Source organism: Prosopis cineraria, unplaced genomic scaffold (assembly GCF_029017545.1).
Source record: "Prosopis cineraria cultivar Desert tree isolate PC_DT_omini unplaced genomic scaffold, ASM2901754v1 PC8, whole genome shotgun sequence".
NCBI lineage: Eukaryota > Viridiplantae > Streptophyta > Magnoliopsida > Fabales > Fabaceae > Prosopis > Prosopis cineraria.
The window spans coordinates 16,885,752-16,957,840 of NW_026555339.1; the positions used below are offsets into that span (position 1 = coordinate 16,885,752).

The window sequence follows — 72,089 nt, forward strand, 5'->3', positions numbered from 1 at the left end:
GTAACCAGTGTTTTGTATATAGTCTGTTCAAAAACAATTTCCAAACATGCGAGGAAAATAATCTATTTCAAAACATAAATTTACTCTTTAAGTATCAAACTTGGATGAATCATTTAAAATATCAGTCTTCTAAATATGAAAATTCATAATTGTAATATAATCGTCTTCGCCAACTTCCATTATTGTCAAGCTTTATCAAATATAAGATTACTTGAACTTGTGAAAACATTTTTCTTGAATCTATTTAAGAGGATGTACATACAATTGCAGAAATTCATCTATCTTTCACCACACATGCTATGACTTCACGAGCTTAGGTAATTTAATTAAGAAAAATATTCAACACTTGAAATAGTACACATAATCTATTTAAGGAAAATAATATTTAGTAAAAAGAAATTTGTTAGAAAATTAATTGAGATGTTATCTACTTACCCATCATGTTCACAAATCCAAAGGTTTACTTCTCTCAACTGCTATCAAGTTCCTCTTCTTCCCAACACCCTATAATATATAATAGGATTTCAATAGACTTTCTACAAGTTCAATAAAATCCCTTCCAACATTGACAGATCATAATTAATTTATACAATTCAAGTTTTCCCGAACACCATCTTCTATATTGCAAAATTCCTCCCAAATACCTTTGCCATAGCTAAGCCTTTGACTGAGACATGATCCCCACTTAGACCTTTCAACATCAACTCCTAATTTAATCAATTGGGATTCTGAACCCTTGTCCAATAATTTTTAATATCAACATTTAGATTTATCATACTTTCTAAATTCATATCCCATTAAGAATAAATTTAAACCCATAAAATCCTAACCCACTACCATCCTCCTCACATTACCACAGAAAATACCCATACTTGACGCTTATTTTTCCCAATACTTAACAGTTAACCGTCAAGTAAGGGTATGACATATATTAAAAAATAATACTTGACGGTTAAAAACTGTTAAGTATTAATCTTATACTTGACGGTTATTTGAAAATAACGTTAAGTATATGAAGTAAATATGCACTTCCCAGCATAAATACTTGACGCTTGTTTCAAAACAAGCGTCAAGTATTTAAAAATACTTGATGCTTGTTTTGAAAGTATTTGAAAATACTTGACGCTTGTTTTGAAATAAGCGTCAAGTATTTATGGCCAATATTTTTTTGGCCATAAATACTTGACACTTGTTTCCCTATAACCGTCAAGTATTTACAAATATTTGACGCTTGTTTTGAAACAAGCGTCAACTATATTGATACTTGACGGTTATTTTAAAATAACCGTCAAGTATTAATGACATAATTTTTTTTATTGCTTTTAAAGCAGCCCCCTGCATAAAGATATAGATAAAGATAAAAAATAGCCAGCCAGCAATGAAAATAATGCAATATAATGAATGTTTGTAATAGTATCTCCTATCTAATTAACATAAAAATTCCTATACATTTAACCTTAAAATCTAAACTTATTTGCAAACTAATGTTTCAAAATTAAGTGGCCTATCCCATAAAAATTGACCCAAAAATGTGTATATAAATGTAACTAACTATTGTACCGGCCTAACTACTATTGCTACCCACATATTGAAAACACATTAGGCCACCTCTTCAAGAACCTCTTCTACATGTGCAGTCGTATAACGAACGCAATAGACGTCCTCGAAGTACTGTAAGCAAATAGTTACAACAATTTCAAGTTAATAGGTAGCTAATTAAAATTGTTTAAAATTTATAATTGAAGTGTAATTAAATTTTATATATATACCTTGTTAGATAATGTGGTAGGGGCATGAGTGATAATGTCCTTCATGAACTTCATCAAGCAATAACCACAGTCATTGCTCTGATCTGGCTGGAATGGACACTATAAAAAAACACATATCAATGAAATTGCAAAATATAATGAGACAATTTCTTGATTAAAAACTTGACCAATTAAATGAATACCTTAACAGTGACCCATTTCTCTGAAGATTCGAATGCCCTCATCTTAGGGGACACAATCATGTCGGTCGCAGTGCGATACAACACCACAGCTCTAAGAAGGAATTATGGAATGAATGTGAGAAATATATATAATGAAAACTAAAATTAAAAAGAAATAACAAGTAAAAAAAAATCTAACTTACTCATTAAAAAGTACCACCATATCTTCCCTGTTGCTTGGCTCTCCATTAAGGGGATCGAGATACCATATTTTTGGAGCAACGTGATTAACCACAATAAGCATCCAGTGTCCCCTAACAAGAAACAGCACATGTTACCAAACAAATAAATATAAAAAAGTATTTACTCGTAACAAATATTAACAACTCACCCTTGGCAGTAAGGAGCGAGAAATAAAGTATCCTTCGCTGCTCCCTTTCTCGAAATTGATCCAAAAGCATTCTTGCTTGATTTTCAAGGTCTTCCTTTGTAATATTATTGTGGGGAGAGACATCATGAGGATTAACCAGCTTGATCTTGACTCGAGGCCACCAGGAACCACGAATAAGGTATAAAGGTGACTTGGGTGAAAAAATATACAAGTTAATATGCTTGCATACTCACACACATAAATAATTCAAGAAATTAACTAATAAATGTTGAAGAATTACCTCATGTAGAAAGTCATCAAACTAGTGCTCGCCATATCGTGCTTGAGGATTTCATTCAAAATTTCATCCCGAACGACTTCAAATGATGCTCTACCAAATAGCCCATCGTCAAAATTAATGATATCCCCTATCGGCTCTTGACGAATCATCCTCGTAGCCGAAGCATAGGTCTCAAGAGAGTCACGAAATTTGTTTTCTACAACAGGCATAGGCACTGCATGTTGCAAAACTGTGACTGACTCTTTAGTATGGCCCGACACCTTATCCTTCAATTTGCTTTTCCCCCTTGGCTATACAATAAAAAGTTAGACATATATATATATATATTAAAGATTTTAAATAATTATATAAATCATATATACCTTTTTCTTTGGTGGCAAGGGGTCCTTTGGCGGCTTTGGGTCCTTTGTCGGCTTTTGGTGTACCAACCATAACAAGGTGGCTGGGCCATGCAACGAAGCTCCCCAACGCATCTCCTACCATCTGCATCTCATCGGTAGGATAAGGTAATGATACTTGGGGTCGATTGCAACAAGCAAGGAAACCCTAATGCAATCGGGCGGAAGGGGAAGGTTATGGATTGTGTCCCCGGCAATGTTATACACGCGTCCCGTTGCAACTACTTTGTGTGACAGATTGTCTGCTAAACAGTTGCAGTCATTCTCGCCCTAAATAAATGAAGAATGTTAGTTGTTTAGATAAAAAATTAGTTGAGCAAATTTAAAAGAGAAAATGCATTACCTCGGGTATTTTGTCTGAAGGGACTGTGCAGCTATCTTTTCGCTGGGGCTAACGTCACCCAAAAGCCTCCCAGGATCTGGCCCTTCAATAGCATGTCAATTAACTTTGCTTGGGCTTCTAGCTGTTGCTTCATAACAGCTTGCTCTTCTCTCAACTCTTGGACCTCGGATGAAGAAGCCGATGTTCGCTTCTTAATCTTGCCAAAGTATTGCTTCTTTGTGACACCGAAGCCAACACCCCTAACACGACCAGGGTGGTCAGGGGTCCCCAACGCTCTAGCTAAGATATCCTCATGCTCAGGAAGCTTGCCCTGTGATACTTCTTGAGAGAGGGAATCCTGTGAAAAGTAGAGCTAATTAGTATGCCTTTTAATAATCATTTATTAATTGATAGATAAGAATAACACTTACAATTTTTTCAGCAACCTCTTTCACACGAGGGTTGTCAATCACTCCATCTTTATTTGTTCGTGCCAATGCCCAGAGTCTTTGGCGGGATATAGTAACATCCGATCCCTCGGCCTCAACTTCTTTCTGCTCCACGCCTGCATACCCTAACCTCCCTGCTCTGTAAGGGTATTCATTCTTGGCCACTCTCTTCTTATTTTGGGCGCTCAGTTCCTTTAATCAATAACAAAAATATCCTGTTAGTACACATAGATATATTCAATAAAAGGCACTAAAATTTAAATTTTAGAAACATAAATACCTTAAATTCCTTCTCGTGCCGAGAGACAACAAAAGCATCCCAATCTTCTTGCTTTACTAAAGGCTGTAATAGGGGAGGAACTTGGGCTACAAATTCAGCATCAGGGTCTTTCAAATATTTTTGTGTAATAAAATGTCTGAAAGACCGTAATGCCCTCCCAGCCTTTTGAAGGACAAAATCCTTCTTGCTCTCGTCTATTTCAAATCCTGACTGTAAAATAAAATAAATATGTTAGGTGCATCAATTTATAATATTATAATAGAATATAACTTAGTCAAATGCAACTTACAGATACAGTCTCCCAAACAATGTCCTTCATGGCTTGATCAACTTTGCGCCAAGATTTCTGCGTGATAGGTACAGTTGTCTTTGCCACAACCCCAATATAACTTATAAACTTTGCAGATTTGATGGCTTGGCCTTTCTTGTTCCACTGCACTGATATTTTTTTCCCTGCTGCTCTTGTTTTTGTGACTTCTTCCATTATTGTTAGGCCTCGCTGGATATTGTAATATTCCTGTTCCAATTTTTTTTGTGACAACGGAGCATCAGTACAAGTTGTAGCGGGATCTGATGGAGGGATTTCAGTGGACTCAGAATCTAAGCCATTTACCTGTAACACAATAAAATTCCAAAATTAATCAACCATGATTAATTCAAAAAATTAATCAACCATGATTAATTCAAATATAATCGACTATATTAATTCAAACATAAACAAAAATGGCATAATTAATTCAAAGGTTACATGTTCAAGTTGCTCTTTTTCGTTTCCTTGACTTGGGTTTTTTACTTCCCCCTCCTTGAAATATTTTCTTCTTATGCTGAAATAATTTACCCCTCTTTGAAATCCAAATGCCTTCATTGTGATCATTTCTCATGTATAGAGCTTCATCAACAGTGTCGTTACTTTGATTTGATGTCCCTTCGAATGGGTCATCTTCAATTGCTACATTTTCATTTATTTTTTCATGTAACATAAGAATAGACCACCCCTTATTAGCAGGGTCAGGGACATAAAACACTTGTTTGGCTTGTTGCGCTAAAATAAAAGGCTCATCCTTATACCCTTCCTTGTTTAAATTGACTTGTACAAAGCCAAATTGGTAATCAAATTTCAAGCCATTTTTTTGATCAATCCACTTGCACCCAAAGACTGGAACTCGAAAGGATATGTAATCTAAATCCCATATATGCTCAATTACACCAAAGTATGACATGTTTGCATAGATAGGATTTTTATCCTTAGTGCTGGAAATATGCATGGAATGAGCTACAAGAGTTACACCACTATTTTGCATTGTGCTCCTATCATCTTGCTCCCTTGTATAAATGTGTATCCGTTGACAAGGTAAGCAGTGTAAGAAATGGCCTGTCTGCTTGGACCGTTAGCTAACCATCTCAATTTGTTAGAAACTGAATTGGAATCAACATTTAACTTTTGAAGAATGTGCTCCTTAAACCATCTTGTAAAAGTTTTGTTGTGTTCCCTAGCATACCAAATTTCTGATTTATTGAGATTGTCCCTCCTAAGTTCAGCCATATGCTTGTCTACATACTCTTCAACCTCTTCAGTGTTGTGCAACACATATAAGTGGGCTTGCTCCCACTGTACACTTGACATAGTAATGACTTTGTTTCCCATGATCCCTTCTCCACTTATTCTACCCATATGTCGAGACTTTGGAAGCCCAACATAGCTAATATGACTCAGGTACTCAGTACAAAAGTCAACAGCCTCTTCACAAATATACCGTTCAACAATACAACCCTCCGGTCGACTTTGATTTTTCACATAGCCTTTCAAAATCTTCATATAGCGCTCAATAGGATACATCCATCTTAAATAAGCAGGCCCGCACATTTGAACCTCCCTAACCAAGTGAACAGTTAGGTGGATCATAATATCAAAGAATGCCGGTGGAAAATACATCTCAAGCTCACACAGTGTTAATACAATTCGAGCTTGCAACCTTGGCAACTTATGTGGGTTAATCACTTTACTGCAAATGGACTTAAAAAACAAACATAACTTAGTGATCGTCCCTCGTACTTTAAGGGGTAAAATTGCACGTATAGCAACTGGAATGAAATCCTCCATTAAAACATGGCAATCGTGAGACTTTAAGCCCTTCAACTTCAAATCTTTCATTGATACAATATTTTTTATATTTGAAGAGTAACCCTCAGGAACTTTAACTACATTAAGGAACTCACAAAATGCAGTTTTCTCTTTCTTAGATAGCGTATAAGCTGCCGAAGGGAGAAAGGTACGGTTCCCCTTATCTTGGGGTGCTAATTCTTCTCTTATTCCTAAAGAGACCATGTCCAACCTTGCTTTTATGCCATCTTTTGTTTTTCCTGACACTTGGAGTAAAGTCCCAATAAGACTCTCACAACATTTTTTTCAATATGCATGACATCAAGAAAATGCCGAACATCCAAGGTGGTCCAATAAGGGAGTTCAAAGAAAATAGATCTCTTCTTCCATCCGGTTGTCCCAAGGTGCCTTGCAAATGGTTTGCCAAATTCAATATCCAAATCCTTAATCTTCTCAAAAAACTCATCACCAGTTAACGGCAAAGGTGTCTTACCTTCTTCTGGATTTCCATTGAACGCTTTTCTCAACCGCCGATAATGATGTTCTTGGTGTAAAAACCTACGGTGGCCGAGGTAAACATTCTTCATCCCATGTTGAAGCCTTATAGAATGTGTTCCCTCTTCACAAATAGGGCATCCAAGTTGCCCTTTAATGCTATACCCTGACAGATTGCCATAAGCAGGAAAGTCATTGATTGTACCGAAGAGCATAGCTCTTAAATTAAATCTTTCTTCTCTATACCCATCATATACCTCTATACCTGACTCCCACATGATCTTCAAGTCATCAATTAGAGGAGCCAAATATATGTCTATGTCATTCCCAGGTTGCTTGGGTCCCGCAATTAGCATGGACAACATCATATACTTGCGCTTCATGCAAAGCCATGGAGGAAGGTTATAAATCACCAAAATGACTGGCCAAGTGCTGTGGCTACTACTTTGAATCCCATGAGGATTCATCCCGTCGGTAGACAATGCAAGGCGTAGATTCCTACTCTCTTCCCAAATTCAGGGTACTCATAATCAATCTTTCTCCATTGTGGAGAATCAGCAGGATGACGAAGCATGCCATCTTTTATCCTTTCATCCGCATGCCATGTTAAGTTTTTCGCAATTTCTGCACTGCTATACATGCGTCTAAATCTAGGCACGATTGGAAAATACCATAGTGCCTTCACGGGACTTGATCCGTTCTGCTTGTAGCGTGAGGCATTACACTTCGGACACTCGGTTAACGACGCATATTCATTCTGAAATAAAAGGCAATCATTAGGGCACGAGTGTATCTTTTCATAACTCATGCCAATTGATCGCAATACTTGTTTTGCGTCATATGTTCGACAAGGAAGCTCATTTTCCTTAGGAAGTAATTCTACTTTCAAATACCCAAGCAACTCAGTAAAGCTTGCATCACTCCATCCATGTTTTTCCTTCATGTTGTACAATTTTAACACTGCTGACAACTTTGATGCACTACAACCAGCATACAATGGTGTCTCCGCATCACTTTTCAACTTCTCAAACATTTCCGGATAATCCTCGAGGTCCTCTTCAACTGCTTTGGCCATCTGTTCAAGACAATCTTCCTCAAGTGTGCATGTGTCAAAATCATCAGGAGATGATGCACAGCTTTCACTATGCTTCTGGCTGCAACCAATATCATCTCTTGTCTCTCCATGCATTGTCCAACACTTGTAACTTTGATCCATCCCATTAATCACGAGGTGTTCTTCACAAGTATCTGGACTAACCCACTTCACAAGACCACACTTTAAACATGGGCAAACAATCCTAGTAGGATCCTCTGCATGCTTAACTGCAAGCTTAACAAAATTTGCCACCCCATCCCAATATTCCTTGGATAGACGATTGACAGACATCCATTCCTTATCCATAATTCCTAGAAAGATTAAGAGGGAAATATGATTAGTGACTTTGACTACTCCTAGATAGTGGGAGAATTAGATACAAAGATCAATTAGTCAATAAGTCACTAACCACATGTTTGCACATTCCCTCTTTAATCTTGTTTAAAACTAATAATTATATTTTAATGCTAGCCATTGAAATAATTTCGACAGCATAACAACTTAAAAAAGAGAGTTTTCCGGGCCTTATCCCCTCTTCCTATTAATCTAAATGACAACAACAACAACATCCACAACAACAAACACATAAAGTTATATTCAAGAATAATTTAAAAAAAATTGATAGTATATATAACGGCTTAAAATGAGTATTACCAGGTCTTTATGCCTTTAAAAAAATCAAGTTATCCATAATGAGACTATATATGATCCAACAACAATAATAACAACATTAATAAGAAACTCAATTTTAATTAAAATCATATTAAACCACATCAAACACTATATAAATATCAATTTAAAATATCAAAAATATTAAAAACAAGGTAATTAGGTGGTATACTATTTTCATATCCTTAATGAATCTCCTCATATCAACAAAAAAATTGGATGATCCCTTAATTCAATAATTAAGTACCCAAAAACTCAAAACTTCAAACACTCACTGAGAAGAACAACAATGCAGATCAAAATAAATAACACAAAAATTATTTATTATGTATGAAAATCAAAATCAACAACCCATACATTCAAAATGAAGATTAATGATTGGGAAAGCAAGAACCTACCTCAACAAGAAGAGGGAACACCGACTGTGCAGAAAAACAGAGACGAGAGTCTGATGCAGAGTGATAGAGACCGAGAATCCCAACGAACGAGTGCCCACGAGACTTATGGAGGCCGAGAATCAAAAACCCCTCAAGAATCGAGACCGAAAAGTGTTTTTTGGCAGTTAGAGTGATGAAAAATGGGTTTCGGTGGCTCTGGGTTTGTTTCTGAAGACGAAGAATTTGCAGAAATGGAGAGCGAAAAAAAAATCTAGAGGGAATTTAAATGACAATACTTGACGGTTATTTCATAATAACTGTCAAGTATTACATATTTGACGCTTGTTTTAAAACAACCGTCAAGTATATGGCAGACAAACTTGACGGTTATTTCAAAACAAGCGTCAAGTATGTGAAAAAATTTAATTTTTTTTCTACTATTAATTTGACGTTTGTTTATTGAAGACCGACGTGTAAATTTTTGCTTTATATGACGGTTATTTATAAAAAACATCAAATATATATACTTGATGGTTATCTTTAAATAACCGTCAAGTATTTACTTAAATATTTGACGCTTGTTTCGTAGAAACCGTCAAGTATTCTCCGCCTTTTTTATTTGTCATTTTTTTAAATAAACGTCAATTATAGGGCGTCAATTATACATCTTTCTGTAGTAGTGTCAAGCAATAGCCAGAACAATTATAATAGAATTATTTATCAAAATCATCCTCTTCAAACCTGAATTTCATTTTGCTTGAATCTAAACTAATCTCCCATTTACGCATCAGGCAAGAACAATGAGGGATGATTAGTTTTCCCCCTATTCTAGTAACCCATTCATCACACTTGGTTGCCACCATAGACCAACATCCATCCATCACATTTCATTAAATACTTCATGTACATCCCAAAATAAAATCATGAAACAGCACAATCAAATCATGAAACAATACTATGGTTTATAAGTTATCAACCACACAACAAACAATTTACTCTTTAAATCTCCTTTCAAAATTTTTTTGAACATTTAAATAAATTTTCTATGCTTCCCAGATTCATCTCTTTATCCAAAATAAATTTAAATCCATAATATTAGTCCTTAATATATTGAATATAGTTAATTACTCCACTCCAACTTTACTAGACATTTTATCAAACATCTAGAGTGCATTAAAAATTCAAAGTATATCATCATGCTTCCTACTTTAAAAATTTCAATCCATACAGCTTCCAAACAACTTTATAAATTTAAATCTAATGAGGCCAACACCTAAATCCTTCATACATCACAATAGATCATGATTGAGGGATCAAATGTGCTACAAAGCACAATAGAAAGGGAGGAAGAGAATCTTTGGGCTTAGCCACAACAAATCATGTGAGAGGGAAGAAGAAGGAAGAACCAAAGCTCTTACTCCCTCACCAGAACAGAGACAGCACGAACAGGAGAAGACGTGGAAGAATTAATCCAGCAATCTCTAGCAACAAAAGATCTCCTACTTCATATAGACACTAGTGATGTATGGACGAATGAGGATGAAGAAAAATCTAGTGACACACTGACACTCACAGCAAGATGTGAATGGAAGAGGGAATTTAGACAATGTGAGACAGGGAAAGAAGAATCTGGTGACCTCTATCAATAACATTTAGAAAATCCCTCACACACTTGCTCTCATCGGTGTCTGAAAGGGAAGGGGAATTGCAGAGAAAGGCCTGGAAGGTTCTACCTCCCTCTTGTCTCCATCACCATACTCAAATGGAGATGGAGAAGAGCACTGATAAAATATATATATATATATATATATGATTGAGCGTGCTGTATTTTATTTTCCTTTTATCAATAGGGGCATTTTGGTAATTTCAAAAAAATGAAGCAAAAATAATAATAAATAAAATTTCTCCCTTTACACTACAAGATACGAAACTAAAATCTAAAGGATAAACTACCAGTTAACTTTCCACTAGATTACCGTCATTTTTATTCTAAAATTATAAAAATAACATCAAAATATGTTACTAATTAACTTTGTTAATTTATTTTTTTCCAGAGTCATTAGTTAAATCTAAGACCCAACTGAAGCCCAATAAATTATTATTTAAGCCCAATAACATAAAGCCCTGTAGAGAGACTACTTAATTTATTTTTTTACTCTTATTCTTTATTTCTACCACATGGCATTGTATGTATTCTCTAGGGTTGTGTGCCCTAACTATAGAAGATAATGCTTACACCTGTACACAGTAGCTGACAGTAATACATACCTATTTTTCTCTCAATTCTTGTCTTGGTATCAGAGCCACACCATGGCCTCTTCTCCATCAAACACTGCAGGTTCTTTTTCATCGTCATCCAGCTCTAGTATTGCCTCTTTGCTTGTTGCCTCTAATCTTCCTAAGCTGAATGGCAACTTTGGTTCTCTAAGTCAAATCTGTTCTATCCAACTTTTATTGTCTGGCAAATGCATGTCCTTCCTATCATTTCAAGCTCGAAGGATTCATTAATGGGACCAAGGTCTGTCCTCATTAGTTTATTAATATTGGTGATTTTGTCATTGTTAAACTAAAGTTCGAAGACTGGGTAGCTACAGACCAGATTCTCTTCGGCTGGTTACTCAATACTATGTTGTTGGAAATCTCTTCACAGATGACACATTGTTTCTTCATCTGCTGGTCTCTGGCTCACAGCTAAATAGCTTGCTGGAGCCTAAACAAAAGCCAGAGTCTTTCTCCTTCGTTCAGAAATACAACGCACGCGGAAAGGAAACTTATCCATGGACTCTTATCTATCAAAAATGAAGAATCTCACTGAACAGCTTGCTGTTGCAGGAAATCCCATTCCTCAAGCTGACTTAATCATTCAAACCTTAGCAGGACTAGACGGTGAATATAATGCGTTAGTGGTAAAAACTCTTCTGAAGTAGAAACACTTAGCTGGATAGAATTTCAGACCTCTCTCTTAACCTTTGAGAGTCGTCTGGAGTAGCTGAACCAATTTTCTCAACTTAATGTCTCAAATTAGTTTGTGAACTATGCACATGCTACGAATTTTTTTGCTTCAAAGGCTCCTTGGCAAGTTCGCCGAGGTTCCCGTGGCTATCGTGGTTGTGGCAAAGGAATAATAGAGGTCGAACCAGTGGTGACAAGCCCAAATGTCAGCTTTGTGAGAGGTTCAGTCATCAAGTTGATAAGTGTTTCTACAGATTTGATAAGACCTTTGTGAAACCCAATACTAGAAGTTCTGGGTCATCAAGAGATGTTCCTAACTCTGATTTTAGTTTTGCTTTTATGGCTACACCAGAGACTATCGGTGATGACTCATGGTACCTGGACAGTGGTGCCTCTACTCATGTCACAAATGATGTTTTCCGTCTTGACAATTCCTCTAAACCAAATAGTAATGTGAAAATTATAGTAGGTAATGGTGACAAACTTCATGTTGAGAAAGTGGGTTCTACTACTATTCAAATATCCCTAACAAGAAGGTCAAATTATCCAATGTCATGTATTCTGCAAGAATTAAAAAGAACTTATTAAGTGTTTACAAGATGGCGAATGATAATGATGCTGATATTGTTTTTAATACTAGAGGTTTTTCTATGAAGGATCAATAGACGGAGGAAACAATGCTGGAAGGGATATCAACTAATGGAATGTATTGTGTTGACGATACTAAGGAAACTGGAGGTCACGGTGATCACTGTGATAATTTTGCTCTTACTGCGGGTGAAGAGGCTGATATTTCAGCATCTAAGTCTGGTGTTTCTAGTAGAGTTCTTTGGCATTCTAGACTTGGTCATCCTACTGATAGGATTTTAAACAAAGTGATTAATGATTGTAATTTGAAAGTTCCTACTAATGAAACTATCTTTTATGAATCTTGCAAGTATGGAAAAGCTCATTCATTGCCTTTCAAGCTATCTACCTTATATGCCACAACACCTCTTGAATTAATTCATACAGATCTTTGGGGTCCCTCTCCTTTAGTCTCTATGAATGGCTATAAATATTATGTGTTGTTTGTTGATGATTTCAGTCGATACTCTTGGATTTATCCTCTAAAGAGTAAAGATGAGGCTTTACCTATGTTAATTCAATTCAAATCTTTTGCTGAAAAACAGTTTGAGAATAAATTAAAATTGTTCACAGCGACTAGGGTGGAGAGTATAGGAGTTTTTCCAAACTTCTACAAGAATCTGGTATACATTTTCGCTACTCATGTCCTCATACATCACCACAAAATGGTAGAGCTAAAAGAAAGCACAGACATATTGTAGAGACAGGACTCATACTATTAGCTCAAGCTAAAATGCCTCTTTTCTACTGGTGGGAAGCTTTCCACATTGCCACAGAACTAATAAACAGACTGCCTACACCAGTTCTAAGTGGAATTTCACCTTATACCAGACTACATGTCAAACATCCAGACTACTCTCAACTTAAAGTATTTGGATATGCATGCTATCCATATTTGAGACCTTACAATCAAAATGAACTCTAATTTAGGTCCACTAAGTGTGTATTCTTGGGCTACAGCAATTCACATAAAGGCTTTAAATGCTTAAGTTCTATAGGGAGAATATATTTATCCAGGCATGTAGTATTTAATGAGTCTGAATTTCCTTTTGAAACATGATTCATAAACAAGAAAGCTTTACCAGTTGAAGAAGTTCATCCGCAAGTGTTCTTCAAACCCCTGAATGCTTCAACTTTAAACATGTGTCCGTTGGATACTGTCATATTGCAAGAAATAGCTCAAACTCAGTCAGATAGTCCTGAGTTCCCTGTCCCACTTCAAAGTTCAGGAATATCCACTTTTCAGCCTCCAATTTCAAGTCCTGTATGGTTATCACCAGTTCCAAACTCTCAGTCGCAATTTGAATCAGATGCTACATGTGAATTAGTTGCTGCACCAAATAGCCCTCAAAATCAACATCCTATGGTGACTAGAAGTAAGGCTGGAATCATTAAACTTAAAGTCCCTTTTGTTGGTGTGGCTGTTGAAGAATTAGAAACTTACTCAGAACTAAGAAATGTCAAGGAAGCTTTAAATTCAAAGAGCTAGAGAGAAGCAATGGAAAGTGAATTTAATGCCTTGATCCTCAACAAAACATGGACCTTAGTGCCTTATTCCAGCAACAAAAGATAGTGGATTGCAAGTGGGTTTTTAAAGTGAAACAAAATTCTGATGGCATCACTAAACATAAAGCTAGACTGGTCGCGAAAGGTTTTCAACAGCACCCAGGAATTGATTTTGATGAGACCTTTAGTCCCATCTTAAAGACCACCACTTTAAGATTCATTCTCACTATTGCTGTTACATTTAACTGGCAAATAAGACAGATGGACGTCAACAATGCTTTCCTCAATGGAACTCTACAAGAAGAGGTATTTATGAGACAACCTGAAGGTTTTGAGGATTCTAAATTGCCAAATCATGTGTGTTCATTGAAGAAAGAAATCTATGGTCTAAAACAAGCTCCAAGGCTTGGTTTGAAAAACTAAGAACCATTCTCCTTAATTGGAACTTCGTGCATTTAAAGTGTGACACATCTCTGTTCCTTTTCAGGTACAACAACAGCATAATGTTTGTTTTGATATATGTAGACGACATTATAATTACTGGGAATTCTCCTAACATGCTAAAGTTATTCATTAAAAATCTGAATTCTATTTTTGCCCTGAAAGACTTGGGCCATCTCAACTATTTCCTAGGAATTGAAGCTTACAGAGATCGGACAGGTCTTTATCTTAAACAAGAAAATATGTTGAAAATTTGTTGAGAAAGTTTAGTATGGATCAATGTGCTACTGCACCTACTCTAATGGTGGTCAATTGCTATTATTCAAAAGAAGATGGAACTACTATGAAGAATCCTACTGTCTACAGGCAAGCGATTGGATCTCTTCAGTATTTAGTTACAACCAGACCAGACATCATTTTTGTTGTTAATAAGTTGAGTCAATTCCTAAATGCACCTACTGATGTACATTGGAAAGCTCTAAATGAGTTTTTTGTTACCTTAGAGGAAATAGGACTAGCTCTGCATATCAAGCCTTGCGATTTTCTTCAGCTGCAAGGTTTCTTGGACGCCGATTGGGCCATTTGCCCTGATGACAGGAGATCTATCGGAGGACATTGGGCTTTTTTAGGCGATTCTCTAATTTCTTAGTCTGCAAAGAAGCAACGAGTAGTCTCCAGATCAAGTGCTGAATCCGAATATAGAGCTCTTTCTGATCTCTCTGCAGAACTTGCATGGCTCCAATTGCTCTTAGGCAAAATAGGACTCTAATTAAGACAGCCCTGGATTACCTGGTGTGACAACATCAGTACCTTTGCTCTTGCTTCTAATCCTATTTTACATGCCCGCTCTAAACATATTGAACTGGACATTCATTATGTTTGAGATCAAGTTATTAATCGACAGCTGTCTGTCCAGTATGTCCCATCCTCTAACCAAGTTGCTGACATTTTTACTAAGGCATTTACTTACTCCAAGTTTTGGGCTTTCAGACACAAACTCGGTTTAGTGCTTTCACCAAACTCTCGTTTGAGGGGGAAAGTTAAATCTAAGACCCAACAGAAGCCCAATAGATTATTATTTAAGCCTAATAACACAAAGCCCTGTAGAGACTACTTAATTTATTTTTTTTACTCTTATTCTTTATTTTTGCCACATGGCATTGTATGTATTCTCTAGGGTTGTGTGCCCTAACTATATAAGAAAATGTTTATTCCTGTACACAGTAGTCGACAGTAATACAATACCTATTTTTCTCTCAATTCTTGTCTCATTACAACAAAATTCAACGAAACCCAAGGAACATAAATAGCAAAATTCACATGTGAAGATGTATGCTGAATATAAGTCTTGTGTTGTGCTTCAACATCAATAAGCATAGTAGTGACTGTGCTTATACCATATTGCCCTTTTGCAGCATTAATGACAGTAACAACTAGCTCATATTTAGAACAAAGGCCATTCAACATATGAGAAATTTGTGTCGAAGTAGAAACACAGTGGCCTAAAACAACCTAATTATTACAAATAGATTTTATGTTGATTAAGCATTCCTTCATACTGAGATCACCCTTGCACTGATTAGTCAGTAAATTTGATAATGCTGAATCTAATTCTAGATGGTTAGAGTTAGTTGATCAAGTGGGTTTCAATTGTGACTATAAGTAGCTTAAATAGAGTCACTAGATTATAATTTCATAGATGTACTCTTCTTATGAAATTAATTCAGATTATAATATTCATCTACTCTTATTCTTCTCTGCTTTCATTTCTTAGTTCATTATATGGTACTAAAGCCATAAATCTGGTGACTACAATGACCTTTTTCTTAGTTTTAGATGATTGTTTTCTCTCTCTTTTCTTCTTCTCTGTGGTTTGTTTATTCTTTGATATGGCTCAAGTTTCCACTCTAGTTATTGCTTTGACTCCTAAATAATTCTTAAATAAAAAGATCAATGTCATTCTTGATGATAATAACTTTCTTCTTTGGATGTAGAAAGTCACACTTATGGTGAAATAGCATCGATTACAATCTCTTCTTGAAGGTACTAAACTAATTCCATCTACTAAGATTCATGGTGAGGACGGATATATGATTGTGAATCTTGCTTTTGGAGCTTGATGAATAGAATAATAATGCCTTAGCTTCATGGCTTCTATACACTATTTGTAGATTCTTCCTGATCATGTTGGATTTGATGATGCTCACAAACTTGGTGTCATCTCTGTAATATATTCTGCTAAGTTTGAGACTTACTTTAATTTGTGAGTTATATTCCTGTAGATAAAGCCAATAATTTAAACCAAACCTAATGGATAATTCCAAATAAGCTAAAAAATTTTAGAATTAGGGTTAGAGAAAATTCACACATATTTACATTCAGGCCAATTTGGTTCAAGTTTGGTTCAAACACCCAAATCTTTTTTTTTAAAAAATTATATGTATTATATATTAAATGCTTATCAATTCCTTCAGGCTTAAAACATTTTGTACTAAAAAATCATATATATATATATATATATAGCTAAGTACATTGTATACATATTTTCTTAAAAAATTAAAAAGATTGATGTTATTATTTTATATCATTTTAATCTATCAAATGCCTTAAAATATCTTAAAAATGTAAAAATATAAAAATTATTTTAGGAGTGTTTTTCTTCAAAATCGATTCCAACAATACAATTTTTAAAAAAAATTAAAAAAATTATTCATGGAGTGTTTGTCAAAGAGGTTCCCATGCATTAAAAAAACAAAGGAAAACAAAAACGAAAAGGTATATAGGAATGTATGCATCTTAAAAGCTCTCAAATGTGTTATGGAAACCTTTATATTTTAAAACAGTCCCTGTTTGGTCATATGTACAAGAACTTTTTTTAAAGAAATGCTCCTATATGTGCAATCTTGTAAGTCATACAACCCATTTCTGTAATAATCTCGAGTTTGCAAGCATAATTTAAAAAAAAAACATCAAATCACACCATATGCTTTAAGAAGTGCCACACTAAATCACATTGAGGGTAATGAGAAGTTAATCCTCAAAACCAAGTTCAGTATAGAAAGATGGAGTTAAACTAAATGATCAACAGTCAACATCTCCTGTCGTCTGGTTAAAATTCACACTCAACTTTAAAAATAAAGCTTAAAAAACACTACAAGAGCAAGCTCGTAGGAACCAACTTCAAGAACCATTCAATCACCAAGAATCCTCGCAAAGACTACAAGAAAAAGAACTTCAAAGTGAACAATTATGATAAGTGAATCTTCAGCTAAAGAGTACATGATAAACAAAAATAAAAGTTTTCTTGTAGCTTACATATAAAATAACTCAAACCATGAGTTTAAAAGTTTATATTTGTTAGTGTTATTAAAATCAAAGGAGACTGACAGGTTCAACCAGTTGAACTGAAAATCAATCCTAAGCCCAATCTAGTCACAAGAGAGAATTGGCCAATATGAAAACCAATCAAGAATCAGCAGAACCAGTTTTGAATCGATCAAAATTAGTGAAAAATCTAGTTGAATTGGTCCTGATATTTTTTTAAAAAAATTAATTCATATTTATAAACTAAAATTTATGCATATTTATACATAATAAACATTGATAAATGAAGAAAAAGAACAAGTATGCAAGAAAAATGTACAGGATATGTATAATGCATATATTTTAAAGTTATAAATTATAAATTATGAAATAAGTATATGTATATTGGATTTAAATGATGGAATATTAATGTATATTTCCTTTTTTATCTTATATGATCTTGTTTGAAATTTAAAAATTCATTTTTATTATAATATATAATTATTTATTTTTATTATAAACATATATGTTTAAAATTTAAAATATATCAATTTATTCATGACTAGTTGACTTATGATTCAAATCATGTTTTGACCATGAATCATGAATGAGCATATTTGTACATTCATCGTTTATATATTTTTAAAATAGGTCCATGTTGATGTAGTTTTATAAGTATTGAGTTTCATATGTATAGCTAAATATTTTCAAATATGTAGCAATATATTGATAAAATATAATAATAAAGATTGAATTAAAAATTATTCAAATTTTATATCACAAAGATGAAATCAAAATTGTGTGACATTGTAGAGATTAATAATACAATAATTTTTAACCAATGACTGCCATTGGTTGTATTGTATGCGAATTATGTCAATGTTACTGATATTATATATGCATCAAAAATAGCATGAGATGTCCAAAAAAAAAAAACGAAAGATAATGCTGACGTGTGTACCTATCATTTATTCCAATTTTTGGCATTTAGCAAGAGGAGTTTAGATGTCCACCACATCATCATTAAGAGCGTGGCAGTCGTCTAAATCATTGTTGCAACTGCATCCTTCAACCCTTGTTCTTTGCCATGCTTCAACATCTTCTTTACACACCACACGCCACCCACAATTCCTTATCCTTATTTCGACCTTACTATATGCGTACGAATTGCCAACCCAAAAAGAAAATTGAAGATTTCCCTTATAAAAGCATGGAATAAATAATAAAATGCATTGGCTATACCAACGCTCAGTCAAAGTGATGCTCCACATGCCTGGAATATTTCTACATTCCCACCTCACAATCGCTTGACGATCAATTTCAACAAAAATTAGACGCAAAACAACCTTCTACGGCTAAGCATACAGCTATTCCACACCATTCACTTGAAAGGCATTGATCATCTATATCCGCTATAATTGACACATTTGGTTTACAACACCAAGCCTCATCATAGAAGTAATTTTGATTATAAAAACCATGATGGCACTTCACTTCCTGGAATATTTAATACAAAGAACCACCATTCTGACTTAAAGCCATCCTGGAACAAATATTATTAGCATGTTAAAGAAGTGTGATGATTATAATATTCAAGAAACAACCATATAATAAAACTTTTAAGATTATCCAAAATGTAATGCTCTTTACATTCGTGCTATTTGAAGCTATATTTTTGTATATATTTTAGAGAAGTATAATGATTATAATGTGTAAGAAACATCCTAATGAGAAAATCAAACCAACCTCATATTCAAATTGTTCGAGCCATTCCAACAGCTGTTGTGGACCAAGTTTAGGTGTCATTGAAGGACAATCAACTGCATCTGCAGACCATATATTGGCGGAAGTCGTGGTAATGATTGAAGCCTTGGACAATGACTAAACCTAACCCATTGGAGCTTTAAAAGGTTAGAGGTAAAGCCACTAGGTAGGTTAACAAAATTGTTTCCACGCAGATCAAGCCCCCGCAATGATGATAATGCATTAAAATCATTAGGAAGGGACTCATCATAGATATTGCAGTGACTTAAATGTAAGAATCTTAATGATGATAAATTTGATAAAGAAGGGGGCAGCAATAACCCAATGGATATTGAAGGCCTTGTAATCCTAGAGAACCTACTGAAAATGGAAGAGAAATTTTGTGAGGATGATTGTGCTTGTCCAGTACATCTACTAAAAGATAGTGATTTCAAATTTTTCAATTGACAAATTGATGAAGCCACTTCCTTTATAGCAGTTCCACTAGCATCAAGCTCTTCTAAAGCCTCATTTCATTCGAAACCTCTGGAAGACTTGAAAGTTTTGAGCAACCAGAAAAATTAAGAATTCTAATAGACTTCATATATTGAATGACATTGGGAAGGCATGCCAGACTTTTGCAATTCCTAAGATTTAAAACAGCAAGAGTGGTCAAATTGACAAGTGATTGAGGTAGTTTTGTGATACCAGTATCCTCCACATCAAGTTGGGATAGACGCTCCATACTTTCGCCAAATTCAGGAAGTCGTTTGATTTTTGAACAGCCTGAAAGTGTAAGAGTCTCTAGGCGTTTCATCTCAAACTTTCTTGGTAGAGTTTTAATACTCCTACAACCCTTCAAATTGACTGTGGCAAGATTCTTATGGCATCCAAGAGATGAATGTACTTCAACAACGTTTACACAACCTTCAAGAATGAGTATTTCAAGATCAGGGACTTCATCAAAATTTGGTGTTTTGATTAGATATCTTGAATGGCTTAAATCAAGGTGCTTAAGCTTTCCTAAAACCTGAAAAAATAAAAGATACAAATTTTAAAAAAATTCTTAAACAAGTATCAATTGTTTCAAAATTATATATAACTATCTTTAATAGAAAAGCCATAATTAATTACCTGTGGTTGTTTTCGAGCCGGACTTGGCAAAGTATCTAAACAGCATCCCTTCCATTCTAACACTTTTAATGTACTTGGAAAGAATTTAAGCCCACAAGGAAGATTCAAATAACAAAAACAATCAGCATGCCATTGCCAACCACTTTTTATGATAAGTAATTTAAGATTACTCATCTTTATGAAGGCTTTAGGATCCCAATTGGAGACATATGGTTTGTCTAATCTTAACACGATGCCTCGAATTGCTTCTGTCCCCTAAATAAAACAAAAAAGAAAAAAATCAAGTTAACGATATAAATAACGCACAGAAGAATTTACTAAATAAAAAGTGCATAATCATAAAAAATTATGAGCATTATATTATATGGTAACAAGGCCCAAAAAATAAGTATTACCATATTGCTTTCTAGAACATGATTAGCATCCTCCAAGGACCATATCCTACTACGTTTGCCAGCATCATGGGATGATTGTTGAACAACAATATTCTTAGCCATTTCCTCAAGCATGTCATGAACCCATACAGTATCAGAACTAATAATCACCAAAGATTTATCAACCAAAACTTTTATTCCAATTATTGGATGTAGATCCAATTTTTGTAAGATTTGCATGACATAATCTTTTTTCATCCCTTTAAAGAAGCAAGCAATATCTAAAAATATAGTCTTCTCATCCTCTTCTAATCCATCGAAACTAACTTTAAGTATCTTCAAGATGCCATTATTAGGAGGAACTTTCTTAAATCTAGCGATTGCATCTCTCCATTCTAATATATTTCTTCCGCAAAGAAATGAACCCAACACTTTGAGCGCCAAAGGAAGGCCGCTAGCATAGTGAATCACAGTTCTAGAAAGGTCCAAAAAATCTACACTTGGCTTACTTCCTTTAAAAGCATTTTGGTGGAAAAGCTCAAGGGATTCATCATCACTCAAGAATTTGATGTCATACCAAGTAGATACACCATGTGATAATAACAAATGCTTGTCTCTGGTTGTTATTATTATTAAGCTCCCTTTGCCAAACCATTCTTGATTTCTAGCCAAATTCTCAAGTTGGCTTAGATCACTCACATCATCAAGGACAAGAAGAATTTTCCTATTGCTTAACATGCTTTTTATCGACTTCCTTCCTTCATGATAGTCATCCACATCCATGCTTCTTTATCCAAAGAAGAAAGAACTTTTTTTTGCAAGGCAATCAAACCTTCTTTTTCATCTACCTCTCTAACATTAAGAAGAAAGCAATGAACTTCAAAATCTTTATACATTCTCTCATAGAAAGCTCTTGCAATAGTAGTTTTACCTAAACCCCCTATGCCCCATATTCCTATAAATCGAACATCATCCAATCCATTTTCTATAAGTGAATTTAAATCTGCAAGTTTTGATTCAATTCCAACTAATCTCTCAGAGTCAAATGTAAGTTCATCATATATTTTTGACCACACTTTTTCAATAACAGCTTCAATGAGTTTTGTTTCGTGCCTGCAAAGGAATATAAAGTAATATCTTTAACATTAAGTCAACTGAATTTTAATTTATATAAATTAAAATAGTTAATGTGATATAAGGAAAACACGGTCACATGGGTAACATTTTTAGTTCAACTACGTAACATAAGTTAACCTTGACCTACATTTATCATGCTGTTTAAAATTATTGTAATGCAAATTAAATAGCTGGTTTTGTAATAGAAAGAATAATGAATTATATTCTTGCAGCCTTAGTTTTAAAATTATAATTATTTTTCCTCTCATTTGTTTTATGATAGGACCGATCAATTATGAAATCTACACTCAAACTTGGGTTCCTAATTGTTTTTCATGATTGTTACTAAATTGCCTCCCCATATGTTTTTTTTTTTAAACAAACTAGATCGTGAACAGTGATTTGTTTAAGGTGAGTCAATTTAATCATGATTCATAGATGATCTGACTTTTCATAGATTTTGTATTTGAATTTTATATAAGGGAAAACGTTTTTTTCCTCTAGAGTTTTGGTCAATACAGGTCAAGGTTACCATGGGTCTTTTTTTAAAATTATTTAAGAAATCAGTATAAAATTATAGTCAATTTTGGTCAAAATCTCTATTGTCATCAAACATCCTTGGTACGTAAGGACATGTGATCTCCGGAGACATTGTTCAAAGTTAACTCTAAGACTTATTCCTTAATTAATGAAAAAAACTTTAGGATCTTAATGAAAGGCCGAAACTCTAGAATCAAAAATATGTTGTTCCTATATATATAATCATATTATAATATACCTAACATCAATTTTTAAATATTTTAAAATAATTAATATCCACACCCTTAATATTCATTTTTTTTATAATTACACAAATATGCAGTGCACAAATTAAAATGAAAGGAAATCTTCTTCATATCCACACCCTTAGTATTATTTTAAAAATTATTCATGATAATTATTGGAAGTTTAAGAAATTACCGATAGTCAGAATGCCAGCCAGACAAGTTAGCAACTTCTTCCAAAGCATCCCTCCAATCTTGCACCTTCGTCTTGTCTTGTGGAAGTTTGTCTTCATGCTTTTTAAATGCTTCTGCAAAACTTCCTCTCTGGTGTCGAACATCAGACGGATCCACACCATAAAAGATTGTAAATACGTGAAGACCTGACTCTTTCTTAAAATGAAGAATCTTTGAGAGCTCTTCTAAGCACCAGGTTGAAGAAGCATAATTTGGAGATATAACAACAATTGCAGAAAGAGATTCTTCAATTGCTTGGAGCAGACTTGGTTTAATAACTTCTCCCCTCTCAAGTTCTTCGTCATCCCTGAAAGCTTTAATTCCCGTGCGTTGTAAAGCACAAAACAAGTGATCTGTAAAGCTTCTACGAGTGTCTTCTCCTCGAAAACTCAAGAACACATGATACTTCCATCTCCTAGCCGAACCAAAAGAGCTTGAAGGGTAGTCAACCCCATGAGCTTCAAGTGCCATAGCAACAATTCGAAAGCTCAACCATGCAAATTTCAAATACATCCATCAGCATCCAGGCATAAAAGAGAGAAAATAAACATATACAGAAGGAAGAAAACTTCAATTAAATGGAAGCAGAATCTGTGTATATATATTCTTTGCAAAATCTCACAGATCTAAACCATTCAATTCACAGAAGAAACCTAAAACGGAGCAAGGAAGAAAGTAGAAACCTGACGGATGAAGTAATGTGGAAAGATTTGTTGGATTTCGAAGTGCTATAAGATGAAGTTGAGCAGGCTGCTTCAAATTTCGGAGAAAGAAAAATGGAAGAAGAATGAGAAGCAAAAAGGAGAAAGTAAGCCAAATGGAACTCTTGTGTGTATTGACTTAAGATGAAAGTATTATAATGCTCTCAGGTCTCAACAAGCAGCCACGAGCTCAACTGGAAGCCCAAGTCTTCCCTCAAGTCTTCACGCATCATGAGTCAAACCGTGTTGCGGACAACAGTGTTCCTTTTTGCGGAATGAAAGGACAGAACCATGTGATGATGCTTTTCATTACTTTTGTATTTTTTATTTACTTTTTTATTTACTTTTTAAGTATTTATTTATATAATATAATTATGAAAGTGGTCCTTTTATATTATCAGAGTGTACCGTTTTTTAAAAAATTAAAAAATTATTATAAAAAAATAAGTTTAAAATCCCTCAATTCTAAGTCAATAATTTTACTCATTTATTTTTTATTAAAAATAATTAAATACAATAAGAATATACATATATATATATTAATGGATAAATTTAAACAAAATAATATGTATAGTAAGAAAAATTTAATGTACTATTTTTTTTAAAAAAACTGTGTGTGTGTATGAGAAAACGAGAGGGAAGACTAGGAAATAGGAATGAAATCATCAAGAGTCTTTTAGATTTAAATAATAATAATAATAATAATAATAATAATAATAATAATAATAATAATAATAATAAAAAGCCTACTACTTTTCTCATTATATGTGGCCTTAAATTTGCTAGAAAACTATTAAGAAATTCTATGAAATGTCAAAGAAATTAACTATGAGAAGTTTCTCGGAAAATGGTCCTAAATTTGAATGGAAATTATAGTATAGAACTTCAAATCAATTCATATGGTTAAACTGATAAACTATTAAGCTAATATCTTATCCAATTTAACAAAATACTTTATTTATAATTAATTTATCACGAGTCAATTATATTTTTATTATTAACCTTAATTCCAATACCTCTATCAGTTAAATAATCAGCCCGATTTTTTAAAATGTTGTTAGAAATTAACATTTTGACTTGGCATGTCAAGCAAAATGGAGGGAGTGAGCCAAATGGAATTTTTGTGTCTACTGAATGGATAAATTTCCATATTTAATGCCTGACATTATTCCAAACAAAATTGTTTTTAATAAAAAATAGGAATGGCTACAGAAGAAGAAAAAGTATGATAATGCTCCGAAGTCTCAACAACGAGCTCAATTGATAACCCAACTCTTCTCTCAAGTCTTTACGCGTTCATCCCTCAAACCGTGTTATGGACATCAGTGCGCCTTTTTGCAGAATGAAACACAGATCCATGTGATGTTGCTTTTCATTACCCATGACAAGAAGAAAAAATACGAATGTATGCGTCTTAAAAGTTCTCAAATGTGTTACGGAAACCTTTATATATATATATATATATATTTCTTTTTATTCAAGGGAACCTTTATATTTTAAAACGGTCCCTGTTCTGCTCATACGTACAACAACTTTTTTTTTTAAGGAAAAAATGCTCCAATATGTGCGATCTTGTAAGTCATACAACCCATTTCTGTAATAATCTCGAGTTTGCAAGCATAATTTAAAAAACATCAAGTCACACCATATGCTTGAAGAAGTCCCACACTAAATCACACTGAGGGTAATGAGAAGTTAATCCTCAAAGCCAAGTTCAGTATAGAAAGATATAGTTAAACCAAATGATTAATAGGCAACATCTCTTGTTGTTTAGTTAAAATTCACACTCAACTTTAAAAGTAAAGCTTAAAATTCACAGGAAAAAACTTCACGAACCATTCAATCACAAAGAATCCTCACAAAGAAAAAAACCTACAAGAAAAAGAACTTCAAAGTGAGCAATTATGATAAGTGAATATTCAGTTAAACAGTACACGATAAACAAAAATAAAAGTTTTCTTGTAGCTTACATATCAAATAAATCAAACAAATGAGTTTAAAAGTTTTTATTTGTCAGTGTTATTAAAATCAAACGAGACCGACAAGTTCAACCAGTTAAACTGGAAATCAATCCTAAGGCCGTCTAGTCACAATAGAGAATTGGTCAATATGAAAACCAATCAAGAATCAGCAGAACCAGTCTTGAATTGATTAAAATTAGTGAAAATTCTAGTTGAATTGGTCCTGATTTTTTATAAAAAAAGTTTATTCATATTTATAAACTAAAATGTGTGCATATTTGTACATAATAAACATTGATAAATGAAAAAAAGAACAAATATGCAAGAAATATGTATAGAATATGTATATATGCACACATTTTAAAGTTATAAATTATAAACTATGAAATAAATATTTGTTTATTGGATTTAAATGATGGAATATTAATGTATACTTCCTTTTTTATCTTTTATGATCTTGTTTGAAATTTAAAAATTCATTTTTTTATAATATATAATTATTTCTTTTTATTATAAACATATATTGTTTAAAATTTAAAATAGATAAATTTATTTATAATTACTTGACTTATGGTTCAAATCACGGTTTGACCATTGAACCTTGAATGAGTACCTCTGTCGATTTAATAACCGGTCTAGTTTTCTTAACATTAATATTTGTACATTCATCATTTACACATTTTTAAAAAAGGTCCATGTTGATGAAGTTTTATAAGTATTGAGTTTTATATGTATAGCTAAATATTTTCAAATATGTAACAATATATTGATAAAATATAATAATAAAGATTGAATTAAAAATTATTTAGATTTTATATTATAAAGATGAAATCAAAATTGTGTGACATTGTAGAGATTAATAATACAATAATTTTTTAACCAATGACTGCCATTGGTCGTATTGTATGCGAATAATCTCAATATTACTGATATTATATATGTAACAAAAATAGCATTAGATTTCCATAAAAGAAAAAGAGGAAAAAAAAAAAGATAATGCTGACATGCATACCTGAAACCATTTGCTCATTATACATTTATTAGGATTTGTTTAATTTGCAATTGGTTGAAGTACTCTAATTAACTACAATTATTGAAAAGAAATTTATAAAAAATAACAACAAATTAACCACGGTACTTTGACTCATTATGCGAGACTTTAAAAAGAAAATGATTTTTTATCCAAGTAAATTCCAATTAAAAATTCAAAGAACGTACAATTTAACATTTATACAGCTTGTATTTGTAATTTCTAGCACCATTATTTAATTATTGCGTTTTAGAAGAATCACGTCCAAAGACCTATCAAAAGAATTATTCACAAATAAAGATTAATACAAAATTATTTGTTATTAAAATGGTAACAGAGGCTTGTTTTTTCCCCTCAAATGGTGACTTATTATTTGTCTTTGTCTGCAAATAATTCTCTTGAAAATAATGATTTCATGGAATAGATCTACAAAAATAGAGTGCAAAGTAGGAAATAGGAACCTGAAGGATGAAACAAATAATGTTGAGGACAAGTCTTGTGTTTAGTCTTCAATCTCTGGTATATGTAAAATCTATGAGCTGGTGTGCGTGTGTTTCTATATAAAAATCCAAGGCGTAAGATTCAGTCCAAGTCGTCGAAGTCAGTCCAATCTGAATTGCCATCCAGCTGTGTCTTACTCTATATAATATTTTGTTGGTAAATGTCTTTATGTGACATTTTATTATCAAAATGTTGGCACCGAAGAACAAAGAAAGATTAAATATTTTATTAAAATCTCGAGACTCGGGAACTTTTTTGTCCAATTATTCAGACCTCACACTAATACGTTATTTTAAATCTTTTTTAACGGGGCATCCCAGCAACTCCATTTATATTTTTATTGTTTAGTTTAAGGTTTTAAGGAAATTCAAGGTCACGTGCATGTATATGGTTACTGCCATGCCTAGCTACTACATTTCTATTTCTATTTCTATATATAAGTATTTTCAATTGAATCCTCCATTTCAATAAAAGGTTTTTTCTTTAGTTGAAATCACATTAAATTACAATAATTTTCTAATTTTGACCCCAATAATGCTAATTAATATCATGATAGTGGTGGGTAAAGCACATAATTAATATGTCTGCCCTTTTTTTCAAGATAAGAATAAAATTGTCTAATTATTCAAAATATTATGACACCTCTTAAATTTAAGAATAAAATAAACTTTTAGGGACGAAGCTCCTGTCCAAAAAAGTCTTAAATGATAAGTATAGTAGTGCCTTCTTGTTATGACACCTAGAAACTTCACATCCTCTCTTGGGAAAAAGTCTGATAAACGTTCGGGAATTAAGAGCCTCCGCCAGCAGAATGGGGCATACTTATGACTTAAAGAAAAGTATAAATACTCCTTCTGTTAAAAAATATAAGGCATTTTTAACTAAATCTTACCCTCCAATAAAGTAGTTATTTACTTTCAAACTAACCCTATCTTTACATCTTTACTCCTATTAAACACCTTATAATAAATATAAAGTCATTATCAATAGAGGTACTTTTAAAAAAAAGACAATGGTTACACCTCAAAAGACTAAAAATGCTTTACATTTTTAAACATCTAACTCCTTAAAAAATGCATTACATTTTTAAATGGTGGGAGTAATTTCCAAGCTACGAATATTATCACAGCAACATAATTATGGCTAGCTTATATACGTGACAAATCAAATGAATGGGTTTAAAAGTTTTAAGTTTGTACATTCACCATTTACAATTTTTTTTAAATAGGTACCTGTTGATAAAGTTTCATGAGGATTTGTTGGTTTTTATAAGTATACATAAATATTTTTCACGCATGTAGCAATACATTGACAAAACATAATAACAAAGATTGAATATAAAATTATATGAATTTTAAATTATAAAGATCGAATCAAAATTATGTGAAATTGTATAGATTAATATTTAATAATACAATTTTTCGAACTGCGTAACAAATGTCCTTGGGCTTGGATCTTATGCCTTCAACCATTTTTTTTTCTGTAAGATGTTTTTTAAAATATATATATATATATATATATATAATGTAAGATGTAATTGGACTGCGAATATAATGATGTTAATGTTGCTGATACTATATAATAAAAGAAGCATGAGATATCCATAAACAAATAAAAATTTTAAAAATTAAATAAATTATGTTGCCTACCAGTACCTTGAATCATTCATTCCAATTTTCCGCGTTTTGCAAGGGGTGGTGTTTGGATGTGCACATCATTTTCGTTTACACTATCATATGTGCGCGTGTGTGCTAACAAAGAAAAAAAGTTATAAATTACATATATTTTATCAAGTTATTGCAAAAACAAAAAAGAAATATTTGTCTTTTTAGTTAAAAGGAGGAGGGTTGTGTTAGGCCATCAACAGCCAATGTAAAACTTTGTTGAATCTATCATGAACATGGACAATAGACGTTATAATGTTAATGCTAAGTCGTTGCCCGTAAGTAACGCGCTACATGGCTCGAGTACAGTGATAAGTGAGTTAGAGCCGTTGCATCGGTGCTCGGATGTAGTGTTAAATGAGCAAGGGCTACCGCGTCATTCTGGATGCACGCGGCTAAAGAAGTTAGTCCATGAGAGCAAAATTAGATTTGGTACTTGGAATGTTGGAACATTGAATTGTAAATCTGTAGAGGTTGTAGGGGTTATGATTCAAAGGAAAATCAATATCCTTTGCCTGCAAGAAACAAAATGGCATGGAGAAGAAGCTAAGGATATTCAAGATTTCAAACTTTGGTATACAGGAAAAGTAAGTGCACCAAATAGAGTAGGCATCATTATAGATAAGAAGTGGAAGAAGAATGTTGTAGAAGTTAGCAGAATTGGAGACAGAATTATTTCCTTAAAAATGATAATTGGATGTGAGACTGTTAATATTGTTAGCGCTTATGCGCCGCAAGTCGGGACAGAAGCTAGTCTTAAGGAATTATTTTGGAAGGATCTGGAGGGGTTGATTCGACACATACCACAGAGTGAAAAGATTTTTATTGGAGGAGATTTTAATGGGCATGTCAGGAGGAAAGCTGGTCAGTATGCGAGGGTGCATGGTAGTTTTGGTTTTGGAGAGCTAAACAATGAAGGACAAACTCTTCTTGATTTCTCATTGGCATATGATTTTAAGATTGCCAACACTTATTTCAAGAAGAGAGATCAGCATCTCATCACTTACAAAAGTGAAGCCTCAAGGTCACAGATTAATTTTCTTCTGCTTAGGAACACAGATAGAAGACTTTGTAAAAATTGAAAGGTGATCCCCGGAGATGCTGTAACGACACAACATAAGGTCCTAGTCCTTGATGTGTGTATTATGAGTAAAATCCAAAAACGTCGACAAGTAATAGCACCAAGGATTAGGTGGTGGCAATTAAAAGGTGAGAAGCAAGATATTTTCAAGCGAAATCTTTTGGATAAAGGAATTTGGGAATCTCAGGGAAGTGCTAACATCATGTGAGACGATATGGCTAAAAAGATACGGGAGGTTGCAAAAGTAGTTTTGGGAGAATCAAAAGGTTCTGGTTCGAGAGATAAGGAGTCTTGGTGGTGGAATAATAGTGTACAGGATAAAATCAAGTATAAGAAGAACTGTTTTAAAGCCATACATTTGTGTAACAATGAGGAAAATTGGGAGAGGTATCGTATGGCTAAGAAGGAAACTAAGAGAGCTGTGGGTGAAGCTCGCTCTAAAGCTTTTAAAGAATTTTATAAGAGCCTTGAGACGAAGGAAGGAGAGCGAAATATTTATAAGATTACTAAGAGTAGGGAAAGAAAATCAAGAGATCTAGAACAGGTAAGGTGTATTAAGGATGAAGAGGGAAGAACTTTAGTTACAGATGATGAAATTAAAAATAGATGGGAGACTTACTTTTTTAAATTTTTCAATGATAGAGAGGGTTCATCTAGTAACTTGGAGGATTTAGTAACTGGTGAAGGAGAACAAAATTTGTCATTCTATCGAATAATACGTGATAAAAAGGTAAAAGAAGCTCTTAAGAAAATGGCAAATGGTAGAGCCAACAAACCTGATTGTATATCTATCGAAGCGTGGAAATGTTTAGGTGAAGAAGGGGTGAGATAGTTAACTAAGTTATTTAATGTGATTTTACAGTCCAAGAAAATGCTTGATGAATGGAGAAGAAGTACATTAATTCCTATTTATAAAAATAAAGGAGATATTCAGAATTGTACTAACTATAGAGGGATTAAGCTCATGAGCCACACAATGAAATTGTGGGAGAAAGTAATTGAGCACAGGTTGAGATTGGAGACAAGTATTTCTGAGAATTAGTTTGGTTTTATGTCAGGTAGATCAACTACAGAGGCGATTTATCTACTAAGGGGATTAATGGAAAAGTATCATTGTAAAGATAAAGATCTACACATGGTTTTTATTGATTTGGAAAAAGCTTATGACTGTATACCAAGAAAAGTGCTTTGAAAAGCGTTAGAAAAAAAAGGGAGCACGGATTGGTCATATTAAAATCATACAAGATATGTATGAGGGGGTAAAAACTAGTATAAGAACGCCTAGTGGTCAAACAAAGGATTTTCCTATAAAGATTGGACTACATCAGGGATCATCACTGAGTCCTTTTTTGTTCAACTTGATCTTAAATGTTTTGACGGAACATATTCAAGGGGAAATTTCAAAATGTATGCTCTTCGCGGATGATATAGTTCTTATAGCAGAGATAAGAGAAGATGTTAATTGCAAACTTGAGTTATGGAGGAGGACATTGGAGTCGAAAGGTTTTCGTCTGAGTAGAAGTAAGACGAAATATTTATATTGTAAATTTGGTTCTATTCGACAATAATTTGGAAGTGAAATTAGGAGATCAAATTATACCTCAAGTGGAAAAGTTTAGATATTTGGGAGCCATTATTCAAAATGATGGCGAAATCAGTAGAGATATTTCACATAGAATTCAAGCTGGGTGGTTTAATTGGAGAAAAGCTAAAGGAGTTATTTGCGACCGTAAGGTGCTTAATAAACTTAAAGGAAAGTTTTATCGTACTGCTATCAGACCAGCAATGTTATATAGTAGTGAATGTTGGGCTCTAACAGTACAGCAAGAGCATAAAGTTGGAGTAGCAGAGATGAAAATGTTATGATGAATATGCAGACATACACGTAAAGATAAAATTCGAAATGAGCACGTACGCGAAAAAGTGAGAGTGGCACCTATTGAGGAAAAAATGGTAGAAAAATGGTTGAGATGGTTTGGGCATATACAAAGAAGACCAAGGGAGGCACCAGTGAGAAGAGTGAAACATATAACTTTAAGTCCGATTAAGAGAGGTAGAGGAAGGCCTAAGAGAATACTCTTGAAAGTTATTGAACGCGATCTATTAATTAATAATATTCCTAAAAGCTTGATAAATGATAGAGCACAATGTCGTCTTACAATCCATGTAGCCGACCCCACCTAGTGGGATAAAGGCTTGTTGTTTGTTTTTAGTTAAAAGTAATATTAACAGTTAATCGGTAAAAATGATAATACTTGTAGTTATATTTGTTGACTTTTTTCTTTTTTGGCTACATTGTATAAGAACATTCTTATGAAGATCAGAAGATATAATTATAAAATTGAGCTATTGCATGAATATAAATTTATTTTTTCATTAATGTATATATAATATTAACTGATTATGCTTATTAAAAAAATAAGTTATGTTTAATTTACCTATGTTAGACTTAATATTTTTTTAGAGTTTTGTTATCTAAAAGACATTGATTTATTTTTGTACTATTACGATGTGAAGTAGATTCACCCGAATCTTTCTTTATTCAAATTATATATATTCAATGACGTATAAAAAATATAATTTTTTGACCAACACGTATAAAAATATATTGAAAATCTAAACTTTAATTAGTAATTGATTTATTTTTAATGAACTCAATTTTCATTTAATTATTTTTATTAATATGCAAAAATGAAATTTACAACAAAACTAATCATATAAAACTTAAATTGTCAATATGTGTGTTTTAACTTTTAAATTTAATTTCGTAAACAAAAATAAACCTCAAAAAACAATTCTAGCCAGATACATCCTCGCACAGTTCCGAAGGCAAAACAGAATGGAATCAAATTTGACCTACGAATTAGAAAACTAAATAAGAGAAACTTCAACGAGGTGCGAATAGATGATTTGACAGATCTAGACATAAAAATAATGAGTTCAATGAATAGATCTAAAAAAATACAAAGAGAGAGAGAGAGAGAGAGCTAAGGAGAAAATAGGAACCAGAAGGATGAAAAAATAATGTTGAGAGCCGGCCTGCTGTTCAGTCTTCAGTCTCTTGTTTATGCAAAATCTATGAGTGGTGTCTGTTTCTTTCTTTCTCTGAAGGCGTAAGATTCGGTCCCAAGTCGTCGAAGTCAGTTGCCATCCAGCTATGTCTTACTCTATATAATATTTTTTTGGTAAAATGTCTTTATATGACATTTTAATATAAAAATGTTGGCACCAAAGAACAAGGAAAGACTAAACATGTTAATAAAATCTTGAGAGTTGGAACTTTTGTCGAATTATTCAGACCTCACACTTATATGATATTTTAAATCTTTTTAACGGGGCATCCCAGCAACTCCCTTCCCCTTCTATTTTTTTTTTTTTGTGGATAAAACTGAAATGCATTCCAAGAGAAATAAAACCAACCAGTACAAATAAAACTACAAAAAGAGAGACAAGAAATCAATCATCATCAATCCCATTCAGCTAACCAAGGTGGTAGATGATCAAAGATACAAAAAGAGCACTCTGTAAAATGAGCTGACCTAGCTAGTCTATGAGCAAAGCTAACAACATCCCTATAAATGAAATTAATAGTAACAAACCAATTCCTATTTAAAATACTAATAGCATGAGAAATGATATCATGGAAAGGATATCCATCAGATTAAATTTCAATTTGCTTCAATACCTTCAACCAGCAGAGCTCTAGACTTGTAATTATACTCATAACTTCAACTAGAACCTTCCCCTTCTATTTTAATTGTTTAACTTAGAACACATTCTTCTATATCATGGACCCTCCTCTCAAGAAATTTTCATGGACAATTCGATCTATTTACTCCTCTCACGGTTTTTAAGGAAATTCAAAGTCACATGCATGCATATGGTGTTGCAAAGTGAAACATGAGTTGGACTTAAGTTTTGTCTCGTGTCTTGTCCAATCTTATTCAGGATTGAGACAAGATGGGACCTAGATAGGACCCGGACATCTTGATAAAGCAGACAAAACATGAAAACGAATTGGATAATACTATTTTTTAAATTATATAACTTACTAAGTTCAAAATCAAAACATGAGTATATAAATTCAATTTAGTTATGTTTGCTTATAGAATGGAATGAAATTGATTAAAATAATAAAGACAAAAATGAACTAAGTCACACTTTCCTCTATAGTAAGTATGATAAAACTTATTAATATATATTACATATGTGGAGAATGATAGTAAAGTTTTAAAATGGGAGATGTCCTAATGGTGATCCTATGCCCTATCCAGAACATATTTTTGTCCCTCTCACAAAATCCTATCTTGACAAGGACAGGAACAAGCATGAACACTCCTAGTAAATTCTCTATTCGTTTTGCCTACTCTTTTTTAAATGAAGGTTTCTCTAGTGCAAGAACTTTCAACTTGAAATTCATCTGGCGCCTACAAATCCCTGAGAAAATGAAAATGCTTCTTTGGCTCATGGCTCATGATGCAGTTCACACTGCACGATTGAGATAAGAACAGGCCTCACGTTAATTCAGAATAAATATAATATTTAATTTATTTAAAACATCCTTGTTAATTATACTTAAATGAAATATAATAAAATAAGGATATAATTAAAAAAAATATACACATATAACCTATCCAAAATTTTATATTTTAGACGAAGTAGGATTTTTATAAAAAAAATGCTTTATATTATAACGTATAGCAAAAGGAATCTTTTTTTTTTTTAATTAATTCGAGGTCATATGTATATATAGTAATGGAAGCCACGGTGGAGGTTGGGCTATCGGCGACAGTGATCCAGGCTCCATGACCTTGATCGGCGGATTTTCTTTAAAAAAATTAAATGAACAGTATTTTAATCATTTTTAACAAAAAATAATTTCATTTTATTCTTTTATCCTGCAATATTATTTTACATTTTATTGATCTTAATTTAAAATAAAATTCCTATCAAAATTCTATGAAATTCCTCTATAAAAAAGTAGGAAATATATCTATGATAAATCTAATACGTCAATAAATTTGGAGGGCACCAAAATTTGCCCATTTCTGCCTTTAACATTATATGTCTACCTGTGGGAGCTAATCCTCTCAGCATCTCATTTCTTAGCATCTTAAAATCCTCCCCGTTTAAATAATCACTAGACTCATAATATGTAGTTACATCATAATGCTTTTAAAATGGGAGAATGACACTAAAGTTTTAAAAGAAATAAATTAATGACAATTAAATTCTCAATAAAATTTTTAATGAATGAGTTGTAAATATTAATTTAGATAGTTGTAGATAGGAATTTCAATTGCAAATTAAGAATTACATTTAGAGTTTATATCTCTTACTTGCAATTAGAACTTCTGAATTTGTAAATATAATTTGCAATTTATTTTTCAAAAAAAAATCATAAATCTAACTATACGATTAATTCCCTCTTTTAGTCTCTTGGGACTCATCATTTTCCTTTCAAAAATTGTATGAACTGTGAATAGTCTATTTTTAAAATTCCATAATATTGTTTTTAATTCTTATATTTTGAAAAATCATATTGTTAACAGTAAAAAAAAAAAAGGTATGAGACACACAATAAAAATAGTAATAGATACTGAAGAACACTTGGTTCAACTCGTTGAGAGAGTTAAATTCGTTTATCCTGAAGTTTCAAGTTCGAGTCTTGAAATGTACAATCACATTAAATAAAAATGTCAAAGGTATTCCCTAGATACTTGTAAGGCTGCCATTAGTTACAACCTTCCCATACAACATACTCTTTTCTAGGACGCTTTTTAACAATGATTAGATAATGAGTTTTAATTATTATATCTGCATCATATCCTTGAGGGGCTTGGTTCATGGAAACTTTTGGAAAACAGGATCCATGTCAAGGGCTTTTGAAGAAGCTGACAGGGGACACACTTGCGAAGGTATCCACAATATGAGATCAAGAGGAGAATTTATTGGCAGCTGATTTCACTATCCAGTTTTGGTAAATCTTCTATTTGATCTCTTACCCCCCCTTTTTTTTTCCCAATTTTGGCTTCCCATCATTTGATTTATTTTCTTCTTTGATCTGCCGTATATGGGAAAATTCAATTTCCGAAGCCTTGGAAAATTATGTACAAAAAATATAGTGATGCAACCAGAAATTTTAATTTTTTTTTTTATACTCATCTGGTCTTATTCATAGGATAGAAGGAGAGGGTATTTGTTTTGGTCCTATTTCTAAGGTACTTCAATAATTATTGTGTCCATCTTTATCTTTTTGTCCCTATTAAATATTAGAAATGTAATAAAATGCTAGAGTATTTTATGTCTAAAATATGTAAATTTAATAGGGGTAAAGTTAAAAACTTGTTAAATTTTTAGACTAACAAGGTTTAAAAGATTTTATTTGGTTCTGGTGAAAATGCTAGAAATGACTTATAAATCATATATAAGTAAACATTGGAAGATCGATAATGAGCAAAATCCTTTGGTTAGCACGTAGTTTTTCTTCTAGATTTAATTGTTTTGAGATTCTACTTCATTCCCTTTTTTAACTATCGTCCGTTTCCCCCTGTTTTACCACCTGGACATTGCTCATCTCGGTTGTGTTTTGCATTGTCATGCTTATTGTACTCTATTTTTAATTTGGTATTCCCCTGTTTGTGGGGGTGATGAGCAAAATTAATACCGTTTTCACTATTGTTTCAATTTTCAATCATTTTTATGAATTTTTGTCGTATTTTTCAGATTTCATTTTCATTTTTTTCTTTGTTGGTTCTTGAGCTTTTCTTGGCTTCGTTGTTGATTTGCCATGACTTGGAATGCTAAATTATTCTTATTCTCAGTTCAAACAAATTACAATGTTTTATAATTGCATGAGGAAATTAACTCAATGCAACCCGCGATGTATCTCCTTTTTCAACTCTTTTCATTTGGCCCAAGTTTCTCCTTCCGGCGGTTTGCATGTATCTTATACCTGCTAAGGATATGTTGGGATTGTAATCCATTCATTTAATATCATAAGACATTTTTAATCGTATCATAATTTTTATAATAAATTAGTTAATTATTTTTAGAAGTACACACTTTTTTTATGTTTACCCTTATTTAATCAAGTGTTTCCATTAGAAACATTATTAATTATACATTATTAATTTCACTTAAAAGACAATTAATGCTTTATATTTTTTAATATCTCACCTTAAAAAAAATACTTTATATTTTTTAACAGAAGAGGGAGTATTAGATATTATGAATATTCTCCCGTTGGTGTCTAATCGTATCATTGACTAGGTTTAGTTTGCTGATTCTGTTATGATTTTACAGCTGCTACACAAACCCCATGTATGAATGAATTAAGCTAACGCCTTTGACTTCTGAATACTTTTGAATTATAAAAATAAAAATTATAAGGATACTTTAGGAGTGCTTTCTCCTAAGAAACGATTCCATAAATTCATCTGCTTTTAAAGAAAATAATTTTTTTTGGTAGTAAAGAAAATAAAAATTTTCATTGGAGGAGTGTTTGTCAAAATAAATGTCCCCACACATTAAAAAACCGGAGACTATAATACAAAGAAAATGGTGTATAGGAGTGTTTTAATGTTTACAAATCTCCCAAATGTATAATTTACTGAAACCTTTATTTTTTTTTCCTTTTGATTCAGGGGAACCTTTATATTTTAACAGATATTTACAAATCTCCACTTTTCTACTTTTAGCTTATATTCAAACCATATACTTCATGAAGTATCACACTAAATCAATACGAGTGTCATGAGAAGTTAATCCTCACATTCACCATAAAAATTAAGCTTCAACAGCAAGAACCAACTAAAACAGCCTTTCAGTCACAAGGAAGTCTCGTGAAAAGAAACTTGCTAGCAGGGGAAAAAAACTTTATAATTGGCTATTATGATCAGTGAATTTTCAGCTAAACTATATGATAAACAGAAAAAAAAAATGCTTCAATTATAGTTACATTTGAATTGCATAGAAGTTTCTTAATTCTTATACATGGCCTGGCTTACATGCATGATAGATCAAACAAATGAGTTTAAAAGTTTTATATTCTGTACAGTTTACAATTTTTTTTTTTTTTGTAAACAGATCCATATATTGATAAAGTTTTACAAGTATTGGTTAAGTTTTGTAAGTACAAATAGCTAAATATTTTCACAAATGCAACAATACATTGACAACATATAATAATAAAGATTGAATTAATTAATTATTTACATTTTATATTTAAAGATCAAATCAAAATTATGTGACATTGTAGAGATTAATAATACAATAATTTGTCGAACAACTAATGCCATTGATCATATGAAAATGATGCAAATGTTGCTGGTGTTATATATGCGAAACAAAAAAAAAAGAAAAGAAAAAAGAGATATCCATAAAAAAGGAAAAATTTAAACAAAAAAGATAATGTTGATGTGCGAACCTCGAATGATTTATTCTAAAATTTAGGTATTGCTGCTGTTACATCCTTCTTCCCTTGTCGTTCACCAAGTTTCAACATCTTCTTTACACAATACACGCCACCCACACTTCCTTATTTTAAACTTTGATGTCTTAGTTAGCAAAAATACCATTTGAAGTTTTGCAGCCGAAGAGGAACCACAAGCATAGATAACACAGAGTTGATGGCTACAATTTGTTTGTATACACAAAGGATAGCCACAGTGAATTTCTTGAAATTTTTTATTAGGCAATCTATAAGTCCACCAAACATAATCAAACATATTCTCGGGGTGCAAGTCAAGGTGTGAGGATGCTAAATCGTTTTCTAACACTAAGCATGTGGCTATGCCCCACCATTCACTTGAATGACAATATTCAGGTATGCTTGCTGTGAATGACACATTTGGATCACTGATTTCTTTCTCACAAACATAGTTTTGATTATGAAACCATGGTGGCACTTCACTACCTTGAATTGTCAATACTCGACTATATTGCTTGAAGAAGTCAGGCTGTCGTTAAAAAAAATTGTTTGAATAAGAAGTATAATAATTAAAATGTAAGAAATGGAAAATATATGCAAGACAAATGTATAGAGATTCATTGTCCAGGGAAAAAAAAAACAAAGAAAAAAAAAATTCAAGTAATTTAAAAAATAGAAAATGCTCACAATTTGTAAATCTTGTGTAAGGATTCCATACTCCTGAAATAAAATGACAGGTTTATGTTCTTCATAACAAGCTATAAAGCCGTTGCTGAAATTGACAACCTATACATAAGGGAAAAATGGCTATAACGAAGTATAATGATTAATGTGAAAGAACAAGACAAACACAATAAACCTGAGATTGGAATGATTCAATGAACTCCCATAGTTTCCGCGAACACATGTAATGCTCCACTGATGGACAACTGCTTGTGAGAATGGTTGATAGATTTGACGGAAGTTGTGGCAAGGACCGCAATGTAGGGCAATTAACAATATCAAAAAATAGAAGCTTGGAAATATTGGAAATGAGGCGAGATGGTAAGTCAATGAAATTGTTTCCACTTAAAATTAAATGTGTCAATGATGATAACATGCTTATGTCATGTGGAAGTGATCCATCATGAAGTTTGCAATAACCTAAATTTAATTGGCTCAAGAATGATAAAGAAATGGGTACCATAAAATTTGTTGAGCTTAAAGGCCTTTGAAGCCCAAATGACTTCCTGAGAAGGGACACACAACTCCATGATGATGAAGAAATTCAACCCACATGAAGCACTTCCAAAGTCCCATTTTCATTCAAATCCTCTGGCATCCTTGAAAGGTTTGACCAACCAGAAATTTTGATAATCTTCCTGGCTATGAATTTATGAACATTATTTGGTGGGCAAACAAGATTTGTGCGACCAATCAAATTGCCCAATGATTCAGGCAATTTGGATATAGCAGTGTTCTCTAAATCAAGTGTAGAGAGACATTTCACATCCTTTTCAAACTCAGGAAGTTTTCTAATTTTCGAACAACCAGATAGAACAAAAATCTTTAAGCAATCCATCTCAAATTTTCTTGGAAGGGTTCTAACTTTTTTGCAGCCTTTCAAATTATGTTGCCCAAGAGACTGGTGAACTTCAACCAGTTGAGAACACCCTTCTAGAATCAATATCTCAAGATTAGGAATTTATAAAAAATCTAGAGTTTTGATGAGGAATTTTGAATGAGATAAATCAATGGACTTCAACCTTGGCAGAGACTGAAAAGAGAAAAAAGAAACTAATAAGTCCTAAAAAATGACAAACTACTTATAATAAAAAATTTGTTAAATTAAGGACAAACAATTTAAATGAAAGGATCATAATTACCCATGCACCCTGTTGCTCACCGCAAGTGCATGGGTCGTAGCAAGTAATATAAAATGAGTAAAGTATCATTCCCTCAAAGATTTGTTTAAAAACTATAATCAAACAAAAGACAAAGCAAATTTGATCAAGTTGAGCTACACAAAGTTAGGTGAAAATAATTTTGCTTATGAAGCTAACACTAGAAAATAAAGAAAAGTGAGTGATTCACAAATTTCTAACACAATTTAGGACCTAGGATTATTTATCCCCCTTGCATTTCATAACACCAAATTACCTCCTCTCATAAATGCTTTTAATGAAAATAAGTGCTAACCTAGAGTTCTAAAAATACTTGGACAAGCTCTCTCAAGTCATGAACAAGTGTTTAGTTAAATTAATTGCTTAATCTCTTGTTACAATTAATAAAACTCAAATTTTAAACACCAACCCTAATGTGGCTATGTAAGGCTAGCAAGTATATCTCTATCTTACTAGCAAAACCATCCATTAAACATGCATATATCAAGTTCTTACACAATTTTATCTAAGTTCTACACTTAACCTGGCTCTCTCAAGCATCAATTAAGTGAACCCAACATCTAAATGGCGGCCAATCACTTAGAAGTATTAAGGAAAGAGTAAAATAAACACATATATATCATTAATCACAAAGAGAGAGGAGAAATATAGTGTTAATCCATACAAGGGTTTCAAATAATTCTAGAACAAAGGGTTTAGCTACTTAATAATCATCCACAAGCTATAAATATACAAAATAAGTAGACCCATTTTAGATTATAAGGTAGGAAAGGGAAGAGGAATAGAAAAACCAAAGAAGAAGAGCTCTAAATGTCTTCAAAGTTTTAATCTCTTGATCCCAACTCTTCCAATGCCCAAACCCTAGCACAACCAAGCTCTAAAAGTGTCTAAAAGTCTGAAGAATTCATTCTACTTTTAGCTTATATGTATCCTAGCTAACTAATTTCTGATAAATGAACCGTAGCGTTTTTCTGACAGCGGCGAAAGTCGAGAACGAAAGTCATGACTTTGGGACGACTTTAGCAGTTTTGCACTATTTTTATAGCTAACAAAAATCATTCATTTTGTTCTTGATTTCTTCATCCAAAAGCCTTTCAAAAACATCCATAAAGCTCTAAAAATGCTTCTATTCAAAACTTCAATCAAAATAACATGAAAATTAGGCTAAAAATATCAAATTAAAACCAAGAATGTAAACCCAAAACAAAATGCACATTTTCCTAATTTGGGAAATCAAAACATATACAATTGAACCAAAATGGATTAGAATATAAGGAAAATTTGATGAGATAACATGAACTTCTAGAGGTTAACACTCCCTTCAAAGTTCTTTTAACTTGCTATGTTGCATTTTTAGAACAAGAAGTTCATGGAGTTTTGTTTGATTGGACAAATAATTTAAAGGATACCCATCCCATGCCAAGACCTTTAACACATTGGGAAGGGACTTAATTCCACATGAAAGATTCCATTGACAATGAGAAATATGTGAGCAGCTTGAAATGACAAGTAATTTGAGATTGATCATCCTTGAGAAGGCGTCAGGATTCCAAAGTGCATTAAATGTTTCTTCTACTATTATGGCTATACCCCTCCTGTCCCCTATAAATAATAAGTCAATCAAGTTAATAATGTACACAATTGATGGAATAAAATATTAAATAAAGAATGCTTGAATAGTCACAAAACTTAGGGCTATTACCTTATTTCCTTCTAATACATCATTGGCATCCTTCAAAGACAATATCCTAGAATGCTTGCCAGCATCATCAAGTGATGCTTGAGAGACTATATATTTACCCATATCTCGAAGTATCTGGTGCACCCACAAATACCCTTCTGAATTGTTTACTAGTGATTTGTCAATAAGAACATCTATTCCAATTGTTGGGTGAAGATCCTCATCCAAAATTTCTAAAATTTGAATGCGAGGGCCTTTGGCTATCCCATTGAAAAAGCAAGCAATATGCAAGAATATAGTCTTTTCCAATGATCTAATTCATGAAAACTTACCTTAAGTATCTTCAAAATGTTATTTGGAGGAACCTTCTTCAACTTAGCAAGCGCATCCTTCCATTTCTCTATAGTTCTTCCACACAAAAAAAAACAAAAAGAAAAAGAACCCAACACTTTGAGTGCCAAAGGAAGGCCACTAGCATATTGAATCACAGTTCTAGAAAGCTCTAAAAAAGCTTTACTTGGCTTACTTCCTTTAAAAGCATTTTGATGGAAAAGTTCAAGAGATTTATCATCAGTCAAGAATTTGATGTCATAACAAGTAGATACACCATGCGATAATAACAAATGCTTGTCTCTAGTTGTCATTATTATTAAGGTCCCTTTGCCAAACCATCCTTGATTTCCAGCCAAATTTTCACATTGGCTTATATCACTTACATCATCAAGGACAAGAAGCATTTTCCTATTGCTTAACATGCTTTTTATCAACTTCCTTCCTTCATAATAGTCATCCACATCCATGCTTCTTTTATACAAAGAACAAAGAAGTTTTTTTTTTTTTTTCAAGGGAATCAAACCTTCGGCTTCTTATACCTCTCTAACATTAAGAAGAAATCAATGAGCTTCAAAATCTTTTTACATTCTCTTATAGAAAGCTCTTGCAAGAGTAGTTTTACCTAAACCACCTATGCCCCATATTCCTATAAATTGAACTTCACCCAATCCATTAACTATCAGTGAGTTTAAGTTGACAAGTTTTGATTCAATTCCAACCAATTTCTCAGAGTCAAATGGAAGTTCATCATATATTTTTGACCACACTTTTTCAATAATGGTTTCAATGAGTTTTGCTTCATGACTGCAAATAAATATAAAGTAATATCATTGACATTAAGTCAACTGAATTTTAATTTATATATAGATTAAAATGGTCAACATAACATAAAGAAAACATGGTCACACGGGTATAATTAATTTTAGTTCAACTATGTAACATAAGTTAACCTTGACATACGTTTATCATAGTTTTTGAAATTATTGTAATGCAATATTAAATAGTCAGGTTTGTGATAGAAAAAGAATAAATTATATTCTTGTCAGCCTTTTTTTTAAACTTACAATTATTTTTCCTCTTATTTGTTTTATGATAGGACCTATCAATTATGAAAGCTACATTCAAACTTGGGTTCCTAATTATTTGTGGTGAATGTTACTAAATTGCCTCCCCATAATTTCCTTAAAAACTAGATTACGTAAAGTGATTTGCAAGGAGTGTGAGGTGAGTCAATTTAATCATGGTTCATAGATAATTTAACTTTTCATAGATTTTGGATTTGAATTTTATATAAGGGAAAACCGTTTTTTTTTTTAATCTCTAGAGTTGTGGTCAATATAGGTCAAGGTTACTATAGTTTTTACTACTGCTGCTGCTGAAGTGATATATATATATATATATATATATGATCTCCCAAGACACTGACCAAAGTTAACCATAACTTTAAGGACTTATTTCTTAATTAATAAAAAAAATTTAGGATCTTAACGAAAGACCAGAACTCTAGAAACAAAAAACTATGTTGTCCCTATATATATAATTATATTATAATAGCTAACAACAATTTTTAAATAGTTTAAAATAATTAATATCAACACCATTAATATTATTTAAAAATTATTCATGATGATTATTGGAAATATAAGAAATTACCAATTGTTAGAGTGTCAGCCAGATAAGTTAGCAACTTCTTTTAAATCATCCCTCCAATTTTGCACCTTCATTTTATCTCGTGTAAATATTTCTTCATGCTTTTTAAATGCTTCTGCAAAACTTCCCCTCTGATGTTCAACATAAGATGGATCCACACCATAAAATATTGGAAATACATAAAGACCTGACTCTTTCTTAGAATGGAGAATCTTTGAGAACTCATCCAGGCACCAAGTTGAAGAAGCATAATTTGGAGAGAGAACAACAATTGCGGAAAGAGATTCTTCAATTGCTCGGAGCAAACTTGGTGTAATAACTTGTCCCCTCTCAAGTTCTTCGTCATCCTTGACAGCTATAATTCCATTGCGTTGTAAAGCACAATGCAAGTGATTTGTAAAGCTTCTACGAGTGTCTTCTCCTCGAAAACTCAAGAAGACATGATATTTCCATCTCCTAGCCGAACCAAAAGAGCTTGAAGGGTGGTCAACTCCATGAGCTTTAAGTGCCATAACAACAGTTTGAGAGCTGAATCATGCAAATTACAAATACATCCATCACCATTAGATGTGTATAATAGAGTGAAACTTAACAAATAATGTAGAAATCAATCAGAAGTAGAATAGTGAAGTAATTTATGTACAACGATCTTTTGTTTCTGATTGTATTTCAAAACAAGGCTGTCAGATAGATTACTTCACACATGTCAATACTTCATACAGCGATATTGTCTAGGATAGTAGATAGGGCAGAAATGAAGAAATCAATATTGGGAAGTGAAGAATGACATATTTTACACAAATTTATCAAACAAAAACAAAAGCTACGTTGTTCAGAGTTCACCACAGTCTAGACCAGACTTGGTCCCTCAGCTGATGGACTAGTTTATTAGATCAAAATATATAAGTGTCCAATGTATTAGAAGATAAAAGAAGTCTCACATCTAAATATTAGAGGATAGATGATAAATATATAAGTTTAGGAAATATCTAACCAAATTGCTTAAGCTATTTTGGTAGAGTATACTATCTTAAGCACATTTAATATAAGAAATGTAACATAGTATCATGAGGCCCTCAATTAGGGACAAAAAAAAAAAAAAAAAAGAGGGAAAGAAAGAAAAAAAATGAAAGAATGAAAGGTGAAAAAAGCAAGAGATTAAAAAAAAAAAAGAAAGAGAGGAGAAGAAGAAATTGAATAGATCTATGGATTCTGAGACTAAAAAAAGTACAAGCCTACACAAGAAGAAGAAATAAAAAAAAAAGAGAATAAAAAAGCAGTTGAGAGAATATTAGAAGATAAAAAAATCTCACATCTGAAGATTAGAAGATAAATAATAACTATATAAGTTTAGAAAGTATCTAACCAAATAGCTTAAACTATTTTGATGGAGTATATTATCTTTAAGTACACTTAATATAAGAAATCTAACACGATGCTCACCAAAGTGAGTAACAAATGTACTTTGTGACCCATCTAGACAATATAAATTTAGTTTTAATGGTCCAATTTATTAATAGCTCAAGTTTTAGAATTTTTATAAATTAACTATCTAGATATATTTTGAATAGATGGTTTGGATTTAAAATTTTTAACATGAAATTTTTTCTTAAAAATATTTTTTAAAGTAACAATTTGGAGATTATCTTTATTTTTAATATTATATTAAACAAATTAAACATTTATAAAAATTCAAAAAAATTAATATTAAATCTAGAAGGTCCAAAATACAGATAAATAGTCAATTTATGAAAAAATATAATAACTTTTAATATAAATTGGATCATCAAAATTAAATATGTACTATCTAGATTAATAGATTTGTTAAAATCTTTCTAATCTTTATTTTTATAAATATGAAATAAAAATTTTAAATTTAGACCATCCATATTAAAATATAGATGGCCTAGATCTCATCACCATGATGAGCACTAACATGTAGATAGAATGTGAACTTCAATCACATTCAAATTCATGATCACAAAGCAAAATTTCAAAGACAGTAAAGAGGGATCTAAGAGAATTAGCAAGCATAAACGAATGAAGTGGTATGTCTATATTCCTTATCGTCTATTAATATTTCAGAGAAAAATTTTTATACAAAACTTCTGCTCTAGGCGGATTCAAAGAAAGCATAATCAAAAAATTAATGCTTGAAGAACTAAATCCATTTCACTGAATAATAGAAACTTAAAGAGGCAAGATTCACACTCTTCAGGTAGATATCAAAGTGAAGTGGAAGAAATTGTGTTTATATATATATAGATATATATATAGTCTCTCCCTTCTTTCGACATTTCAAATGAAAATTTTACAGATAGAAAATGGACATAAAATAATTAGAAGGAAGAAAATAGGAACCTGATGAATGAAGTAGTAGTGAGAATTTATTTGATGTGCCTCCTGATTCAGAAGATAAAACCCAGTTAGGTACTACAAATTTATGGATTTGAGAAATGAAGCATTTGGAGTCAGCTCAAGTATACTCTTCACGCGTTCAAACCGCGTTGCTGCTGTTGGGCCAAAAAAAAAAAAAAAAACCGCGTTGCTGTTTTTCAATTTCCAAGACTTATTTATTTATAATTTTATATTTTATTAGCTGCGATGTTATTCATTTGGAGCAATTTTGCGATTGGAAGGCAGCGCTTTTTCAATATAAACGTAGAAAGAAAAGATGACTTACTTTTTATTTATTTTTTTAACAAGCTAATTATGTTTTATCACTTTTATTTATTCATATATAAACAAAAAATGGCTAATATTGTTGAAAAAAAGAAAAAGAAAAAGAAAAGAAACGGATAGCATTAAAATTGGACAATTTTCAATTTTCACCCAGAAGAAAAAGAAATGCATGATAAAATAAAATGATATCTGCCAATATAAATCAGAGAATGAGAAACTGTGCATGAAAGCATGAGAACAAAAAATGGCATGAAAAAAATGAATCTTGTTCGGTTGTTTCCCCTACTTGATAGAAGGAAGAAATTTTGTTCTCTCTCCTATTTCAAATTTCTACGGCATCTAAAATCAGAGAAATGGAATTGTACCCAAAAAAAAAAAAAAAACAGAGGAATGGACTTATGGACGAGACTCCCAAAAAGAAAAAAAAAAGGGGGGGGGGGGGAAGGGGTCTCTTCAATTTTTTTAATCATCCTTCCCTTCATTTTTAATCATGATTAATTTTTTATATCATTGTATCAAAGGAGTTATTTGTGATTATATCTAATAAATTTAAAAGTAAATTTTATCGAACTGCTACGAGTTTTATCTTTTAGAAAACTAAGATAAGATTTTTATTGGACCTGTAACGTGTGAGAAAAAGACCAAAAGGCTTGGAATAAAATCTCTCACTTTTTTGTGGTAATAAAAAATTTGGAAATAACATAAAAAAATAAATAAGAACATTGATTATAAATAAAAAAAATTAGTAAAAACACTGTTTTCAATAATAAATAACATAAAAAATAAATAAGAGACAATAGCAAGTACCAAAATTTGGAAAATTATCTTAGTTTAGAACTCACAAGAAAATATTGAGTATAATACAAAAAGAACATTGATTTCTACACTTGGACATTAAAAACAATACATATTGTAAACATATTTTAAGATTTTTTTAATTGTGTGTGTGAAACAGGGGGAAGACTTGGAATGAAAAAACATCAAGAGAAGTCTATTTACTTTATGTTGCCCTCTATGCACGCAACCTTGAATTTAATTGGAAACTGCAAAGAAATGCTCCGAATTGTCAAACCACTTAACTTTGAGAAATTTCTTGGAAGCGTTGGCCCTGAAATTGATTGGAAATTAAAAGACATAGGACATAGGTAATTAATTAAATATATTTAATACATTTTGTTTTTCAATTAAATTAGTATAATTTGATTTTGAAATTTTCAAATTGTTATAAATATAATGTTATTAACAAAAGTTAGTTGACAGATAAATTATGAATGAAAAATATATGTCTTGATTTAATTAGAAATTAAGGAAAATCATATTTTAGCACGTTTGAGGACGTTTATTACCAAAAGGGAAAAAAGAATTTGAATTTGCTTTATTGGACCAAGGAACATTAACATGAATAAAATTATGGGTAAAGAGGCAAAAATACCCACAAAGTGGTCAGCTAGGAGAATTCAGTATTTTAAAGTGAGGAAAAGGTTAAAAATATCTATAAAATTACAGGATGAATGCAAAAGTGACCAAACCGTTAACTTTGACCTAACACCATTAACTTTGACGTTAAATGCTAACTGTACATGTCATGTGTCAGTCTTTGTTAACGTGGACTAATAAAAGGGTAAAAATACCCATGAAGTCATGAGCCAGGAGCAAAAATATCCACAACGTTGCCAGAGTTGATGCAAAAGTGACTAATCTATCAAATCCCTAAAATGTTGACCATTTTAGTTGACACCTATGCAGAATTTGACTATATTTTTACTGATGTAGACAAAAAATATTCCCAGATGAATTTTGTGGATGTTGATCAATCATCATATGAGTACTTATAATGTTATAATAGTGACCAATCTATCAAAATCAATGGCATATCGTTTCTTTCCATCATCATGTATCTCACCCTAGCCCCTTTTTTCCTCCCTCTCTACTCATTTTTCTTGTCTACAAATTTGAGATTCAACATAGTAAGATAGGTTGTACACAATTAAAGATTAAAACTGAGCGCATCTAGCTTAAGAACATTGTCACAACCTTAGGTAATTTCATTCATGATAGGTTCAAAATTTTTAAATGGTTTTCGCCACTATTGCAACGAAACAAGAGATTTAATTTGATATTCGATCAAAAATGACATTTTCTCCCATAATATTCATATACTGATTGATTAACCTCCAAAGAATTACATTTAGAAAAAAAATTTATCCATGTCAGTGAAAAAAATGGTCAACTTCTGCTTAGATGTCAACCAAATGGTGAACATTAAAGGATTTGATGAATTAGTCACTTTTGCACCAACTCTGATAATGTTATGGGTATTTTTGCTGCTGACAAATGACTTTGTAGGTATTTTTGCTCCCAAATGATGACTTTATAGGTATTTTTGTCCCTTTATTAGTCCACATTTGTAAAAACTGACACGTGACATGCACAGTCAGTATTTAGTGATCAAAATTAATGACGTTATGTCAAAGTTAACAGTTTGATTACTTTTGCACCCTTCCATGAAACATTATGACTATTTTTACGATTTTCCTCACTTTAGGATACTAAGTGTCCATGGCTAACCACTTTATAGGTATTTTTGCCCTTTTACCTAAAATTTATTGCAAAAAGGTAAAATTATCTTTGAACTTTCTATCTTTTTTTTAAAAAAAAAAGAAATGGCTGTTATTTAAGAAGAAACTCAACAATGAGAAAATTACTTGAAAATGGTGGTCCTGAATTTGCTTGGAAATTAATATTTGGAGTTTGGTTGCCTCCCGTTGGTTTGTTTTGTGTTTGTGTTTTCCCCCCCTTGAGCGTTGTAATCGGTTTCAACTTTCAAATATCAAACCGTGTTAGCTGGTTAAAGGGGAAAAAAAGGGGGGGGGGGGAAATTATAATCAGATTTCATACAAAAAAAATTAATTACTTAAAATTCATAGATAACTGTTACTTGTTGGGATCTCAATGTAATTCTTAAAAAAAAAAAAACATCAAAGTGTGTCACGGACATATAGTCTTGCTTTTTGCAAAAGGAGGGCACCGCACCATGGGACACTAATATGTCAGTGCTTTATTTGGTTTTTTAACTAGAGACGCCGATGTAACTTTGGCAAAATGATGTAAATAAATAGATAAATAATAAAATAATATATTGAAATGAGATAATTTGTCTGATGTAGGAATTTTTGTAACATAAGTTATGTTTCAAACTTTCTACAAAATAATAGAAAATGTACGGTTAAACTAAATTATTATTACATGACTAAATTAAAATTATGATCAACTATGTTGTTAACACTTAAATCGAAATTGTTATTAACTAAACCCAAGTTATTAATATAGGAAACATACTTATTATTTGCATAACTAAACTAACAACTAATATACTTTATATATATTAATAACTTCATCTTTAATATTAAAAACTTCAATTTAAATATTAACAAAAATGATTTTTAAAATTTATTTATTAATTACAAAAAAAATATCAAATAAATTACTAAAAATTTTAAAATAATTATCATATTTTGAAGTACTTATTTATCATTTATTTATTTTGACAGGATTTATTTGTTATTTTGCGCATCACTGTGTCCCTCATGGCATAACTTTCAGTTTGGAAAGGGACAAAGCAAAATGGTTCACACACTTGAGATTGCTATCCATCTATCTCTAATTCTATAGATTTTTTTTTTTTTGGATAAATGTCTTTATATAACACTGACATGATTTAAATAATGTTAGACTCAAATACATACCTTACATCACAAGGCTTTTATAGTGGAGAATGACAGTAAAGTTTCAAAAAAAATAATGATACTTAGATTTTTAATAAAATTTTTGAAAAAAAGAATTGTATATATTGATTTAGGTAGTTATAAATAAGAATCTCAACCACAAAATAGGTATTACATTTTGAATTCATATATCTCACATGTAATTAGAACTTCTGAATTTGTAATTATTTAAATCAATATTTACAATGTATTTTTTCAAAAAATTTATTGAATATCTAATTACCACTAATTCTTTATTTTGGGACTGATTTTTATCAAGAATGTTACGCTTATATGAATATCACGTCCTTATTGATGGCTTAGAAGATTTGGATAACTGACGCTAGAGCATAGAAAAGATATTTTCAGAAATTCAAATCAGGATTTTATTCATATTATAAACTTTTTAAGGTGAATTTATGCTTACTTGGTACTCTTCAAAGATTAATTTTAGTCTTATTTATAGAGCACTTCATTATTTTTATTAAATACAAGAAAAAATTATTAAAATAATTCCTTTTGTCTTTATTAGGAGATAGAGTAAAATTTATTAAATTTAAGAATAGTTAATGAAGTTTAAGATTTGTCTTGGTTCCGGTCAAATATGTTAGAAGTAACTAATAAATAAAACTAGAGAAAATATTTGGACTGTCAATTTAAATCAAGATTTTATTGATACTATAACTTTTAGAGGTGAATTTATGTTTACTTAGTGATCTTGGACACCATTGAACAATGACTTAGACTTTGAGTTTACATTATTACATTTGAGGTTAAAGTGTATTTTTACTTATGAACTATTTTTCAAGGAGCATCTATTGTTTTAAACTATTGTCGTAGCAATTTTATCCCTAAAATGATTAAAAACATAACATATATGCCTTGAACAGTAAATACCCCAATGTTAATAGTTAAAAATGTTTACTAGGACTTAAGTTTGACTGAAAATGTCACCTACAAGATTAAGTGAATCTAAGTTAAAGCATTTTTTACTATGCTTTAATTACTTTATGGGTAAAATTTCTATGATGAAAATAGTTTAGGATTCTAAGTACTCCTCTGAGAATAATTCAAAAGGAAAAAATATACTTTAACTTGAATCTACTTAGTTTGAAATTCCACTTATTTCCCTTGTTTTTAACTTTTATATATTTTCCGTGCATCTTCCCCGTTTTCTCACCTGTTTCCCCTATTTTCGTGCATTGTTTCTAATTTTCATAGACTTGTGTGAATTTTGGTGTTACGTTGGGGTTGAAATTTGCAAATTCAACTGTTTTGACCAGTACTGTTTCAACTTTTCAGTCATTTTTATCATTTTTCTTGGATTTTCCAGATTTAATTTTCACAGAACTTCCTTTAAATTTGATGATTAATCTAACTATATCAAGGTCAAGGGCTTTTGAACAAGCTAATTGAGGACACATTTGCAAAGGTATCTATAATATGAGATCAGCACTTTTTCTCAACCAGCCTGAAGTGCAATATACAAAAAATGATTACTTGGTCGCACATTAGGCAACACATTTTAAATTGTTATTGCAAAACAAAATGTTGCTAGATCTGAGATGACCAATATAAATATCCAATACCACTCAATCTAATTTCATAACCGGCTTTTATTGATACTAACCTTTTTCATATTGAAGTCAAATCAGTTTCATTTCGTTGCTGGCCTCAAAAACAATGACGCATGAATCAGAGAACTAAGTTAGCATATACCTTATCATAAATCGCAAGAGTAAAAAAAAAAAAAAAAAAAAGGGAGACAACTTCAAATTCATACAAAGGTTCTTAATAATCCACATGAAAAAGCTTAGCTACTCATAAATATAAAGGCATGATAAACTCAGTATCAAGCAGCAACATTAAAGAAAACTATAATGTCAAGATCGGAAAAATATTATCATTAAGAAGATAGCTTCATCATCTGGTACTATTTTCAAGAGTTTCGCAAACACATCAAAAACTTGATCAACATCACTCTTTTGCAAATGATTCAAGAAGACATAAATGTCAACAGAGTAAGACGCATTTTTATTTGAAAGCAAATTCCCAAATTAAAGGCAAAAAAAGAAACAAATCATCATCATTAGGAAATGTCACATTCATATGTTACGCAACAAGAAATTCTCACTAAAAGAAACAGAACATGTAGCTATAGAACAAACATGTAGCACGAAACATGACTACGTAAGTTTCCTAATTTCACAGTACAATTCAAAATCTAATTTTCCAATACCATTTTCAGATTCGAAAGAACAACAAATCAATTTCATTAGTGTGGCGGGCAAACAACATTAAGGCTTGAAATGAACAACTGACGAAGCATATATCTTATAAATCGCAACGGAAAGGGTAAGGGACATGCTCAAATTCATACAAAGGTTCTTAATAATGACAATGAAAAGGTTTTAACTACTCATCATGGCCATGTAAGGATGGGAGAATAGAGAAAACTAGATATGCTCTTAGCTTGTATGTAGCTCTTGCTTCTTGATTAATGTCTCTGGACATTTCCCATTCCTCTAACTCGTGTACATAACCTATAAAGGAAGTTTAAGAAATATCAAATTTTACAAAAATAAAAAATCGTGCAGAAATTAGTCAGCTATAGTATCAACTTCTGTATAGAGAGGTATGTATATGTAGCAGTTGTGTGTGTGTGTTTTCTATCAAAGGTTGTTTTGTACTTAAAATAAGCCTAATATATAATCACAAATTTATTAGTAAGAAAATGTGCCAAATGATAGAGTTTTGAGATAATGGATGATATGAGAAGATCGATATTATAAATAAATATTATTTTTAATTTATTTTAGATATTCTCTATTTAACAATATTGTTTAGATTTTATTTAGGTATTTAGTTATCTAGATTTTATATAGATATATAGATATTTATTTAGATATATATATATATATCCAGATATCTAGTTATTTAGATTTTATTCAAATATTTATTTCTTTATATTTTATTTAGCATTTTATATAGATATAAATTTTAAGAGATTTTATTCAATTTTAATTAATTATCTAGTTATCTAGATTTTATTCATTATTCTAGGAGTATTTAGCATTATAAATATGCTTAGTATTCAGAAGTAGGCATATCATGAATAAAATAGATTTTTAAGACTTAACCCTTTAGAGATTTTTCTAAGTGTGGCTATTGAGCGAAATATAGAACGAGATTCTTATTCTATATCATCTTGATAGGTTTATTCTTTTTATTTTCTTCTATCAGTTATATGTTGTCTTATTAATGTTATGAAAATAGATTTTAATTTCATATGTTAATAGAGATTTATCTTCCTTATTTCTCTTTAATTAGCTTGAAACCTATCAAAAAATAAAAAGAATTGAGAGTTAGCAATGACAAGAATGATATTCAATTCAAACACTTTTAAGAAGTATATCACGATCAAGGAAATATTATCTGTGTAACATCTTTTTTGGAGGTCTAACTGCTATGGTTTTGTAAAATGATTTAGTAAACATTAGAGATTTAAGCAACTATACAGAAAGAAACAAAACATGTACCTAGAAACAGACACTAAGCATATTAATATACCTTAACAGCAAGTCTGAAATAATTGCTCAATGGAATGCCAAAGATGTGAGATCCACTCCCAAAGCCTTCTTTATCCTCAACTTTATTGCGATTGTTTAAGTTGTTAGAATGAATCTCAACTTTATCTCTGGTTTTTTGCCATCTTTTGACATCTCTGCCCAACAACCACATTTTCTTGTTTTAAACAGTACTAACTTAATATTCACCGTAAAATGATACTCCTTCCATATAGTATCTATAAAATTTTCATATTTCTTAATATGAGACATTTTACAAAGAAACCTAAAATGTAAATTTTTGAGTTTTTTTTTTAATATCCTTCACAAATCCTACATCTCCTTTAAACACGTGATTGTACATAAGATCAAATTTGGCATTTGATAGACTGTTGAAACTAAGTTATGTCATACAAGTACCACAAAAACAACACACGAAAAATAAGAAAAATTTTGTAAGATGTGAAAACAAATCCAATACTATAAACAAACAACGCCAATGAAACCACAAAATTAAGGAAATATAATACTTATATGAATTGAAAGAGTATATTAATTTATCCATTAAATAAATATTTAAATAGCCATCAAACAAGGAATGATATAAATGTAAACTTTCCATTAAAATAAGAATTTTTGACATACGTACCTTGAAGCATTTGTTCTTATATTTTATGCACATTGTTAGGTGGCTTGGCATTTTGGGCTAACCATGAATCGGTCATTGATGCTGCTTCAACATTCATTCCATGTTTCAACATCTTCTTGACACACCACACGCCACCCACACTTCCTTACTTTACACATTGGGGACTTATTTTCAGATACATTTCCAGTAGAAAATACCATTTGAAGTCCATTTACAACCAAAGATGAACAATGAATATATGCAATATAGAGTTGATGACTCCAATTTGATAGTAACCAAACGGGATATAAAAAAAATGTATTTGGAAATTTATCATTAGGAAATCTGCAAGTCCACCAAACTCGATCAACCTTTTCGTGATATGCCAAATCATTTTCTAACACTAAGCATGTGGCTATGCCCCACCATTCACTTGAACGACAATATTCAGGTGTGCTTACTATGAATGACACATTTGGATCACTGAATTCTTTCTCACAAAAGTAGTCTTGATTATGAAACCATGATGGCACTTCACTCCCTAGAATTATTAATACGCGACTAGGTTGCGTGAAGAAGTCAGGCTGCGACAAAAGAATTGTTTGTCTTAGAAGTATAATAATTAATGTTTAAGAAATGAAATTAATATATACAAGTCAAATATCGATATTCAATGTCCAGGAAAAAACAGAAAAATAGAAATTCAAATAATTCAAAAAAAAAAACCTCACAATTTGTGAACCTCGTGTCAAAATTCCAGACGCAGCACTTAAACGGACAAGTTTATATCCTCCAGAGCATTCTTCTAGTGAGAGGCCATTGTAATTGTGAACCTATAAGGAAAAATTGGCTATGTTAAAGAAGTATAATGGTTAATGTGAAAGAACAAGTGAAGACAAATAAAATAAACCTGAGATTGGAATGATTCAAGGAACTCCCATATATTCTGTGAACGTGCATAATGCTCCATTGATGGACAACCACTTGCCCAAATAAATGATAGATTTGATGGCAGTTGTGGTAAGGACTTAAGCATTGGGCAATCAAGGAGACCAATACATTGAAGCTTCGAAAGATTGGAAATAAGGCCAGATGGTTAGTCAATGAAATTGTTTCCACTTAAATTTAATGTTGTCAATGACGTAAAGCTGCTAATGTCATCAGGAAGTGATCCATCATAGAGATTACAATAACCTAAATTTAATTCACTCAAGCATGATAAAGAAGGGGACAAGAAAAGATTTATTGAGCTTGAAGGCCTTTGAAGCCCAAATGCCTTCTTGAGAAGGGAGAAGCAACTCCATGATGTTGAAGAATGTGCTTGACCATTGTACTCACAAATTGATTGTGCCTCTTTAGAAATTCGACGACCCACATCAAGCACTTCCAAAGCCCCATTTTCATTCAAATCCTCTGGCATCCTTGAAAGCTTTGACCAACCAGAAATTGTGATAATCTTATTTTTGCAAACATTATTTAGAAGGCAAGCCTGATTTTTGCAGCCTGACAAATTTAATTCAGCAAGACCAATCAAATTGCCTAGTGATTCAGGTAGTTTGGATATAGCAGTGTGCTTTAAATCAAGCCTAAAGAGACATTTCATATCCTTTCCAAACTCAGAAAGTTTTCTAATTTTTGAACAACCACATAGAACAAAAGTCTCTAAGTGATCCTTCTCAAATTCTCTGGGAAGGGTTCTAACATTTTTACAGCCTTTCAAATTAACAATAACAAGATTCTTATGCTGGCCAAGAGACTGGTGAACTTCAACCAGTTTAGAACACCCTTCTAGAATCAATATCTCAAGATTAGGAATTCCATCAAAATTTGGAGTTTTGATGAGGTATTTTGAATGAGATAAATCAATGGACTTCAGCCTTGGTAGAGACTAAAAAAAACAGAGAAAATAATAAGTCCTAAAAATGATAAACTACTTATAATAATAAATGTACTAAATTGTGGATAAACAATTCAAATAAAAGGATCATAATTACCCGTTCTCCCCTCCAAAGTTCTTTTAACTTGCTATGTCTCATTTTTAGATGAACAAGTTCATGGAGTATAGTTTGATTGGGCAAACAACCTAAAGGATATCCATCCCATTCAAAAACTCTCAACTCATTGGAAAGAGATTTAAGTCCACGAGGAAGATTCAATTGGCAATGAGAAACATGTGAGCAGCTTGAAATGACAAGTAATTTGAGATTGATCATCCTTGAGAAGGCTTCAGGATCCCAAAGTGCATTTAATGGTTCTTCTAAGTTTATAGCTATACCCCGAATTTCTCTTGTCCCCTGTAAATAATAAGTCGATCAAGTTAATAATGTATACAATTGATGGGATAAAATATTAAATAAAGAGTACATGTATAGTCACAAAACTTAGGCATGTTACCTTATTTCCTTCTAATACATCATTGGCATCCTTAAAAGACAATATCCTAGAACGCATGCCTGCATCATTAGGCGATTCTTGAGAGACAATATATTTACCCATATCTTGAAGTATATGATGCACCCAAAAACATCCTTTTGAATCAATTACTAGTGATTTGTCTGTAAGAACATCTATTCCAGTTGTTGGGTGAAGATCCTCATCAAAAGTTTCTAAAATTTGAATGACATAGTCTATGGCCGTCCCATTAAAAAAGCAAGCAATATCCAAGAATATAGTCTTCTCCTTTTGATCTAATCCATCAATTTATTTTTTTAAATAACATCTTCAATGAGTTTTGTTTCGTGCCCGCAAAGGAATATAAAGTAATGTCTTTAACTTAAAGTCAATTGAATTTTAATTTATATAAACTAAAATAGTTAATGTGATATAAAGAAAACATGGTCACACGAGTAACATTTTTAGTTCAACTACGTAACGTAAGTTAGACTTGACATACATTTATCATATTTTTTAAAATTATTGTATTGCAAAATTAAATAGCTGGCTTTTTAATAGAAAAAGAATAAATTATATTCTTGTCAGCCTTATTTTTAAACTTATAATTATTTTTTCTATCATTTGTTTTATGGTAGGACCTATTAATTATGAAAGCCACACTCGCACTTGCGTTCCTAATTGTTTTTGGCGAATGTTACTAAATTGCCTCCCCATAGTTTTTTTTTTTTTTACAAACTAGATTATGAATAATGATTTGCAAGGAGTTTGAGGTGGGTCAATTTAATCATGGTTCATGGATAATTTGACTTTTAATATATTTTGTATTTGAATTTTATAAGGAAAAACAGTTTTTTTTTAATCTCTAGAGTTTTGATCAATATAGGTCAACGTTTTAGGTTACTGTATTTTTTTTATTATTAAGAAATCCATGTATAAAATTATATTCAATTTTGGTCAAATTCTCTATTGTTATCAAACATCGTTGGTAAATAAGTGATGTATGATCTCCAAGACATTGATCAAAGTTAAGCATCACCTTTAAGGACATATTTCTTAATTAACGAAAACACTTTAGCATCTTAACGGAAGACCAAAACTCTAGGAATAAAAAATTATGTTGTCCCTATATATATAATCACATTATAACAACTAACAACAATTTTTAAATAGTTTAAAGTAATTAATATACACACACTCTTAATATTCCTTTTTTATAATCACACAAATATTATGCAGTACACAAATTAAACATGAAAGCAAATATTCTTCACATCCACACCTTTAATATTATTTAAAAAATATTCATGATAGTTATTGAAAGTTCAAAAAATTACCAATTATCAGAGTGCCAACCAGATAAGTTAGCAACTTCTTCCAAATCACCCCTCCAATTTTGCACCTTCGTCTTATCTTCTGGAAGTTTTTCTTCAGGCTTTTTAAATGCTTTTGCAAAACTTCCTCTCTGATGTCGAACATCAGACGGATCCACATCATAAAAGATTGGAAATACATGCAGACCTGACTTTTTCTTAAAATGAAGAATCTTTGAGAGCTCTTCTAAGCACCAGGTTGAAGAAGCATAATTTGGAGAGATAACAACAATTGCAGAAAGAGATTCTTCAATTGCTTGGAGCAGACTTGGTTTAATAACATGTCCCCTCTCAAGTTCTTCGTCATCCCTGAAAGCTTTAATTCCCGTGCGTTGTAAAGCACAAAACAAGTGATCTGTAAATCTTCTACGAGTGTCTTCTCCTCGAAAACTCAAGAACACATGATACTTCCATCTCCTACTCGAACCAGATGAGCTTGAAGGGTAGTCAACTCCATGAGCTTCAAGTGCCATAACAACAATTTGAAAGCTCAACCATGCAAATTACAAATACATTCATCAGCATCCAGGCATAAAAGAGAGATAATAAACATAGAAGGAAGAAAACTTCAATTAAATGGAAGCAGAATCTATGTATATATATTCTTTCTCGTTGACGTTGGATGTTTGAAAAAAGAAAAAGAAAAAGAAAAAGCGAAATCTCACAGATCCAAATCATTGAGTTCACAGAATAAATCTAAAACGGAGCAAGGAAGAAAGTAGAAACCTGAAGGATGACGTAATGTGGAAAGATTTGTTGGATTTGGAAGTGAAATAAGATGAAGTTAAGCAGGCTGCTACAAATTTCGGAGAGAGAAAATGGAGAAAAAATGAGAAGCAAAATGAAGAATGAAAGGACAGAACCATGTGATGTTGCTTTTCAGTTTTCATTACTTTATTGTGTTTTAACTTTTTTACTTTTTAGACATTTATTTTATATAATATAATGTTATCAGTAATTACCGTGCAATGTGGATTGCAATTTATTTATTTTTATATTCAGACCAACCATTGACGATCAATCCATTATTGTAATTTCATTTTAACGGTGAATCCAAGTACCACCCGTATCCTTCTATTTTTATTATTCACTTTAAAACATATTCTTCTATATTTAAATTCATGTGTCATGTATCTCCATTAGAGCTAGTAGTTTGGGCTAGCTTGAAAAAATATTAAGGTCAGGTTTAAGAGTTTATAAAATTTTCTTTATTTTGAATTTATTCAGCAGCTCAAATGAGCCCGAAAGAACTCCAACTCAAGCCAACTCGAATGACTAATTAGTGTAAAAATTCAAATTATTTTTTGTAATTAATAAGTTAAAATTAAAATAAGATAAAATTGAAAAGTATAATTTTTAAGATAACAATATAAATTGGCTAAAAATAAAAAATAAAATAATATTTAATAATTTAGGTACTTGGATCATATCAAAAGCTCTTGTGTTAGGTACTATATGGTTTTTTTTTTAAATATGATCATATTTAAATCTCTGTTAAATAAAGTCGGCCCATCAGAATTACCAGTACTAATCTCCATCTACGGCCATGTTGATATTAATGTATGACGTGAATAAAAAATAAACTATTTTTTAACAAACTGCTGAAGGTGACACATGCATGTTAAAACTTAAAAGTCTCAATAAGTTTAACCCAAAAAAAAAATCTCAATAACATTTTAAAAAAATAAATATAATATAATAACGTCTCTTCCGTTTTGCTTTCCTATCTATTTCAACATCTACACTTTAATCTAATTATTAATACCGTAAGGAATATTTTGTTAAATATTCTAAAATACTTAGCTTTTTATTTGTAATTATGTTAAAAATTTTAAAATTACTATTTTACCTTTATAATCTACTTGTCTAATCTCCCCCCAATTTTAAAAAGTTTAAATACTTTTATCAATATTTAAATGAATAATTTAAAATTAATAAAATTTAAAAAAAAAATCTACGGCGGAGCCATCCTCACACAGTTCCGAAGGCAAAACAGAATGAAATCAATTTGACTTAATTAAGAATTAGGAAACAAAATGAGCGAAACTTCAACAGGCAGTGCACTTAAGACTCTGTTCCCGCAAGAAACTATGCGAAGGTTAAACGGAAGAAGAATAATGATTTCACAGATCTAAGCATAAAAATAATGATTTCATTGAATAGATCTGAAAAAACAGAGCAAAGGAGAAGACAGGAACCTGAAGGATGAAATAAATAATGTTGAGGCCAATAAGTCTTTTGTTTAGTCTTCAGTCTCTGATCATCTGCAAAATCTACGAGGTGCATGTGTGTGTTTTGTATGTGAATCTCCAAGCCAGGGCATATATAAGACTCAGTCCCAAGTCTTGGTCGTCGTCCAAATGAGTCTTCGCAGAACTTTCATTTTGGAAAGGAAAAATGGAAACTGGCGTGCAATTTTAATATGAATATATATATATATATATACACACACATGTATTGGTAAATGTATATGAATATATATGAAGTTGTGGGTGTGAGGTCAAGTCTTCTTTTTTTTAGGTGTATTTGGATTAAGTTTAAAAAATTGGAGTTTATAAATGAAAAAATTACATTGTAGTCCCACTCAAAAAAATTAATTACTATAAAGCCCATTAATATCTAAACTAAGGTGATTGACAACTAATTGTGTTGTCAATAGCCCTAGTTTAATTGTCAATAGACTTTATAATAATTAATTTTTTTGTAAGACCTGTATGTAATTCTCTTTTTACAAATTGAAGAGAGGAAAACAGTCGATCAGATACTGCTGTAATGTATTTTCTGTTTAGATACTTAATTTTTTAAAAAATCAGTTTCATAAATTTTAAAACTAAACTCGGCAGCTTCAGGCTCTTGGATTTAGTGTTTTTTTCACCCTGAAAACTTTTCATCATGTCTGAAAGTCTTATGAAAATCACCCTTCGGATGCGAGAGGAGAATTTACCGGTAGCTAATTTCACTATCTGGTTTTGGTAAATCTTCTATTTGGTCTCTTACTCCCTTTGTTTCTCAATTTTGGCTTCCCATCATGTAATAGCCCAGGAAAAATAATAATAATAATAATAACTATATATATAAGTTGGTGTTTTAATAATAATTATATTAATTTTGTGAACATGTATAGCAACGAGAACACTTGGTTTAGTGGTTATTATGTAACGATTTATGTAAAAGCTCCAAGTTTCGAATCTGCTGAAGCAAATGGAGGGGGTTTATTTTTGTAATTTTAGCTTTATGAAACTACCATTCTACCCTCTCCCCCATCAGATTAAATTATCCTTTCTCTACCTTACTCAGTCAGTGTACTGAAAGAGAGAGAATTCGAGAGTGCTCTCCAATCTTCTACCATTACCGACCATCTCTTCTTTCTTCGTTCCTTGCTGCCACCAACATCAGAGGAAGCTCGCCACTGCTCAACGTCGTTCAAGTTCACCCTCATGTCTTCCGGCTCTGTTTTTTTCTGCCTTCTCGGTCTGTTGTTTTCCTGCGTTATCCATGTTCGAGTTGCAACTGGAGTGAAGGACCAAGTCGTCGGAGCTAGAGGGTTCTACTCACAAGTCCTTCCTTTCCCAGCTCAACTGTAAGCTTCGTGGTTTGCTTTACTAGTCCGTGCTCCTGTTTCTGTTGTCTTTTTTTTTTTTTTTTTTTTGCTGTGCCGTCCGTGTCGTTCTAGGTTGAGAAAACACAAAGCATCAAAACTAGGGTGGGGCTGTTGCTATGAGCTAGTATTGGTGTTGTGGAGTTAGGCTTCTTTCCTTTGCTGTGCATGGTGACAGTGCTGTTTATCCTCTCCCCTGTTCAGCCATAAACCCCAACATCTCTGTTTTGTTTTTCTCTCAGCCTGTGGCGTTGATAAGGTGAGGGATCTTCATGTTTCATTTTTCTCTTAATCTGCACGTATGTGATTAATTGTTGAAGTTGCAAAATCTATGCCTCTGTTACTGCTATTGCTGTGCTGTTGCAGGGGGAGAATATTCAAATTTGAGATAGAAACCTATTTTAAAGCTTGCTAATACTATATACATGTACACAGACACATCTACGTATATGAGCTATAATTTTAGAGCTAGATATATCTTATTTGGATTGATTTATGTTAAGAAAATTATTAAGGAAAGGTTGGAAGATGATAGGTTTGATATTTTACTTAAATATTAGCATTAATGAGATGCTTATTGGAATGTTTGAAATAATCTTAAAGCATGAATTTTTATTTTGAATTTTAAATGATGATGGTTAATGAAAATTATATTAGGAGTAGAACGAAGTCTTTGTAAATTAAAAGATGATTTATTAAATTTTATTTACTAATATCTTTACAGGACGTGTGGAACAAGAGGATCCCAATAAAAATTGAAGAAAAAATATTTTGGGAATTCGAAACTTCAACAAGTAAGTGAATAGCATTCTTTTAACTTATTTTTATTTTCATTTTTAATAAATTTTTATTGAAATATTTTACTCTTAGGAATTACGTTAGTTTTAGAACTTTTAGAATATTAATGATGGATAATTAAATGATGATATGTGCATTTATTTCCTCAAGAAATATTTTTAAAGATTACGAAATTAATTATTTATAAATCTCTGAAAATTCTTAGTTATTCAATTAACGCAAGTTTATATATTATTTATGAAATATTATTTTTGACAAGTACCACATTGAAATTTGAAATGATTCATGCAAGTTTGGTATTGAAAATGCAGATTGTATTTCAAAAATAATTATTCTTCTCGCATGTTTGAAACGTGATTTTTAAGAGGACTCTAAACAAAACACTACTACTAATGGCAGTTTTGTTAGCCCAAAGCGCACTATGGTTAAATATTAGCTAGTTTATCTCGTGAGTTTTGTTCTCACATTTGGTATTCATAGGCTTTGTACCCACATTTGATTCCATGGCTTGAGTCGCATTTGATCAGTATTACTCTCATGAACTATGTGTCCATATTTGTTTTTTGTAGTTTCAGCTGCGTTTGGTTACTTATCCTTGTAAACTGTGTGTCCACATTTGTTTTCATGGCATAAGCCGTGTTTGATTATTTACCCTCCTGGATTGTGTGTCCATATTTGTTACCCGTTCTATTGAGTTCTTAAAATTCTAAATGTTGACTAATATGTGTTTTCAAAATTTACATAATTTTGGCTATTAATTATATCACTCTAATTTATGTATGAATAAATTATTTTCTTTAAACATGATAAAATTAATTGCTTTCAATTTACTTTCATTTTACAATTATAGTTACAACTTACAGACCTACAATTTTTTTTTGTTGAATTATTTTTAATTAATTTACACCATTATTAAAGTTTGTTAATTTAAATTTTTAAAATTTTGCTTTGGGAATGCTATTTACTGAAAAACTTGTTTTGGTCTCAGAGTTGTTAGTTGATACTAATCCCACTATTAACCTCTAAAAGATAATATAACTACATTGGGTGAAAATTTTGGTTGGTACTATTACTTTTGATGTAAATATAAAAGTCATATGTCGTTTTGATTTAAAAGAAAGATTAGTACTCCACATAGATTGTTGTTAGGATTTTATTTTGATTTATATATATTGTTGCTAGTTGGAAGGAGCTAAGTTCCTAATTGATACTATGTTTTGTAAAAGATTTTATTGTAGAATTTTCGAGAGATCTTATTTACAAGGGAGATTCTGCCAAAATTTTTACAGAATATTGAAGTCATGTTATGACAATTAATATTACACTACAACAATTTTTGCTTTAGGCAACAGTTTTTTTTTTGCAACAATTTTAAAAGTGTTGCCTAATATGGGTATTAGCAACATTTTCCGTATGTTGCTATTGTTTTCATATTTTAAGCAACATAGTTTTGGCAACGTTTGAAACTATTTCCTAAAATAGAATACGCAACATTTTTCAAGTGTTGCAATAATTTTTGAATAGGCAACACAAAAATTAACATTTTAAAAATATTCCCTATTCAAATAGGCAACAAAAATGTAAACGTTGCCTATAATTTCTCTTTATGACAATATTTAAAAACTGTTGCTTGTTGTTTTTCTAAATATAAAAATTTATTTTTAATTTATTTTTATAATTTTTTTAGATAATTTATTTATTTATTCTCTTAATTTTTCAATTCATTATTTGGATAAATTAAAAAATTAATTTAACAAGTATATATATATATATATATATTTTGCATTATAATATCAAAAAGTCAAGTTAGAAGAGTGGTTTGAGACACCTATTTTTTTTTAATAGGTTCTGGGTTTGAATCTAAAAGGAGGAAGGAAATATTAAATTTTGACTATTTAAACTATTTCGCAACAATTCTTAAATGTTGCCTATTTTATGTGATAAGCAACATTTGAAAAGTATTGTAATAGGCTCACGAAAATTATTGCCTATTCTCATAGTTTTAGGCAACAGTTTTACAAACGCTGTGGCCAAAGGTAAGAAAACTGTTACCTAAAGTAATAGGCAACACTTAAGTTGGAAACACTTGAAAACTATTGCTTATAACTTTAGGCAACATTTTTAAATTGTTCCTAAATAACAAAAATGTTGTAATGTTAAAAGTGTTAGAATTTCTATATGATCATATTTTTTTTTTAGAAAATGAAATGAATTTTCATTTTAAGACTTATGGGAATGCATGATGTAGTTCGCACCCATGCCAGTCACCCTCTATTTTTAGGGCATGACACATCATCTGATTTATTGTGCTCTTTGATCTTCTATGTAAAAATATCTTTTGAGACTTACGAAATAGATAACAAGTTTTTTATCATGTTAATTACTTGTAGGATTCTAGGTAATTATGAGTCATTATAAGGTGTAAATACATTTTGGATTTACCAATAAACCATTACAATATGAGACTACATGAGCATGCACAAAGTCATTAGCATCAGAATAATAAGCAATGTAGTATACTTTTGAAGAATAAGAACCAAAAGAAGCAAGATCAGCAATATGTACATTAGATACTACATAAGCTTAGGGATTAGTGACAGAAGAAGTAGCCGAAGTATAGTTGTAATCAAACCCTGTAATGGCTTCTACCAGTCATATGACCAACTTTGAGACAAATTTGACAGACAGGTCTAGAAACTAAGAACGACCTCTGCCACATCCAGCTGCACCACTAGGAACAAAATTTGGTCTAGGTGGCTGACCTCTATCACTAGTACATGGAAGAAACTAAACAACAGTGTGAGCTTGAATAGGTTGAGAAGTAGGATTGAACTTAACTTGAAGTGGTATAGAACTCAATAGTACCCAAGGAACAGAAGTAGCAAAATTTACATGTGAAGATATGATACACCCCAAAATATAAGAGTAACCGATATGAGATATGTACACAAAACACATATCCCTTAAGCCTTAGTTCAAGGAAATTTTCTATTACTTAATTATATTTATATTGGAATTAGGAAATCTAGACAAAAGCCTTATTATTGTTATAAGAATTTCAACAACACCTCCCTCATCAGTATGCCTTCCCAAAAATCCTACAATACATTTTTTACTAGCAAAATATCACTAAAATCAGGAGCACAGCTCCATCCAGCCCGTAGACAAAGTATATAACCAAATAAGGATCCTATCTATAGTATATGTGGAACACCTAACCATATTCTTTTTAAGATATAATACACAAATTTCATAATTACATCAAAAAGAGATAGTTACAAAACAAGCCTCTACCCTGCTCCATAAAACAATCTCTTTAGCGGTCAGCAGAATGTACAATGTCAATTATATTATCTAAGACTAAAAATAACTTTTCAGTGAATAACATCCCAATTATGATTGATAGAAATAATAGAAGGTACACCAATGAGTTTCTTATAAATTTAATAAAATAATCAAGTGAAAACAATATAATACATATCACGCACGTGTGCACATACATCAATTATTATGTAAGTGAAAAACTATGAATGCACGAATTCAATCACAATTTTATTAGAAATTTAAACTCCATTTTAAACGTAAACATGTTTAACACTTTGGGATTAATATAGCTAAATATAAAATTCAAATATGGTAATAATAACAATTTACTTTAAAAAAAATCAAATTTTAAGAAAAATTAACTTTTTAGAGTTCAATCTTTAGTAGAATATGATCAAAACAATTAACAAGTGTGGACACATAGTCTATGAGGGTAAATAACTAACAAGCGTGGCTCGAAACCACTAAAACAAGCGCGAGCACAAGGCCCACGAAATCAAGCGTGAGTACTTTGCTTATGAATAACCATCCCTCCATTCCACATGCGTTGGCCATCGCACGGGACTAGCATCTCGTAAACACCCTGCTAGCTAGGTGTACTATGGTGCGCCAAGAACTAACGGAACTATCATTAACAACCAGTATTATTCAATCCCACAATTTAAGAGAAACATGTACATGTTTATAAAATCAACATGATTTCTCTTACGTGTAAATCAACGCAACAATTGCCTTCAAATATTGATTTGAAGAAAATAATCTCATATATTTCTATAAAATTCACTTGTGCAGAAAATGTTTTCAAATTCAATCATTGATAATAAAATTAGAATCATAAACCATTAAGTAAAATGAAATAAAAAATATATTTTATCATTGTTTTTAAAGAACCAAAAGGTTTATATAAATAGAGGGTGTGACGTATAAATATGCTCAAGCAATAATTACAATAAAACAAGTTTGATAACAATTCATTGGAACGTTATTCACTTACTTAAAATGTTCTCACAATTCAAAATTCACCTCTTATGGCTTCAATCAAATTTCTTCTCTTTAAAATACCATATAAAATATATTAAAGTTTTAGTTGACTTTGAATAAGTTCAAGAATTCCCTCCCAACATCATCACCTCCAATATTTACTTATAACAGATTTGAAATTTTAAAACCAAGACTTTATACACACAAAAATATTGCTCAGTAGCAATTGTTAATTACTCCATTAAATTAAGCTTTTGTTAGAACACCAATTATACATTATTTTCAAACCACACAATAAAGTCTTTTAACATTCAACTAACTACACATATCTTTGTCATCACTTCATTGTTAAACTCCCTTACAACATTCAAATTAGATTCAAAAATCATTAATATCCAAGCTAGATATGCTTCTTATATTTGAGTTAGCTAAGTCTCAAAAATACATATTCAAACAAATTTTGTTCCAACGAGCATTTTATCAAACACTCCATGAACAAAAAGTCATGAAGCAATACCAACTTTTCCCTTGCCAATTCCAACTCCCAAAATTTCACAGTAAAGATATTTAAAACCATCAACCACCAAAATATATATATACACCCTAACAGAAAATTAATTTCAAACGCAAAGAAGCCCCACACGGTTAAAGAAAAAGGAATGAGTCCATGACTTAGCCAATAACACACACGCGGAACAGCAAGGGGGAAGAGGAAAGAGAATTCGAAACTTCTATACTTCATATCACCAACGAGACACGGAGAAGGGAAGGAGAATTCAAAACTCACACTGAACAGGGGAAGGAGGACGTCCAGTTACCGCAGCAACAGAGAAAAGAACAAAAAGACCAACAGCAACTTCATTCAGCAACTACCGGACCCTCCTCCGTGCACCACCTCTCCGGCGACTTACTTCCCACGCAGACGACACCGGCGATAAAAGGAGGAAGGGACTTCGACCCACCACAGCAACTGGAAAAGGGAAGACGCACAGAACCATGTCAGACACTCTCAATCATACTAACCAGCTGAACAGCAACGGAAGGAAGATGGAGAGGACGGATGGAGACTATGGACAGAAATTGAAGGCCTGAAGGTTCGAAGCTTCTGGATCGAAAATTTGTTTGGCTCTCTCTCCAAGATACAGAGCTCGCACAGTCGGTGAAGGAGGAAGAGGGGTAAATATCTGATGGCTTAAGGCTCGGGGCAATAGTGTAATTTCATAAAACTATAATAATAATAATAATAATAAGTACAACTCCCCGTTTTATCTTAAAGATTTGAACCCAAAGTTAGAGAGTTAAACACCAAGAAAATTTTCACTAAGTCATATCATTTGTTTTTTTTTTAATCTTTTTCAAAATTAATAAAAATACATTTAAATACCTCATATGAATTTTAATTTAATTTATTTAATTATCGTTAATATTTTTATTTATTTTAGTTACATGAAATTTTAGATTGCTACAAGATATATGTTGAATACAAGTCTTGTGTTGTGGCTCAACATCAATAAGCATAGTAGTAACCGTGCTTATACAGTATTGTCCTTTTGTAGCATTAATAACAGCAATAACTAGTTCACATTCAGAACAAAGGCCATTCAACATATGAGAAATTTTGTGATAAAGTAGAAACACAGTGGCCCAAAACAGCCAAATTATCACTAATGGATTTTATGTTGATTAAGCATTCCTTCATAGTGATATGACCCTTGCACTAATTAGTGAGTAAAATTTGATAATAAAGAACCTTGGACTCAGATTTAATAGAATATAGATCACAGAGACGACACCAAATTTTCAAGGCAGTATCAAATCCAAAAAGATCAAGAAGAATGCACTTACTGATAGTAGACAGAACCCTGAAGCTAAGGCAGTATCATTTTGCTCATTGAGCTCTAAAGCAGGATTTACAATCATATATCCATCCACACCATGAATCTTAGCAGATGGAAATGGTTCAGTACCTTCAAGACGAGAGGGCAAGTGATGCTGTTTCACCATAAGTGTGACATGCGGCTTTTGAAGAAGAAAGTTATTATCATCAAGAATGACATTAATCTTCTTATTTGAGAATGATTTAGGAGTCAAAACAGTAACTATAGTTGGAACTTGAGCCATATCAAAGGATAAACAAACCACAGAGAAGAAGAAAAGAAAGAGAGAAAACAGCCCCCGAAAACAAGGAAAGAGGCCGTCGTAATCGCTAGATCAGTGGCTCTGATTTCATATCATGTGACTCTGAAATGAAAGCAGAGAAGAATAAGAGTAGATGAATATTTCAATCTGAATTAATTTCATAAGCTAAGTACATCTCTGTAATTATAAGCTAACTAGTAAAGAACCTGTGCGATGCACAGGCTTTATAATACAATTTTTATGAATAGGTTCAAAAGAATAATTTATATATATTTTATCTATATATATCATCTAATATATAATGGGATTGTGTAATTATAATAATTATATATATATATATATATATATCAAAGTAAAGCAAATGTTAAAAACTAAATGCCTATTGTGTAAATGAATGCAATGAAAAATATATTAATAAAAAATTATAATTATTTATATCAAATTATTGAAGATATTTCTATAAATGATATTAAAAGTTATATCTCTGGAATAACTATCCTCATCAAGAATTAATATTTTTAGAATCTCCATGCTTTGAACATGAGAAATAACATATAATTGATTGTTGATGAAAACATGATGAGATGTACACAAACCAATTTAACACAAGATTTAGTCTTATTTTTATTAATGGGCATTGCAAAGGCTAAGACAATGGAAAACTTCTTCCTTTTCATAGTAAATGAAAAGTTGACAACCTTAAATCAGATGATACATAGCAATACATGATATACATACTTTCATCAATGTAATTGATTCATATATTTCTCAGGCTTCAATAACATATTTTCTAACTCATATAACTATAAAACATGTACCATTACAGAATTCCACAAACTCATCAATGTTTTAATTTGCATTAAAATAATTGGATCACCCACTTTAAGCTTTATTTCATAATTCAGGATGCTTGACATTATAATTTAATTTAGAAAATCTATATAATGCAAGTCATTAATTATCCCCATCATCTTTAATAACACTATCAAAGTTTAAGTATACAACTCTCTTTTCAAGGAGTAGGACCAACACATAGTTATTTACTTTTTCAACAATAACCAAAGTAGGAGCTAATATAGCCCTATCTTTAAAATATGAAGAATTATAGATATTGGTAAGGAAATTCAAAAAAGTCAAATTAACAATAAACTTTATTGAATTATCTGAACCATTCAATAACAAATCAGTTAGGATCTTAATATTCATAAATCTTTCATTAGCTCTAACAACAATTCCATTACTAAATGAGATAACCCAATCAGTAAAATCCACAAAAATACTAATAGATGCTCCATTATTTGTTGCTCCATTATCTTCTTGGGTGTATTAGCAAAGCTATCTTGCTTGATGTTATATTGAAAACTATTTTATCTCTAGATCTTAATGAAGCGTAAAGTGTCTACCAAACATACATTTTCCTAGTACCATCATATCCATATAAGGAACAAAAACATTTCCTTTTTTAAATTCAATGGCATTAATAATTTTATCATAAATCTCTTCTTCTTTTTAAGAAGTTAAGCTTTGATGCAACCTTATCACTTCATCATATATAATGCAACCCTATCATAATTTAGTTCACTTCTTATTAATTCATTTTCACTTGCATTCAAACGTGACATGTTAGGTAAAAGTATAAGCTCATAATCTTAAGACTTTTCTATTAGATTGTAGTATTTTCTCAATTTCAATTAGAACTGGTAATATAAGACAAGCCAGTGGGCCTAACTCTACCAATGAGTGACGTGTTGGGTTGTATAGTTTAGAGCTCAATTAGATGTTGACCAGTTTTGACTAGCACCATTTAACTTGACCCGTCAACCCACAAGCTAACCTACTTATAATTCTCATTTTAAATTTTTAATTGTTTAATTATCCATTCCTTTCTCTTCTAATCTTCTTCATTTTATTTCAACATCTAATTAGAGTAATCTCCTTGTTTAATTAGTATAATATGTAGCTCGAGTGAAATATATATAGTAGCTAATAACATTATTTTAATTAGAGTAAAATACAATCATCTGATCATCTCCCTTCCATTTTGCTAAAATTACATGGACCTCCCTTTTATTTTTAAAATCCACATTTTAGTCCAATTTTAGTCCTTATAAGAATATTCAAGTAAAGATTTTAAAAATGCTTTAATTTTTTAATTTTAATTATATTAAAAAACCTAAGTATTAATTTTCCTTATAATGTATTTGTCTATGCTCTCCCTCCTTCAATTTAAGGAACTTTAAATAATTAAATGTGAAATTTTAAAATAATTAATTTAGAAATTTGTGATCAGATTAATAAAATTTAAAGAAAAATAATCATAAATTATAGTAACTAATTTATTCTCATTATATATTACTTTCCTATTTCATTAAGTTTCTTGTATATAAATGTTTAAAATATTATTTTAGATAACTTGTGCATTTACATTTTAAAAAATTATTAAATAAATAAATTTGCAAAACTAAAACGTTTAAAATATGAATAAAATGTTAAGAAATATATATGCATTAAAATTTTTTAGATATATTGAATGATTGTTAGATAACACACACACACATATATATAAAGGGTATTTTGATTTAATATATGACTTAACAATTAACTATAGTTAGGTGAATGAAAATAAAAATGAGATTTGTGTTTTAAAAATATTAATTTTAGTCAAGGTTTGTGTATGTTTAAAAATAGAAAAGATGTATATTTAATTAAAGTAAATTATAAAAGAAATAAATTTATTTACTCCTTTAATTATTATAATATATATGTGGATGAAAATTCAAATTAAAATTGACAATCCTTTTGAAATTTTAATTTATATAGTTTAAATTTCAAAATTGAACTTAAATCTTTTATATTAAGAACATAGAGTTTTTTTATTATTAACTACATTACATTACTAGTACAAAATAGCTTAATATATTGACCAATATTATTAATTTATCCTACT

At 31.4% G+C, this 72,089-nt stretch overlaps 5 protein-coding genes across 5 annotated transcripts; all 5 read right to left on the bottom strand.

Annotated features, from left to right (window-relative positions):
- Nucleotides 1–17,298: 17,298 nt before the first annotated feature.
- On the bottom strand, nt 17,299–21,799 carry LOC129317997 (disease resistance protein RUN1-like). Its single transcript, XM_054962463.1, has 6 exons — nt 20,890–21,799; nt 20,495–20,749; nt 20,069–20,390; nt 19,364–19,504; nt 18,579–19,160; nt 17,299–17,531 (listed from the first exon to the last, which is right to left on the bottom strand). Exons 1-4 carry the CDS (start codon nt 21,649–21,651, stop codon nt 19,434–19,436), a joined length of 1,410 nt encoding a protein of 469 aa, XP_054818438.1. The 5' UTR covers nt 21,652–21,799; the 3' UTR covers nt 17,299–17,531; nt 18,579–19,160; nt 19,364–19,433.
- A 1,141-nt stretch (nt 21,800–22,940) lies between these two features.
- Nucleotides 22,941–23,579, bottom strand: LOC129317998 (disease resistance protein RPV1-like). Its single transcript, XM_054962464.1, has one exon. The coding sequence runs from the start codon at nt 23,493–23,495 to the stop codon at nt 22,941–22,943; it is 555 nt and encodes a 184-aa protein (XP_054818439.1). The 5' UTR covers nt 23,496–23,579.
- Nucleotides 23,580–43,915: 20,336 nt separating this feature from the next.
- On the bottom strand, nt 43,916–55,508 carry LOC129317391 (toll/interleukin-1 receptor-like protein). The gene is made up of 3 exons (XM_054961722.1): nt 55,449–55,508; nt 55,265–55,371; nt 43,916–44,426 (listed from the first exon to the last, which is right to left on the bottom strand). The coding sequence occupies exons 1-3, from the start codon at nt 55,506–55,508 to the stop codon at nt 43,916–43,918; spliced, it is 678 nt and encodes a 225-aa protein (XP_054817697.1).
- LOC129317392 (disease resistance-like protein DSC1) lies at nt 52,643–57,034 on the bottom strand. Its single transcript, XM_054961723.1, has 7 exons — nt 56,933–57,034; nt 56,533–56,832; nt 55,449–56,426; nt 55,270–55,371; nt 54,560–55,122; nt 53,915–54,068; nt 52,643–52,887 (listed from the first exon to the last, which is right to left on the bottom strand). Exons 1-3 carry the CDS (start codon nt 57,032–57,034, stop codon nt 55,635–55,637), a joined length of 1,194 nt encoding a protein of 397 aa, XP_054817698.1. The 3' UTR covers nt 52,643–52,887; nt 53,915–54,068; nt 54,560–55,122; nt 55,270–55,371; nt 55,449–55,634.
- Nucleotides 57,035–58,179: 1,145 nt separating this feature from the next.
- On the bottom strand, nt 58,180–60,576 carry LOC129318944 (TMV resistance protein N-like). Its single transcript, XM_054963955.1, has 2 exons — nt 59,029–60,576; nt 58,180–58,791 (listed from the first exon to the last, which is right to left on the bottom strand). The coding sequence occupies exons 1-2, from the start codon at nt 59,190–59,192 to the stop codon at nt 58,263–58,265; spliced, it is 693 nt and encodes a 230-aa protein (XP_054819930.1). The 5' UTR covers nt 59,193–60,576; the 3' UTR covers nt 58,180–58,262.
- Between the last annotated feature and the right edge of the window lie 11,513 nt (nt 60,577–72,089).

Excerpts from the sequence above, each read along its gene's own strand:
- LOC129317391 (XM_054961722.1), bottom strand. The coding sequence starts at position 55,508 with ATGGAGCATTATGCACGTTCACAGAATATATGGGAGTTCCTTGAATCA. Across the intron at positions 55,372-55,448 it reads TTGAATCATTCCAATCTCAG|GTTCACAATTACAATGGCCT; the intron begins GTTTATTTTATT and ends TTTTCCTTATAG. Across the intron at positions 44,427-55,264 it reads CGAGGTTCACAAATTGTGAG|CTCTCAAACTGTTGTTATGG; the intron begins GTTTTTTTTTTT and ends TGCATGATTCAG.
- LOC129317392 (XM_054961723.1), bottom strand. The coding sequence starts at position 57,034 with ATGGGTAAATATATTGTCTCTCAAGAATCGCCTAATGATGCAGGCATG. Across the intron at positions 56,833-56,932 it reads ATGTATTAGAAGGAAATAAG|GGGACAAGAGAAATTCGGGG; the intron begins GTAACATGCCTA and ends TATTATTTACAG. Across the intron at positions 56,427-56,532 it reads AACTTTGGAGGGGAGAACGG|TCTCTACCAAGGCTGAAGTC; the intron begins GTAATTATGATC and ends TGTTTTTTTTAG.
- LOC129318944 (XM_054963955.1), bottom strand. The coding sequence starts at position 59,192 with ATGAAAACTGAAAAGCAACATCACATGGTTCTGTCCTTTCATTCTTCA. Across the intron at positions 58,792-59,028 it reads CACATTACGTCATCCTTCAG|CTTTCAAATTGTTGTTATGG; the intron begins GTTTCTACTTTC and ends TGCATGGTTGAG.
- LOC129317997 (XM_054962463.1), bottom strand. The coding sequence starts at position 21,651 with ATGGATGTGGATGACTATCATGAAGGAAGGAAGTCGATAAAAAGCATG. Across the intron at positions 20,750-20,889 it reads ATGTTCTAGAAAGCAATATG|GGGACAGAAGCAATTCGAGG; the intron begins GTAATACTTATT and ends TGTTTTATTTAG. Across the intron at positions 19,505-20,068 it reads ACTTGATGTGGAGGATACTG|GTTTAGTCATTGTCCAAGGC; the intron begins GTATCACAAAAC and ends CCAATGGGTTAG.
- LOC129317998 (XM_054962464.1), bottom strand. The coding sequence starts at position 23,495 with ATGTATTTGAAATTTGCATGGTTGAGCTTTCGAATTGTTGCTATGGCA.